General features: G+C 34.1%; 3 protein-coding genes across 3 annotated transcripts; 2 read left to right on the forward strand and 1 right to left on the reverse strand.

Annotated features, from left to right (window-relative positions):
* Positions 1-7,093: 7,093 nt before the first annotated feature.
* On the forward strand, positions 7,094-16,128 carry LOC107823010 (uncharacterized). Its single transcript, XM_016649592.2, has 18 exons — positions 7,094-7,471; positions 7,591-7,692; positions 9,135-9,217; positions 9,386-9,470; positions 9,560-9,646; positions 10,016-10,077; positions 10,207-10,388; positions 10,503-10,563; positions 10,914-11,091; positions 11,600-11,638; positions 11,725-11,786; positions 11,904-11,940; positions 12,486-12,535; positions 13,108-13,177; positions 13,640-13,712; positions 14,189-14,265; positions 14,350-14,418; positions 15,901-16,128. Exons 1-18 carry the CDS (start codon positions 7,391-7,393, stop codon positions 15,958-15,960), a joined length of 1,458 nt encoding a protein of 485 aa, XP_016505078.1. The 5' UTR covers positions 7,094-7,390; the 3' UTR covers positions 15,961-16,128.
* Positions 16,129-19,079: 2,951 nt separating this feature from the next.
* LOC107823009 (putative receptor-like protein kinase At5g61350) lies at positions 19,080-21,978 on the forward strand. Its single transcript, XM_016649591.2, has one exon. The coding sequence runs from the start codon at positions 19,224-19,226 to the stop codon at positions 21,768-21,770; it is 2,547 nt and encodes an 848-aa protein (XP_016505077.1). The 5' UTR covers positions 19,080-19,223; the 3' UTR covers positions 21,771-21,978.
* Positions 21,979-36,226: 14,248 nt separating this feature from the next.
* On the reverse strand, positions 36,227-41,694 carry LOC107807753 (SNF1-related protein kinase catalytic subunit alpha KIN10-like). Its single transcript, XM_075256671.1, has 11 exons — positions 41,556-41,694; positions 40,912-41,099; positions 40,536-40,720; positions 40,263-40,445; positions 40,040-40,171; positions 39,753-39,938; positions 39,200-39,289; positions 38,790-38,873; positions 37,060-37,185; positions 36,757-36,984; positions 36,227-36,450 (listed from the first exon to the last, which is right to left on the reverse strand). Exons 2-11 carry the CDS (start codon positions 41,093-41,095, stop codon positions 36,334-36,336), a joined length of 1,515 nt encoding a protein of 504 aa, XP_075112772.1. The 5' UTR covers positions 41,096-41,099; positions 41,556-41,694; the 3' UTR covers positions 36,227-36,333.
* Positions 41,695-72,089: the final 30,395 nt, after the last annotated feature.

Genomic DNA, 72,089 nt, shown 5'->3' on the forward strand with positions numbered 1-72,089 from the left:
CATTCCGCGTTTTTTTGTTTTTTACTTCTCAGTAGGGTTTTTCATTTGGATCGGATATTCGAAATCTGAACCGATTCGCTCAATTTCAGATTTCGGATTTCGAATTTTAGATTTCGGATATTTGAATCGGATTTCGGATTGTGTTTATTAAAATTTCGAATATTCGGATCGGATTCAGATTGGTATAATTGCAACCCGACCCGATCAGAAATTCGAAATTATTAGGGCATGTATAAATATTAAACTTTAATTTCGGATAGTCAGTAGGATTTAGCTATATTGACACCATAGTACTCTCATAATTGCAGAAAAATGAATTTTTCTTACTGTATTGCCTCTTTTACAAAGAAAATATACATATGAGTTTGCAACTTTGAGGCATAATAATCCAATCCGATCCAAACTTTAAAATCCGATCCGATCCGATATTAATTCGAATTAGATTCGAATTGCATTTTGAAGAATCCGAAATCCGAATCCGAAATGTGCTAATTAATCATGTTTTCCCCGTTTCAACCTACTTTTAGAAGGAAAAAAAAAACATTACTCTATTCGTCCCGGAGAGAGTAACACGAAAATTACTAAGGTTAACTCACTTAATTTTCTTTGTGCATTTGATCATTGATTTCTTACAATAACAACAACAACCTAGTATAATCCCATTTAGTGGGGTCTGGGGAGGGTAGTGTGTACGCAGACCTTACCCCTACCCTGGGGTAGAGAGACTGTTTCCAAATAGACCATCGGCATCCTTCCCTCCAAGAACTTACCACCTTGCTCTTGGGTAGACTCGAACTCACAACCTCTTGGTTGGAAGTGGAGGTTGATTACCATCAGAACAACCCCATTGATTTCTTAACTTTTTGAAATAGAATTGATGAATCTTTGAAAATATGGAAAAATGCTATAGATCACAAAAGAAATAAAAAATTGAAAGATCTTTGCACAAAAAAAAAAATATTTTTCAGATAATAATAGTGTCAAACGGGATAAAACTTAAAAGAGAGTAGTTGACAGTTGATGCTCTGACCAAAAAATGTCAGATTGACAATTCTTTCCTTTTATTCTGCTCTCAATAGTTTAGTTTCATTGTTTCTGTGAGTTAGAGATTTCGGTATTTTTTTTTTTTTTGGCCATTTTCGTCAAATTGGATTTTACTTTTTTTTTAAACAATAAATTATGTCAAGAAAAACAATTGTATTTTATTAGTTTGAAGAATTCTTCCACTAAAATGTTACAACCAACCAGTTGGAATGAATTTCTTTCATGAAACTTTAATGCACTTGAAGTTGCGTCCACAAGTTAGTAGAGGTGGGGTTGCATGTTTAATCCACCACAAAAAAAGAGAAAGGCACGTCAAAAGTTGTTTGTCAATTTTTACTATATATAGGTAACATTTTATGGAAATTTAATTTCCAAGTTTAGATGTGTTACGTCTTCACCATTATGTCAATTTTTAGTATGTCATTTTTTTAATTAGTTGCATTTGATGTATGCAATTAGACTTAACAGGGAAAGAATTTAGCATAATTAACTCAAATAATCGCACACTTAACCACTTAAACTAAAAATAGCCACTGAAAGTATAATATATACATAATTTATGTATTTTGCGTGTATAATAAATATATATGACTAAAAAAAGTAAATAAATGACTCGGTATTTATGTAAAATCTCAAGAATTTATTAGTTCTTAATGTACCCCTATTCTTATGGCGTAAAAAAAAATGAAAGAAAGGCTGGTAATACTCGAAAAGAGATTAGAGAAAATGGAAAATGACAAGAAAATCAATTTCTAAAACTTATGGCAATTATGTCAAAATAACTTTTATTGAAAGTTGAACTTATAAATATTTAACTACCAAATTATTTTCAATGCATTTGGTCTTTTAGCTAGAACAAAAAATTATTAATTTTGTATCATTTTGCTATCTGATTTAGGGGTCGTTTGGTATGAGGTATAAGACAAGAGGGGTTGCTCTGATGGTAAGCAACCCCCACTTCCAACCGAGAGGTTGTGAGTTCGAGTCTCCCCAAGAGCAAGGTGGGAAGTTCTTGGAGGAAAGGATGTCGGGGGTCTATTTGGAAATAGTCTCTCTACCCTAGGGTAGGGGTAATGATTGCGTACACACTACCCTCCCCAGACCCCACTAAGTGAGATTATACTGGGTTGTTGTTGTTGTTGTTGTTGTTGTTGTTGTTGTTGTTGTTGTTGTTGTTGGTATGAGGTATAAGAAAGTATAGTAGTGGTATAAAAATTTAATACCACCTTAGTACTCTGTTTGGTTAGCAACCAAGTATAAGTTATCCCGGGATTAAAATTAACATCGGGATAACTTATAACTCATAAAAGGTAGCACCGAAATAACTTATACCTTCTTCTTACAAATTATCCAATTATTATTTTTAATACAATATACCAAACAATAAATAAAAAATAATCCCAATATAACTAATCTCAACCTAACTTATCCTGACATAAGCCGTATTCAAACTAAACGACTCCTATAGCTTATTAAGAAGGGAGTAAAAGGAAGTAATTAAGCTCTACTTGGCCAGAAGACAAAATGAATTGAATGGACACCACAAGGAAGTTATTGATAACAAAGACAAGATTGTAGAAAATGCCTGTTTTGGTAACAAAACAAGCCTTGACAAGCCAAACTCCTAAACTAACTCTAAAAATGCTTTTGACACAAGTTATAAAGTAAAGTACTATGTACATATTTTCATTGCTTTCGTTGTCTCGACAAAACTTATTTGTGACTGTCCTCTCTATTAGGTAGCACAATTCAATCTGTATAAAGTTTGTCCAATTTAGCTTAAAATATACTTATGTATATATGTTTTTTTGTCAAGCTTAAATATTTGCATGAGTTCACGTTTAAACTACGGAAAAAGGTTCAAAATGCCCCAAAACTATTGAAAAAGGTTTAAAAATATACTTTATCCACCTATTGGGCTAAGAATACCCCTCCATATACCTTTTTGATTTACTTATGCCTTTTGATCGTTAGGTCAATGCTGAATTAAAAATAATTATTATTCTTTTTATAAAACTTAAAGAAAATATTTTACAAAATATTTTTATTTTTTTAAACTAATGCACCAATAGCCCACTAATTTAGTAAAATTTTCTTCTTCTTCTTCTTCTTCTTCTTCTTCTTCTTCTTCTTCTTCTTCTTCTTCTTTCAATTTTTACAAAAAATAATTTAGTTTTTACAAAAAAAAATCATTTTTTCAGTTTTTTAAAGCATTTTTTTTGTAAAAACTGAAAAAAATGTTTTTAATAAAATATTTTTGTTCTTTAAAAATTGAAAAAATATTTTGTAATATTTTTGTTTTTGAAAAATATTTTTTTTTCATTTTTTCAATTTTTTTTTTAAAAAAACAAAAATATTTTTTCTTTAAAAAAAACTGAAAAACGAAAATAAAATGAAATGCTTTAAAAAAACTGGAAAAAAAATATTTTCAAAAACGAAAACATTTTGTTGAAAATATTTTTTTTCAGTTTTTAAAAAACGAAAATATTTTATTAAAAACATTTTTTTCTGTTTTTACAAAAAAATTCTTTAAAAAGACTGGAAAAAAATATTTTTTTGTAAAAACTGAAAAAAAGAAGACTTTGCTAAATTAGTGGACTATTGGTACATTAGTTTTAAAAAAATGAAAATATTTTGCAAATTCTTTTTAAATTTTACAAAAAGAATAATAATTATTTTTAATTTAGCATTGACCTAACGGTCAAAGGGCATAAGTGAACCAAAAAAGTGGATGGAGGGGTATTTTTAGCCCAATAAATGGGTGAATGGTATTTTTAAGTATTTTCCTATAATTTAGGGGCATTTTGAATCATTTTCAGTTTAAACTATCTTAGGAATGCCAAATTGATCCGTAAGACAACTTAGATTTAGTGCGTTTATGTTTGTTTTTCTAATACAACCTTGTTAGTTTGGTTGGTGATTAGATGTTAATACAGCCTAGGTCATGATTCTTTCATAAACTCAATTTATTTTAACCTGCTGAAGTTTGATCCAATTCGATTATAATACACGACTAACAACCCAGTATAATCCCATTTAGTGGGGTCTGGGGAGGGTAGTGTGTACGTAGACCTTACCCCTACCCTGAGGTAGAGAGGCTGTTTCCAAATAGAAACCCGACATCCTTCCCTTCAAGAACTTCCCAGAGGCTGTTTCCAAATAGACCCCCGGCATCCTTCCCTCCAAGAACTTCCCACCTTACTTTTGGGGAGACTCGAACTCACAACCTCTTGGTTGGAAGTGGAGGTTGCTTACCATCCGTTCATCTTCAATCTTGATCTAAATAAACTAATAAGAAAAGGTTAATTTATAGAGGGGAAGGACTCTATATGTGCATTTTTGTACATCCATATTAATTTTCCATGTTTTTTGTTCACCATATGGTGTTTCGAAAGATACATAAGATTATGTCGTTTCCTTTTTATTTTATGTTATGTGAGACAAACGATTTTTGATTTGTGGTATTTGTTGTTGTGTTTTCCCAAGTATTCATGGCCAGTATGATCATCAATAGCTTATCCAATGTTTCGATGGATCCAACTCATCCTTTACTACTTGACAAACAATACTAAAGTTAGTGCTTGTTCTATTTGGAAAATGTTAGTTTACCTTAAAAACGTGACACGAATAACATGTCAAATCCTATGCCCATATTCGGTATTTTTTATTTATTTATTCAAAGAAAATAAGAGTATTATCACTTTTAGCTCGCGTCAGAAATTATTTATATTTGGTAGCCGAAAAAGTATATAAAATTTCTATAATTTTTGTATATAACATACATAATGTATGTGTGTGTACAAAATATACATAAAATATATATTTTTCCGGCTATTATTTTAAGAGCGGCTATACAATATCATTTTTCTAAGAAAATATTGAGTCAATTACTCAAATGATCACTCAACTATCCCAAATTATCTCCTAAAGTCACTTTTCTTTCGTTTGTAACAACAAAGTCACTGAACAATGCCTATTGCACTAAGAAGATCACTCAACTAGATTTTTCAAATTTTGGATTGTCAAATACCTATTTTACCCTCTAAATTATAAACATTTATCTTCTTTTTATTTTTTTTAAACATAGTTATGTCACCGGAAAGCAGGGGAACTATCTGTATAGGATAAAATATGCTATGTTAAGTCGTGGATGAAATATATATAATATAATTGAGCATAATTTTCAAGAATGTATAATATATATTATAAAAATACCTTTATCTAAATAATTATTTTTATATTACGTGCATGGAATATATATTTTAAAACCTTTATTTTCTTTCATTCTGAATTGTGTAAATAAATTTTTGAATTTTTGTTGTTAATACTAAAATTATTATTACTAACAAATTATTCTAATTAATATTTTTTACTATTCTCATTATTTTATTATTCCAGTATTATATATGTTTAAATACTTTTTATTTTTTTAATTTATAAATAATATTTATCTATTCTATAGGTAAGTCCATAATGTAAATTAAAAAGAGAAAAATTATAATATTAAAAAGTTTTTTTTTTAAAAAAGAAGATAAATATTTATAATTTAGAGGGTAAAATAGGTATTTGGCAATCCAAAATTTGGAAAATTTAGTTGAGTGACCTTTTGAATGCAATAGGCATTGTTCAGTGTCTTTGTTGTTACAAACGAAAGAAAAGTGACTTTAGGAAATAATTTGGGATAGTTGAGTGACCATTTGAGTAATGAACTCGAAAATATTCATTCTAATTAATATTATCGGTCTTTTAAAGTTTTTTATGTTCCTTTTAAAAGTTTTCTAAATAATTTCTAGATGATATGAATTTAAACAGATATTTCCTAATTACAAAACAACCAGAATATTTACTTAACGATATTCTTTATCGCGTTCAAAAGGTAAATGAAATATACTAGTAATAGTAATAGGATGGCAAGTTTGGTTGATGCTTCCAAGAGAAAAAACAAAAAGCAAAATACACAAATATGAAACAGTTCTCTATTATTTACATCATGCTCCTGTCATATATCAATCACCTGCTGATGATTACTCCCTCTTACATATTTTAACATTATATTATCATTAATCAGGTAAGTAAATTATTTTATGAATTTTAAAAATCTAAAACGTGTTTTACACTGTTAAATATTTAAAGAGAATTAAAATATTACATTTAAAATGACGATTAAAATTAAACTACTTACTCCTTCTATTTTAATTTATGTAAAGCAGGTTGATATGGAACGTAATTTTAAAAGGTAAGAAAGACTTTTGAAATTTGCAATCACAATGTGCAATAATATTTGTATAGTTATAAAATAAATTTTACTATGAGAAAAAAAAATATATTATCCTTTTTAAACAATTGCTAATAAAATACTAAGTGGGCGTTTGGACATAAGAATTGTAAAATTCAAAAAAAAAGTGAAAAGAAATTTCAAGTGAAAATGAGAGTTGTGTTTGGATATGAATATAATTTTGGGTTGTTTTTGAAGTTTTGTGAGTGATCTGAGTAAATTTTTTGAAAAATAGCTTTTTGAAGTTTTTAAAATTTTCGAAAAATTTCAAAATGCATCTTTAAGTGAAAATTGAAAATTTTATGAACAAACGCTGATTTCGGAAAAAAGTGAAAATCTTTTGGAAAAAAAATGAAAAAATTCCTTATGTCCAAACGGGCTCTAAGTATCACATAAGAGTCGTTTGGTTGGAATACGATTTATACCGGTATAAGTTATGCCGGTATAAGGTATATTGAGATAAGTTATGTTGGGATTAGTTATGCTTGGATTGTTGTTTATTTATTGTTTGGTATGTTGTGTTAAGAATGGCAATTGCATAATTTCTAAGAAAAATGTATAAATTATACCAATGCTAATTACTCACCTTCTATAAAGTATAAGTTATTTCGATATTAAAATTTACTAATCAAACAGAGTATTAAGGTGTTATTAAATTTTTATACGAGCCTTGTACTTTCTTGTACCCCATAACCCCTAAGAGTACTTTCATTGTCTTTTTCAGCGAATGGTGCAATTTGTGGCCTATAAATATGAAGGGAAGACTTTACCCCTGAATGCTTTTTTCCCCAAGTGAAAAAAAATTGGGGGTCCTTTATTCTTGAGAACGAAAGCTCTCTCAATAACGCCAGATTGAAAAAGTTTGTAGAGAGAGAGAAGATCAAGAAGAGGATAGAGAGAGTGAAGGACCACGTAAACGAATACAGTCCATGTATGTAATGAAGGATTCTTGGGAGAACACGATACAACTACTACAATTCGCTTTTATACCCTTCTTCACCTGCAAATAAGTTTCTTCAGTTCAATAGTAGTACTTCTTCTTTTACAGCTCTCCTCATTTTCTCGCCTACAATGTCCGGCGACGCTTCTGCTTCTGTTTCTTCTTCTGGGTTTTGTTTAGAGGGGCTTGATGATGTTCAAGATTATCCATGGGTCAGTTTTTTTTTTCCTCTCTCAATCCCAATTACAAGTCCACCGTTCTTGGGCTTTATTTCTTTTAGTGGAGTCACTTAGATTCTGATACTTGTTCTGGAATTTTCTGATGAATGTAGGCGAATGAAGGAGAGCCATCTATGTCGTGGGACAGGTATAGTCAACTATACGATGTTGTAAAAACGGGCAACGAAGCATATCGTGAGAATAGATGGGACGAGGTAAATTTTCATTTTCTTGATAAATATTTTTCTTTAGTCGATGTACCTGTGTTACTCAGTAACGTTGTCTATTAAAGAATTGAGAACTGAAGATTTGGAACCAATAAATAAAAAAAAGTTAACGTGCAATTTAACTGCCTTCGATTTGATCGCTTTTCAGAAATATTGCAATTGGTGAATCCCAAGAACATGACTTGTTTCCAGGGGGTAACTTTAAATGGAATTGATTGATCACATATATTTGAAACCATTATATTCATCTCTAGTAATCTTGCCAATGTTAGTACTGATCTCATGAATCTTGCCTGTATCTTCTCATTGCTAGAGGAAGTTTCTGCTTTTTGTATCATACCCCCACAAGGGCGGTTTGATACGGAGGAACATGTTTCCCGTGAAAAATGTATTCACCTTGGAAATTCATCTTTTGAACCAATTCTACCATTTGGTTGGGTATAAGTAGGTGGCATATGTTAAGCATACAAGGTGGATGATAGGGCATGAGAACAGTATTTTGGTGATATTTTTAGCATTAACGATCGAAACAGTGTTTAGATGTTGGTTGAAGCAAGTGATATGGAGTATGACTGTGTGATACTTGGAAAGGAAACCGACTCCCGTCCATAATTTTGTGAAAATATTGTTTGGTAACTGAACGCTAGAAAATGGTTCATCATGGAAATTATTTTTCTCCATAGCAAAACACACCCTTGTCCTTTCATTTTTCATCTTCTTTTTATGAGGTGTGATACCTTTCTGTATTCTGTAACTCAAAATATTTATTTTGTTAGCAAATCAAAAGTTTATCTTAGGCATTAGAAAGATGCATAAGATGTAAGCCGAAGTGTTTATGAACTCACTTTCTCATGGTTTATGAAGAATGAGCTAGCTCTTTTTTTTATCTTGTTGTTATTCCTACCTGCTGCAATTACCTTTTCTTTTTCAGTTGTTATCTAGCAGAGGGTCTATCGGAAACAACCTCTCTGTCGTTCCAGGGGTAGGAGTAAGGCTGCATACATCTTAACCTTCCTAGACCCCACTTGTGGGAAACTACTGGGTTTGTTGTTGTTATTGTTATGTTTCTTGAGGAGGTGAAATTTCTTGGGCAGTTCGATAATCTAAAGATTTGGAGAAATTCTTGAGACTTAGGGATTTGAATTTAGTGTGTGTGGTCCAATATCCTTCTATAACTACATGACACAGGTAATTCAAGGTGGTTGAGGGGCTCTGGTTTGAAGTAATGTTCTTGATGTTGTTTTGATAACATACCAGTGCCTAGTATAGTGATCAACATTTTTCTTTAATGTTTACCTCAAAAACTAGCTCCTTCACAAGAATGATTTTCAGGGTATAATGTGTTATTTGATCATGATATAAAGGGCTTGTGTTCTTGCATAGTTGCGTTTATTTTCTTGTGTTCTCAATAAGTTTATTTCCTTGGTCAGGCTATCAATTCTTACACAAGAGCTAACAACACTAGGCCAAATGATCCTATCATTCTTAGCAACAGATGCGCTTCATACCTCAGGTAAAGTTTAATTTATGCCTGGTATTTCTGATGCATATTGAATGTTTAACTTCCATTTTGATTCGTCTCTGTTGACTTTGCCATCTGTACTCTGTGTTCTCTATTTGACTACTTGCCAGTTCCCAAGTAGCTGAACTTAGTTTTTTTTTATAACTGAATTTCGTCCAGGTTTAGCCAATTTCTGAAAAGTAGAACTGCATCAGATTCAGAATACAGGCCATTGAGTGGGTTGGATCCTACAACGCTTGCTGGGGTATGTCTGTTTTTTGATATAGTCTATGATTTCAACCTTCTTAGTACGAGGTTTTGCAGCAAATTTAAATTGTTTTACTTCAATGTCAGCTTGCGTTAAAGGATGCTGAGAAGGTGATGCATCTGCAGAACAATTCAGTAAACTCATATATTCTGAAGGCAAACTCACTCATTTTGGTAAGGACGTTGTATGTCATGCATCATTAACTTGAAAGCACATGGTTTCAACATGGGTGGCATTTGGAACATAGCCTAATTTTCTATTTTCTTATTTTGTTGTTTCCTGAACTCTTTATACTTTGTGGTGGGGGAAATAACTAATTTGGGTTTGTCCTAGTGTATTAGGACCACGTAATATTCATTGTTCTATCATGAGAGCGGCATATGCTTCAATTGTTATCTCATCAAATGCTTATTACTTTTCTGGTGAACTTGTTTGTTGTAATTGTTTGAATGAAGGAGATTCCCATAGTTCCAATCTCTTGTTAAATATTTGGTTGGCTGATAATCTTTTTGACACTCTTCTCAAATTTCTTGAATTGCCAGTTAGAAAAAAATGAGCTAGCCCAAGATGTAATCCGTTCAGGCCTTCAGGTGAATCCCCTAAGGTAAAGCAAATTATGGTAATAAGCATAACTACAGCATGCTTTCTCATATTAGTTTCTGTTACCCAGAAGCATTGTGGTAAAGTTTGATTATGTGGCGAGTTCTTAATTGCTGTTTCTTCTGCGATGTAGCAATCCCCTTCTAAATTTGGAGAAATCGATCACAGCTACACTTGGAATGAGAAGCCATGGGAGACCAGAACGCAGTGATGATTTTGACTGTACCCTGTGCTTAAAGCTATTATATGAACCTATAACAACTCCTTGTGGACATTCTTTTTGCCGTGCATGCCTCTTCCAATCAATGGACCGATGTAAGTTTTATTTGCCTACCTATCTACCCCAGCTTCTTTGAATATATTGAATTACGACCACCGTATTCTCTTCTTCTTACTCTTGTTTTGCCCTTTGGATTAACTTTTTTCTAGATAACAGATGCCCATTGTGCCGAACAGTTCTTTTCATTAGTCCCAGAACATGTGCAATCAGGTTAGTTGCTTATGGTACATCCTCTGTACTTGTTTTACACTTTACTGCTGAGACTACAGCCTCTCTATTTTTGTTTTTCTTTTTATGATAGTAATTGATCCTACTGGTCATTCAGTCACATGCTTCGTTGCTTCCTCTCTTTTAATGCTATAAAAGAGATTGATTGTCTGGACCAAAAGTCTTCCTGCAAAAGGAATAAAATATCGTGTTTGTACCTTTACACTCCTTGATGACTGTTCTCACTAATATTAATGAGTTAATTGAACACATTTTGCCATGTGACTGAGATTACCTTATCTATATTTTGTCTTGTGTGGCTACTGCCTCATTCTTATTTTGCACTTTTTCAGTGTAACATTGAATAACATAATAGAAAAGAATTTTCCTGAGGAATATGCTGAAAGGAAGGCTGAGAATGACAGTCTGATAAACCTTGGTGTTGACTTGCTGCCTCTTTTTGTCATGGACGTTATTCTACCATGCGAGAAGCTTGCACTTAACATTTTTGAACCTCGTTACAGACTTATGGTGAGTGCTACTTAACTATTATATTCTTGAGTATTAGTGTAGAATGCAGTTTTGCCTCTTTCGCATGGTTGTCACAACCTAGGTGAATCATCATTATTGTATTTCTATATCTTTTCTTCTCAAAAAAAAAAAAAAGAATTTTATTGCCTATGGCCTCAATTATTGTGTCTTAGTTTACTAGATATATAGATTGAGAAGAGAACAAGGTTTGAAAGAAAATTTACTTTTGTGCTACTTTGACAAAATGATAAGATGAGGTAAAAAATGTGTGGATGATTGAACTTATCACCAATAGAAGTTCTAATTATTATAAAAAAGAAGTAGGATTATCCTATTTAGTTAATTCTCCCCCCCAAAAAAAAACAACGGTACTGCTCAATCTGTGAGGCCTGCTTACTCTGTGAGGCCTGCTTACTTTTGCAAGAGATAGCCTCCCTATTTTATTCAACAGCAATGGATCCTATTTCGTTCTTCTTTCAAAAGTTCACAAATTGTTTTGTTGAAACAGGTTAGGAGGATAATGGAAGGAAATCGTCGAATGGGAATGGTAGTTTCCTTTGATTTTCTCCTCAGTTGTTATTATTGGTTTTGCAGTCTTCACTTTTGGCTGAGGCTTCACCGTTAATCATGCAGGCTGTTGTTGATCCTACGACGGGTTCGATAGCTGATTATGCTTGTGAAGTGGAGATTATAGAGTAGGTGTTTTGCGAGCAGTTCAGATTTTGGGGATATCTTTTACGGTTATTCTTCTAAAGATTCCATCCTTTTATTCTTGTTTTATAGAAATTGATAACCTGCATCTCTTCGTGTAGATGTGAGCCACTTCCAGACGGGCGTTTCTATCTGGAGGTGAATATCAGCTCTCTGTCTCATCCCATTATCTACTTTTTCTTTTTGTACCATGAGCCTTCCTATTAGCATCGCTTATTTACTACTTACGAGTTCATTAATATTTACGAGTTCATTAATATATGGGTGCAAACTGCTATATGAGGACTTTTAAGTGTGAAATAGTCAAGGTTCTTCACCACACAAAAAAGCATGTGTACTTTTGCATCCATGTACAATATCCTCGGTGCACCTGAGCGTTTGTGTCAAAGTGAACACTATAGCTACTTTTGTGCCCCTAAGCAAGTGAAAATGTTCTTCTTGAACACTTTGACCAACTTTCCCTTCAGCAAGTTGAGAATTCTATTTCTTTGCCAAATGAATCCGAGTTTTGGTTGTTTCTCTCTTAAGGATGAATTCAAAAAGCTGTTATTTCAATCCAGAGGTGGTGTCATGTCTATATGTCCCACCATAAGAAAGCCGGAATTCTGCTGAATCTTTTCTTTCCTCTTACAAATCTTCAAAGTTCTTTCAACTTGTGTCTGATTTATCACAAATTTATGCAGGTTGAAAGTCGACGTAGATGCCGCATTGTACGATATTGGGATCAAGACGGGTTAGTTCAATTACCAATTCTTTATTGGTAGAGATGGAAATAGGTAATTAAGTTTAAAAAGAAGTAAGAAGGGCACAGAAACGTAGATTCAGGTACCATTTGGTTGCCAAAGTAAAAGGAATTACAGAAAAGTAACTTCTGACTTTTTCTGTGCGTTTATAAGCAGGTTTGTAGGAAAAGCAGTTCAAAAGGTTCACAAGAAAAAAGTTTTCTCCATAATAAGTCCTGGCAAAAGTGTAGGGAACTTGAAGGAATTAGTTTCCTCTTGTTTGGACTTTCCTTTTTTGTACAAACGTTTTGAATAAATTGTTTTTTCTAAATTTATTTTTCAAAAGTAAATCTTCTAATAACTTTCTTATAAAAGAAGCCAAGCCGTGAAGTTTTTCAAAGGAGGGGATGTAAGAAACCTCTGGATTGGTCCTTTTGTTGCTTTGCAGTGAGTCAGGAGGTTGGATCCAATGCCATCCCAAAATATTAGGCACCTATGCGATTATTTTTCTATTTTTCTGCTATTTTATGCTTCCTTAAGCTTGCTTTTTTTTTTTTTTTTTTCCCCGGCCATTATTATGAAGGTATCGTGTTGCTGAGGTTGAATGGATACATGATATATGCCCAGCCGAAGGAACAAGAGAGAGGCATGAAGTAAGTTGTACTGCAATTCCTCTGAGAGAGATTTGTTGATCCATTTTATGTGCAATCCCGATTTTTGTGGCATATTAATCTTTTCTTATTTACCTCCTAAAAGAAAGATACTTGCTTCTTGTGCTTTCTGTTTGAGGATTTTTGGGCAAAATGTTTCTTTGGGATTCCTCTAAAATTCAACTAGATTACTGACAGCCTTATACTTCATATGAGATAATTTTTCCTTTCTCTTATTGACCATGTAGATTATGCTTTTCAACTCTTTTATGTGCTTACTTGTGTATACTGTGTGCTGTGTGCGCATTTGTGTGTGTACTTGTATTTGTATACTGCATGTGTTTTGTGCCTTGCTGCACGCGGATCTAATTCACTGCCAAGCGCTTAATGCTTTTCAAACTCTAGCTTGTCGCTCAAGTGTCTTAGTTTATAAATGTTCAATTGTAATTTGTCAATTGCTGATAGTTACTGGAGATGGCAAATAAGGCGGCAGCATTTGCTCAACGGTGGTTGAGGAACGCACAAGAAGTAGCAGGAGGTAAAGTCATTAATAGAGTTTTCCCTTTCTTGCTCCTTTGTGTTAAATGATTGTAATAGATCCATTTGTAGGATGGGATTTTATGTCTTTTGATCCTCCAATGCATAAGCTACAACACTTTCGTAGATAGGTTTTGAAAGTGGAAGTACCACTTTCGTAGATAGGTTCGAAAGTAGAAGTACCACTTGTAGGATGAGATTCCATGTCTTTTGATCCTTCAAATGCATGCTACCACCTTATTGGTGTGATATCAATGAAACCTTTTAAATAATTAAAAAAAAGTTAGTTTTATCAATCCCAATCGGTGAACACGACCTGGAAAACTTGTCGTCCCTGTCAATCTAGTAATATATTGGATGGCTTCAGGCAGAGAGCTGACCTTAGTGTTTCTGCTTTGTCTAGTTTAGTACAGCTTAAATATTCTTTTGGTTAATATCCTTTCGGTATAAAAATCATGACCTACACTTTGCCTGCAGATCGTAGACGTGCAGAACTCTTCAAAGCGGAAGGATTGATGCCATCACCACAGGATCCTGAGCGCTTAAGTTTTTGGGTAACACTTAAATCCTTATTCAAGTTAAAAACAAGTAGTAGACATGAATTAGTAATTTATGTTTTGGCGCATGAATGAATGCAGCTTACAACTTTGACCAGTCATAGACCAACAGAGAAATTAGACCTGCTTCAGATAAGAGATACACATGAGGTATTTGTTCTTTACCACTTCATTTAAATTATCTTTTTCTTGAACTCATTTCTTCAAAAATAAGGTCTCGTCACACAATGGAGGTTTCTTGTAGCACGTCATGGGCACTAGGCTAAAGGGTAGTTGAGCAACTAAAGGGAATTGCCTTACTTATTCTAACATAGGACAAGAAGGTTTAGAAACGTACATGTAGAATGTAGATACAGTCAAAAGCCAAGGGTGGATCTAGTGTTCGACATTGAGTTCTTCTTAACCCAGTATTTTCGACGGGGAGTAATGATTTTTATGTGAAAATTCACAAACTTTTAACAAATATTTGAAATCTTGAATCCGCCTCAAGAGGGGGATCCACGATTTTAATACCATGGGTTCACCACCGATTTTAACGTAAAATTGATGCTTGTCATAATGTCGAGTGATGTGAAAAACTTTAGTAATTTATGACTTATTATTAATTTTGCACATTAACCAAAGCGATAAATTATACTCTTTTAAGTCTAAATTTGTGTTTTAGTTCATTAGTTTTATCAGTTATAATCTGTATAATTATTGAATAATATTATCTTACATCTTTTTAGTTCTTACCTTCAATATTCAAAACAAAAGAGGAACGTAAAATAGTAATGATAATTTAATGCCGTAAAATCTGAAATTTGGGCAAATTTTAGCACGAAAATATCAAAAAGTTTGAGAGCTCATGATTAATTCTGTTTATGTGAATTGCTTACCATAAATAGAAAATTATATATCGTATTAAAGAAATTGGATATAAAGTTAAATAAATTGATTGGGACAATCTCATCATGTAAAATTATATTTCATCACGTAACTTAGATCTTATAGTCACATAAAGTATTTCTAATGAAACAAATACATATTGGTTCAAAGTAGAGACAAATCTCAATTTGAAGTAATCAATAGCTAATCTCCGAATCCTTAATTTTTTGTATACCATGAAGTCTCGGAGAATTATCAGGCCGGATGCAATAAAGAAGAGAAATAAAAGGAAGTCAAAAGAAAGAAATAGAAAAAAAATATAACGGAATGCCGACTAAATTTGGTGTCTCGAACTTTGTTGCTCGGACTCTCCTAAAATGTGGCCGGGTGCGTGTCGGATCCTAAACGTAGTACATTTTTGGAGGATCCGATACGGGTGTGGCAGCATTTTGGAGAGTCCGCGCAACATAGGTCTCGAACCACGGCACCAAGCACCAAACTTTGAGCATGGGTGCCAACTGCTCTATATAGCAAAACTTTCAGGAAATCATACAGGAAATTGACATTATTTGCAAGAAGGATGGGTTCACGTGCACTGCATCCTTCAATGTAGATCTGCCAATGCCCGCCTCTGTCAAAAGCCATGTTTCATAGGCACTAATAACCCCAGAATTACTCGAGGAATGTTCTATATCTTTTTCTCTCTGATTCTTTCTTGATTAGTCGCTTTAATTAATTGTTGATTGTGCTTAATTTATTCTGCAGAGGATAAGGCGAGGACTCCTATACATGAAAGCAGAAGAACAAGGATGCAGACTGCAATAATATTTGGTGAACATGTAATAGTTTCTTTACATGAAAGCAGGAGGACAAGGCTGCCGGCTGCAATGAATTTTTGGTCGATATGTAATTAATTCAATTATTTTGTAATATATGATTGATTGTTGTGTAAAGCTCATATATATAGGCTTATTTGATTTCAACATTTTTTTATCCTCATTTCCAATAGTGGAAAAGGGCCTAAAATGCCCTTTTACTATATGAAATAGGACAGGCTAGCCCTCCGTTAAAAGTTGGTCTCTATTCTGCCCTTGCCGTCAACAAATGGGCTCATATATGCCCTCCATCACTAACGGAAGACTCATAAAGTCACGTGGAATATATGTGAGGGCAAGTTAGACGTAGTTCGAATTGTATAGGGGCATATATAAGTCAGTTATAATAGTCATTTCTCAAACACTTCATAGCTCCATATCAGTTTACTTAGACACCTATTTGATAACACCTAACTAATTATCATAGCAAATAAACTCAGTCATAGACACAACAAATGAACGATAATGACTTTATTAAATCCTTGTATAAAAACATAAAGCTTCATTACATAATAAAAGACAACAATTAAGCTACAATAACACTAACATTACATATCATTTCGCACTAATCCAAAGAACATAACAAGACATTCCAATATCTCACACATGAAAATCCACATCTTCTTTCGAAATTTAGCATCAAACACAACTGAGTACTCTAAATCGATCACTTTCTTTATTAGAACATTTCTTTCCAATTCCAAGGCTTTTATTCCTCCATGATCGACGAGCATCATAATATTCTCAAGATGAATATTTTAGCTTCATTATCTCAAGAATGGATCTCCATTCAGTTGACTAGCAATACTATCCATATTGTAGTGCTTACTCCTCCCATATGCATATCTTGTTGTTTCTCCCGCGATACATACAGTAAAACTAGACTATGAATATTTTAGCTTCATTATCTCAAGAATAAATCTCCATTCAGTTGACTAGCAATACCATCCATATTATAGTGCTTACTCCTCTCAAATGCATATCTTGTTGTTTCTTTCTAATAGTTGTAGTGGTAAAAGTTGGTGCTACTTACTTTTTGCTCTTTGCTCAGCTCTTGCTGCTACTTGTATCAATGTCTCTGAATTTCACTCCTTTGGAAGCTTATTCAAGATCGTCAATAAGATATTTACACTTTACATTGTCTATTTTTCTGTCTTTATTCTGATTACTCTGTACTTATGTTGCTTGTAGCAAGTAGCGGAGTGAAGGCAGAATTTTCATCAAGAAAATTAAGACGATTTAACATATAATATAATATATATATATATATATATATATATATATATATATATATATATATATGACAAGAGATATAGTTCTTTCAATAATTGTCAAAAAGCCATGTTTCTTAGGCACTAATATCCCTTGAATTAGTTGAGGAGCTATAACGAGTATAGTGTCCTAGTATTTCTTTTTCTGTTTTCTTGATTAGTACTCCCTCCGGTCCAAAATAAGTGATTTCTTGGCCTTTTTTTGTGGTCCAAAATAAGTGATTTTTCCAGATTCAAAAAAGAATTAATTGTTTTTTCCTACATTGCCCTTGGAGTAAATAGTGTTGGAGTATGTGTTAGGAGTATTTATGTGAAGAGATAGTAAATGTTAATATGGTCAATTTCATTGTTAATTAATGTTAAAAGGTGAATTTCTTAATTTGTGTGAAAACAGCTAAAAAATCACTTATTTTGGATCGGAGAGAGTAGCTTTAATTATTTGTTATTGTGCTTAATTTATCTGTAACGGATAAGGCGAGGACTCCTTTACATGAAAGCACAAGGACAAGGCTATGAATTTTTTGGTCGATATGTAATTAATTCCACTATTTATGCTATATGATTGATATTTTTTATTTATTGAAAAAATGATTGATATTGTTTAAAGTTCATTTATATAAGGCCTATTTGATTTCAATAGTTTTAACTCTTATCACTGCATAATATAGACAGTAAAAATTCATATACTCGATCATTAATTTACTTGAAATTCATATACTCGATCATTAATTTACTTGAAATTGAGGTATAGTTGTTGTTGTCATTTTTCTTCATGGCATACAAGGATGAATGTAATTTTATTCCATTAAGTGTTCGCAAATGGACTTGTTGCTATGTTCATTCCAGCTATAAATTTTAGCGTGCAAGAAAGCAATTACCTTTCAAGTCTCTTACTTTTTTCTCATCACTTTGTTTGATTAGATCAATAATCGTTTAATAGAATATAATCACCCAAGAAAATGAGTTGATTAATGAATTAAGAACCATAAGAGAAGTAAGAAATTCAAAAATAGTCAGATTTGTAAGTGGTAATTGAAAAATAGTCACAGTTTTCAAAGTATTCGAAATTTAGTCACTTTTCATGTAAAGATAAATCAGAATGAAAACACTATTCAAAATCCGAAAAATATTCCAGCATAATATACTGGATTTCGAATTTTTTACATGTGAACTTCCAGCATAATATATGGGAGTTCCAACATATTATTTATACACGGGTGCTCCAATCTCCAGTATATTATGTTGGAACTTTCCGTGTGCTGGAGTTCCAACATAATATGTTGGAAGTTCATATACAGGTGCACCAATCTCCAGTATATTATGCTGAAACTTTCCGTGTTGCAGCAAAATAGTGACTATTTTTCAATTATCCGTCCGAAAACTGGCTAGCCCGTGCTATTTTCACTAAGAGAACCATAATCCCAACTTAAAAAAAATCCCAACTTACTTAACTGACGTTAATGAAGATAAATTAAAATTCCTAAATCTTGGGTGTTTGGTCCCACAACTTGGCATAACCTAAGGCAGATTATCTGATTCTGCTATTGATGGTAGCCATTTCCCTTTTAAGGTCAACTAATTAACAATCTTTTCTTTAAGCATTATATTCCCAGCTGGATACGCGCTATTGGACTTTTGTGTTTGTTGTTAGTTAATCAAATCATTTTAAAATTTAAGGACTTAACAGAAAAAGCTCTCAAATACTAATTCTTCTCAGAAAAAGTCTACATTTTCAAACAACAATACAGGAAGGCACGTTCTATACAAACATGTTAACAACTAATGTTCTTTCTCTTTTAGCCATTTCATTAAACTCACAATATTCTTCTTGACCTTTACAAACATAAACGTGCTACTCTTACACTATTTGCTATCCTTATGTCTATTCAAAAATTCTACTAGTAATTCTAACATCAAGAATCTTGCTCTCATACAACAAAAGATGAGAGGAAGAAAACACTATTTTGTCATTTTTGCTTTTCTTGTACTGTTTTTTGCAAATATAGCCACTTCAACTTCTAAAGGAAAATTTACACCAGCTGATACTTATCTGATCAATTGTGGATCCCCTGATACCACATTGCTTGATGATGGAAGGACTTTTAAGTCTGATCCTCAATCTGCTTCTTACTTGTCTACTGATCAGACTATTTTAGCTTCTGTTAAATCTTTACAAGAAAAGGTTTCTTTTTCATCTGAATCTTTGTTGTATCAAACAGCAAGAATATTTGAAAGTGAATCTATGTATAGATTTCTTGTTTTTCAACCGGGCAGACATTGGGTGCGTTTGTATTTTTATCCTCTTTCACATCCAAATTACAGTCTAACAAGTGCTATGTTCAGTGTTTCTTGTGATAGTATTGTTTTACTACATGATTTTTCAGTGAAGGATACTAGTAAAACAGTGTTCAAAGAGTATCTTATTAATATTACTTCATCTCAATTTACCCTCAAATTTTCACCTCAGAAGAAATCTTTTGCGTTTATCAATGCTATTGAGTTTGTCTCAGCACCAGATGATCTCATTCCTGATTCAGCTGCTGCAGTTTCCCCTGTTGGTGATTTCAATGGCTTGTCTCAGTTCGCGTTTGAAGTAAGTTATCGGCTAAATATTGGAGGATCAATTGTCACACCTAAAAATGATACATTGTGGAGGACATGGTTGCCTGATGATCAGTACATGGTATTTCCACAAGGAGCTCAAAATGTGTCGGTTCCTCCTGAGACGATCAAATATCCGGATGGAGGTGCAACGCCTTTGATTGCTCCACGTTGGGTTTATGCAACGGCTGATAGGATGGCTGATGCTGGGGTTGCAAACTCGAATTTTATGCTAACGTGGGAGATGAACGTTGATCCGAGTTTTTCTTACTTGATCAGAATGCATTTCTGTGATATTGTGAGCCAAGGCCTAAATGAGTTGTACTTCAATGTCTATATTAATGAGATAGCGGGGGTTTCTAGTCTTGACCTCTCAACACTCACTTCAGATTTGGCCACCCCTTATTACAAAGACTTTGTGCTCAATGCCACAGCCATAACCAACGGCTCAATCATCGTGCAGGTGGGGCCAGCGGCTGATGTTCTGTCTAGCCTCCCAAATGCCATCCTCAATGGGTTAGAGGTCATGAAGATAAGCAACATGGAGGGAAGTTTAGATGGGCTGTTCTCATCTGGTGGAACGAATGCAGGCCTAGTGCCAAAATCTCGCAGTATGAGAATTGCTGCTGCTTTTGGATTGGCAATGGGGGTTACAGCAATAGTACTGCTTGTAATGGGCATTGTTAGGTGGCGAAGGAAACCAAAAAATGGTTGGGAGAGGCAGAAGACATTCTCCTCTTGGCTTCCTCTCAATGCCAGTTACTGTAGTTTCATGTCAAGCAAGAGCAAGACTTGTTCAACAATCATATCCTCTGGCCTCAACTTTGGCCGCCTTTTCACTTTCAATGAAATCAAGATTGCAACAAAAAACTTTGATGAAAAGGCAGTCATTGGTGTTGGAGGCTTCGGAAAAGTCTACCTTGGTGAATTGGAAGATGGAATAAAACTCGCCATAAAACGAGGAAATCCATCATCCTCACAAGGTATAAATGAATTCAGAACTGAAATTGAGTTGCTATCCAAGCTTAGGCATAGACATCTTGTTTCACTCATTGGGTATTGCGACGAACAATCAGAAATGATTCTTGTCTATGAGTACATGTCTAATGGTCCTCTTCGCGACCACATTTATGGTTCCACTTTGCCAACTCTATCATGGAGACAAAGGCTCGAAATTTGCATAGGAGCTGCTCGAGGACTACATTACCTTCACACTGGATCAACTCAAGGAATAATACACCGCGATATAAAAACCACAAACATCCTCCTGGATGAGAACTTTGTCGCAAAGATGGCTGATTTTGGCTTGTCAAAAACCGGTCCTTCACTGGAGCAAACACACGTTAGCACAGCAGTGAAGGGTAGTTTTGGTTACCTTGATCCTGAGTACTTCAGAAGACAACAACTAACAGAAAAATCTGATGTTTACTCATTTGGGGTAGTCCTATTTGAGGTATTATGTGCAAGGCCAGCACTTGATCCAGCATTGCCAAGAGAACAAGTAAATTTAGCAGAGTGGGCAATGCAGCAGCACAGAAAGGGTTCTCTTGAGAAGATCATAGACCCTAATCTTGCAGGAACCATTAGGCCCGAGGCGTTAAGGAAATACGTGGAAGCTGCAGAGAAATGTTTGGCAGAATATGGGGTTGACAGGCCTACAATGGGAGATGTTTTGTGGAACTTAGAGTATGCTTTACAACTTGAAGGAGCATCACCACAGACTGATCTTCCAGTGGAAAATGAGAACGAAAATTCAAAGCCAAGTTCTTCAGAACAACCTGGGACAAATCCGAAGGCCAATAAAGAAGATCAGCTAATTAACATCAATGATGATTCTGGAGTGGTGGTTGGTTCTCCTATGTTCTTAGAAGATTTTCAAGGAAGATAACTGAAATTACAGCAACTCCTTTTTATTTATTTTCTTACTTTTCTGCTTCCATGTTTTTACTTTACTTCTCAAGCAATCTTGGGTTATCTTGGATTGATTTCTTGTTTAGTTCATGATGACTGAAGACATGCCAGAGTTTGTCTGTGTAAGAGGATCTAATTGAGTTCACTTTTAAGTACTTGTAGCTATATTTACAGATTTATCTTCACTCAGGTGTGTTATTTTTCAATACTTATTGTTGTTTTCCAATAGAATTGAGAAAACCTGTAAACTGTTAGATGGAGAAATATTGTGTTTAAGTTCCTCAATCTCCTTAATTCAGTTTCGAGCACCAACGTTCTTCGCTAAAGCGGGTGGTAATGTCTTATGACATCGTCGAAATCATGATTGTTCAAAACTCCATTATGATTTCTGTATTGGGAAAAAACTGAGTTTATATTAAAAGATGATGTGGCATGACACGTGGATTAGTTAAATGGTCAAAGCGCAGCAATTGACTAAGAGGCACGGATGGAAACAGCCACGGGAAGAAGAATTTAAATAGGCACGAGACAACGTATAGATACGAGTCTCGTACCAATTTAAATTATCTACAGCCAACGGATAGAAGGCATTGAAAGCAAAGATCTGGTGACAGAAAGGAGTCCAAATTCATTATTAAATACTTGATACGTTATGAAGTCGGTATTTAATAGGAATGATTGTATAACGGCTTATTTAATATCATTTATTACTCATGATTATATCATTAAAGTTGAGGCTTCATTCTTTTACCTAGAATTATCTATAAAAGGAAGAAGTATCATCATTTGTAAGGACACGAAATACTATTGAGAATTTATTGAAATATACATCTATTTGCTTCTTTACCATCGTTCTCAAAAGTATTTTATTTTTGTCTCCTGATTATCAGTAACCCGAATTTCTTTTTAGCTTTGACCAAAGACTCAGATTTTTGGTTAAACAACTTGGTTCTGTTACCGGGAATCTGATAATCTTTCCTTTTAAGCTACATCTTATCTATTAGGCGTCACCATGTCAAACAACAACGCCGACAACAATAGTAACAACACATTGGGAAACCATGAGAATCAAATACATCAAAATCAAGATAATGTGGTTCCCTCTCCTCTAAATTCACCACGTCAATCTCGTGAAGGCACTCCTGTTACCGAATCACGTGCTGATCAACAAGAGCAATCTGAACATTTTGAAGGAGTTACAACTGAAGCTTTGCAAAAGCTAATTGATGCACAGGTCGGCAAAGCTCTTCAGGCACTTGTTAGTCGATTGCCTGCTGCGCCACCTACACCAACTCCTAATAATAATACATTGGAGAACCCCCGTTCTGGTCTTGATAATTCTGGAAACGGAGCAACCCCCAGTGAACCACAAGAAGGGGGACCAGGTAATTTAAATAATTCGTATTTGCAAAATTTAGTACTAACCTTGCAGAAACAGCTTAAGGAACAAAATGAGCGTATTGAACAAATCCTTGGAGTTCCACCTGTAATAAAAGGAGTAGACATGGACAAATACTCACAACAACCATGGAAGCCTAGTGCTGCTCCCCTTCCAATTCCGAAAAAGTTTAAAATGCCTGACATCCCAAAATATAATGGTACTACAGACCCACGTGACCACGTAACTGCATTTACAACCGGCGTAAAAGGCAACGACTTGACCAAACAAGAAATTGAATTAGTATTGGTCAAGAAATTTGGAGAAACTCTCACCAAGGGTGCATTAACCTGGTATTCTCTTTTATCTGAAAATTCTATTAATTCTTTTGCTGAGCTTGCAGATTCTTTTATTAAAGCACATTCGGGAGCACAAAAGGTTGAAAAAAGGATGGAAGATATTTTCAAAATCAAACAAGGGGATTCAGAGTTGCTTAGAAACTTCGTTGATAGATTCCAGCGTGAAAGAATGACTCTACCTCGTGTGCCTGACAATTGGGCTGCTATAGCTTTTGCAAGTAATTTAAATGACAAAAGTTCTGAAGCCACGAGACGGCTCAAAGAAAGTCTTAGAGAATTTCCTGCAACCACATGGAATGATGTTTACAACAGGTATAGCACGAAGCTGCGGATCGAAGAAGATACCGTACCTAAGCTCCATCATGAAGAAAGGGGCGGTACTCGAAGGTCAGAAACCGAAAAAAGATCAGGTAAAAACAGGTACGATCCATATATGGGACCCGCAGGAAAGGACCCACGGTCGAAACAAGATAGCCAGCAATATGATTAAAAATCAAGGAATCGGGATTCTGGTTCTTCTTCAAAGTTCAGGAATGATCGGAACAGACAAGAATCACGAGATGATGACAGGAGTTTAAAGGCACGATTCGGTGGATATAATTTTAATGTCTCTACCTCCGAGATCGTAGCTGTTTTAAGAAGCATGGGAGATAAGGTACGGTGGCCAAAAGAGATGCGGTCAAATCCAAGTAGATTCAATCCGGAGCATTGGTGCGAATTTCAAAACGATCACGGGCACAAAACTTCAGAATGCAGATTCCTGCAGAGTGAAGTGGATCATTTATTAAAGCAAGGGTACCTCACTGAGTTATTTAGTGAGAAAGGAAAGCAAGCTTATATGAAAAACAGACAAGAGCCACCACAACCTCCTTCACCCAAAAGGACAGTGAATGTCATAAGCAGGGGAGAGGACATTCACGACGTAACCTATACAACCTCCAACAAGGTTTCTAAGGTAACAATTACACATGGGAAACGAGTGCGGCAGGTCCTTGAAAATGAAAGTATTTCATTTGATGACGCAGATACCGAAGGAGTAACAACTCCATATAATGACGCACTGGTAATATCTTTACTTGTACATGATACTAATGTAAAACGAGTTTTGATTGATCCAGGGAGTTCTGTAAACATTATATTATTAAGGGTACTACGAGAGATGCAAGCTGAAGACAAAATGATACCCAAGGCGCACACCTTGTCAGGCTTTGACAATTCAAGTGTAGTAACAAAAGGTGAGGTATTTCTAACAACTTTTGCTATGGGTGTTGTGAAGGAAACTAAATTTCAGGTAGTTGATATGGAAATGGCCTACAATATGATCATGGGGAGACCATGGATACACGATATGGACGTTGTCCCATCAACTCTACATCAGGTTATTAAATTCCCATCACTATGGGGAATTTGCCAAATTCGTGGGGATCAGCAGATGGCTCAAAGTGTCAACGCTGTAACAAGTACGAGCACCGAGAATAAAGAAAAGTAGCAATTACAGGAAACAGTTGAAGGTAAAAAAGATCAAACTTCAACTGAACAGGAAAAGACGGATTTGGACTCAAGACCTGACACAATTCAAGAACCTGAAGAAAATGAAAGCATCAAAACGGCAATTGAAGATCTTGAGGCAGTGATGTTATTTGATCAGTGGCCTGAACGGAAGGTTTATGTCGGGGCCAATTTAAGCACGAACATGCGAGGTATGATAATCGAATTTTTAAAAGCTAACTTAGACTGCTTTGCTTGGTCCCACGCTAACATGACAGGTATTCCACCAAATGTGGTCACTCACAAACTCAATGAGGACCCCTCTTTCACACCAATAAAGCAAAAGAAACGGAAACAAGGTGCTTTCAAGAACCAGGTGATTCAGGAGGAAGTCCAAAAGTTATTAAAAATTGGATCAATCTGTGAGGTAAAATATCCTACTTGGTTAGCTAATACGGTGGTCGTACCCAAGAAAAATGGTAAGTGGCGTGTTTGTGTAGATTATACTGATTTAAATAAAGCCTGTCCAAAAGATTCCTTTCCCTTACCGCATATAGATCAACTAATTGATGCAACCGCATGTCATGAACTTTTAAGTTTTTTAGATGCATACTCAGGATATAATCAGATTAAAATGGATCCTGGTGATGAAGAAAAAACTTCTTTCATCACAGACAGGGGGACTTACTGTTATAAGGTAATGCCCTTTGGCCTCAAAAATGCTGGGGCAACCTATCAAAGGTTGGTCACCAAAATGTTCCAAGAACATTTAGGGAAAACGATGGAGGTATATATAGACGATATGCTCGTCAAAACCCAGCAATCTCACGACCATGTTTCTCATCTATCTGTTACTTTTGAAATTTTGCGAAAATTTAATATGAAACTCAACCCAGAAAAATGTGCATTTGGGGTGGCATCAGGTAAGTTTTTGGGTTTTCTTGTTTCTAATCGTGGTATTGAAGTGAATCCTTCTCAGATCAAAGCAATAGAAGAAATCCCGGATATACTTACTAATAAAAAGGAAGTACAAAGATTAACGGGAAGAATTGCAGCTTTGGGGAGATTTATTTCCAAATCCTCGGAAAGGTGTTTTAAGTTTTTCTCTACACTTAAAAAGCAAGATCATTTTGAATGGAATGAAGATTGTCAACAAGCTCTTAGAAATTTGAAAGCTTATTTGTCAAAACCAACGTTGTTGGCAAAACCGAAGGTGGGGGAAAAACTTCTCATTTATTTGGACGTGTCTGAAGTCGCAGTAAGTGTTGTTTTAGTCCGCGAGGACCAAGGTAAACAATCTCCTATTTATTATGTAAGTAAGTCCTTATTGAAAGCTGAGACACGATACCCACAGCTAGAAAAATTAGCCTTAGCTTTGATCATGGCATCTAGAAAGTTAAGACCTTATTTTCAATGTCATCCCATTGTAGTTGTTACTGCTTTTCCACTTCGAAATATATTGCATAAACACAAACTTTCAGGAAGATTAGCAAAATGGGCTATAGAACTAAGTGAGTATGAAGTTATTTATCAACCCAGGACCGCTATAAAGTCTCAGGTACTAGCTGATTTCGTGGCTGATTTTAGCCAGGGGATGCATTTAGAAGCAGAAAAAGAATTATTAGTTTTTAATGGTGCGAACCCGGGGACTTGGGTTTTATACGCTGACGGTTCATCTAATGTAAAAGGGGCAGGCTTAGGAATAGTCCTCGTACCACCTGCGGGTGAGACCATAAGACAGGCTATAAAATGTCATTCTATAACTAACAATGAAGCAGAGTATGAGGCTGTAATTGCAGGTTTAGAATTGGCACGAGAACTCGGCATAACACAGATTATAATCAAGAGTGATTCTCAACTCGTGGTTAATCAGATGCTGGGGACTTATACAGCCAGAGAGTCACGAATGCAAGAATACCTCGCAAAGGTACGGGAGTTAATAAAGCAATTCCAAACTTGGAAAGTAGTGTAGATCCCAAGGGATGAAAATGTAGAGGCAGATGCTTTAGCTAACCTTGCGTCCGCAGCAGACGTGGCAAACAATACAGATGCTTCAGTCATACATCTATTTCATTCCGTTCTTGAACCTGATAAAAACGAGGTAAATTTTAATCATCTAACATGGGATTGGAGAAATGAAATTGTTGCCTTCTTACAGCACGGAACCGTGCCTAATGACAAAGGAAAGGCTTACGCGCTTCGCAAAAAAAGCTGCACGATATTGTTTATATCAAGGTAATCTTTATCGAAAGATGTTCGACGGACCACTAGCAAGGTGTCTCGGTCCCTCTCAAACCGAATATGTCATGAGAGAAGTACATGAAGGACATTGTGGGAATCACGCAGGAGGACGGTCACTGGTAAGAACGTTAATTCGCACAGGATATTATTGGCCTAAGATGGAAGAAGAGGCAACCAGTTTCGTGTCCAAATGTGATAAATGTCAACGGTACGACAATAATATGCACAGACCAGCTGAGTTACTACATCCTGTTTTAGCCCCTTGGCCCTTTATGAAATGGGGAATGGATATCGTAGGTCCACTTCCACAAGCAAAAGGTTAGGTAAAATTTCTACTTGTACTTACAGATTATTTCACTAAATGGGTAGAAGCAGGGGCATTTAAACAGGTACGAGAAAAAGAAGTTAAAGACTTCATATGGCGAAATATAATATGCCGCTTTGGAGTACCAAAGGAGATCGTGTGTGACAATGGACCACAATTTATTGGAGCACAAGTTACAGAATTTCTTCGAAGTTGGCAGATCAAAAGAATAACGTCTACGCCATATCATCCAGTGGGGAATGGACAAGCAGAATCAACTAACAAAGTTATTATTAATAACTTGAAAAAGAGGTTACAAGATTCAAAAGGTAATTGGCCCGAGGTGTTACCTGGAGTACTATGGGCTTATCGTACAACGACCAAAACAGGCACTGGAGAAACACCATTTTCGATGGTTTATGGTACGGAAGCCTTAATTCCAGTTGAAATAGGTGAGCCAAGCACACGATACGATCAGGCAACGGAGGAATCTAATAATGAAGAGATGCGGGTTAGCCTAGATTTACTTGAAGGAAGAAGAGAAGCTGCTTTGATAAGAATGGCAGCACAAAAGCAAGTAATAGAACGATATTACAATAGGAAAGCACGCCTCAGATTTTTCAAAATTGGGGACTTCGTGCTTAAAAAGGTGTTCCAGTCTGCAAAAGCTGCTAACTCAGGAAAGTTAAATCTAACATGGGATGGACCATACAAAGTCCGTGGCATTGCGGGAAAAGGAGCATACCAGTTGGAAACAATGGATGTTAAAAGTTTACCCTCACATTGGAATGCTGTCCACTTAAAAAGATATTACTTTTAAGAAAGTACCTACGGTCAGGTATCATCATGTTAAAATTTCTCTATTGGTTTATTAATATTTTACTAACGATTTTAGATGCTAGGCAAAATATCCTAACTCGTGCCAAATGATGAGTCACAACCTGCAAGGCAAAATGGAGTATTCTTAAATTCCTAGCCCAGGGTTGCAATTAATCTGATGGAAATACACACGAGTTAGACAGTCTTCATCTATAATCGCACCGTCGAGTCCCGTATATCTTTCTGTTTCAGGAAAAGGGCCAAAGTAAAAGAAACAAACAAATGCTCGAGGCTTCATACTTCACCGCTCAAACACTTGGGGGACTACATATTATACACAGATATGTGTAGAAAGAGACAGATACGAGTATCGAACAAAAATCGGCTACAAAGAAGCAAGTGTTGAGAAAAAGTTACGAAGTCTTCAGCATTCATGAGAACAACAGAGTCATCTCTCAAACTCATAAACAAAGTCACCTCTCAAACCCTTCTTAACATGTAAAGATAGGGTCATGACTATGTACTGAAACAGGTTATGAAGAAAAACCTTGTTTTATTTTATGTTATTTACAAATCTGTTACAAGAAAAATAGTTACGAGAAAGTTGTAGATGTATTGTAATACATGTAACAGTCAAACACTTGTTAAAAGTTTATGAATAAAAACTTGCCAAAGTTGTTTCATATAAAACGTGTGTTTTCCTATTACTTTCATCGTATTATAACACCATTATGAAGTTGAGACGTCTTCTTCATTAAGTGTCGATAAAATAAAAGGGCCCTCTTTTATAATCCTCATGTTAATAAGTCATGAGAAGTATCATAAAGCATTTTCAAAGGATAAAAATGCTAAACTATTCTATAAGTCCTAAATAAGTAAGCTAAAGACAAGAATAGAATACATTGCAGTACTAACAAAACTTCTTAATATAATTAAAAAGACTAAGTAGAAACTTAGTCAATTAAAGTTTATACAAGTGCCCCATTAGGATAACTGGGGACTTTCACCAAAAAATCCCTTAAAAAACTAAGGGATAAAACCATCATTCAATTGAAAGGGTCAGCACATCAGAAGTTGCAATATTTATTTCACTTTCAGCCACAGGCACGGTGGCAACTTCTGAAGAAGCAGCAACATGAACGATTTCAGCAGAGCTTGAGATGTTAGGATCAATGAGGGAAACAAGAGTCACGGAAGCTTCAACTTCCACAGACTGGGTCATAGAAGTTTCACCCTCTGAAGCTGGAATTGCAACGTTTTCAGCTGAAGCAGGAATTGTAATCCCAATTGCTGCAGTATGCACTTCTTCATTTAAAAGTTCTTCTGTTCCAGGAACTTCAAGTGCAGGAGAAGGAGTATCAGCAGACTGTTGGCTTTTCTCGATGGTATCTATGACTTTGGCCAGTTCAGACTGCAAGTCAAAACCTTCTTGAGCAGCTTCCGTCATAGCATCACGACGAGATTTCGGGAAAGCCCAACTCACTTCTATGTTAAAATTTTCCTCTAGAAGTCCATATTCCTTTTCCCACATAGCAAGATCGTTTTTTAAGATTTGATATTCAGCTAAATGGGAATCAAGGGAAGCTTCAAGAGAAGCATGAGAACTCTTCAAGGCATGAATCTCGTCAGAGGAAGTCTGTAAGTCAGCCTGAGCTTGAGTCAAGCTTTGCACTAACTCTCCTGCATATTCTTCCTTCCTAGCCAAAAGTGCCTTCAGCTCTCTAACTTCTTCACTAGCCCTGGATAATTGTTCTGACAAAGAGCATTCCAAAAGCTCTTTGTCTCTTTTCAATTGGCTTGAAGAGGCTTTGACAGTTGCCAGTTCAGAAGTTAAACCACAGTTTTGCTGCTCCAGGAGATTTTTATCTTCTTGCAACTCCTCTATGGTCCCTTTAGCATTCTCGAACTGCTCCTTCCAATTGGTTGCTTCAAGCTGGGCTCCCCTAGCTATTTCCTCGGCCTCGTGCATAGTCTTTTCAGACTCACGAGCTCTTCTTTCCAGTAGGGAAATTCTTCCCATTAATTTCGTGCCAATAAGATTAGCCTACAGAGGTAAGTCATGGAAATGAGAGATTGAAGATAATTTTAAAAAAAAACTTGTTGGTAAAAATACCTTCAAAGTAGAATGAACTACGTCATTCATCAGAGTTAAGCAGCTATGGCTCTCCATCTTCTTCTTCTCGATATCTCCAATTAGAGGTTCGAGCCAAACATCGGCTCTGCCGGTCTTCCTCAAGAGGCTATGATTGGCAGGAACCTCCAAAGTAACACTTCTCATAGTCATACTTCCACTGCTAGAACCTGTCTCTGTATGATGAACAGAGGGAAGAGGAGCAGTGGAAGGAATGGAAGGAAAAGATGTAGAAACCACAGGAGCAGAAGAAGGTGCGGTAGAAACAGCCAAGGGAACGAATATAGGAGCAGTAGAAACTGGCAAAAGAACGGAAGTCGTCAAAACTGGTAACGAAATACTTACGGCTGGTAGAGGAATGGAAGAAATAGGAACAAATGAGGAAAGAGGAGCTTCATCAAAAACAGGGCCGAGCTCGCCACTCCCGAAACCACTGTCAAAAAGATGCTGAATTGATTCATCATTATCTCTTGGTTCGATGTCCTCATCAGATTGAATCAAAACAGGCTCGGTGGCGGAGGTACGAGCAGGAGTGTTTTCAATTTCATCATCAATGATTATTCGTCTCCTGACCCTTGGCCTGGTAATTAGGGAGGTATTCTCCTCTTCTTCTTCAGAACTTTCCTTTGCAGCTTTCCTTTTAGGCAGCAAAACTCGAGCCTTATCCAAATCAAGAGCAACATTCGCAGACATGCGAATGGCGATAGCTACTTCAGCCGTCATTCCTCTAATGCCAAATCCTGATTAAAGGATGGATATACATGATTAAAGTTGAGGAAAAAGCACTTACATGTAAAAAAAAAATTATAAAAGAGGGGATACCGTGTGTTTTGACTTTCCAGCCATGTAAGGAAGAAATTGATTTCCAAGTTCTCTGCTCCCTAGAAGCAATCTTCAAAAGTGAATCTACCCAACCATGAAAGTTGGGAATAGGTTCCACATCTCCCATGGTTGCTACAAAAAACCAAGAAGGGACGAGATTAAAAAACAACTTTCTTTTGAAATTCTCAAAAGTAAGTACGGTAAATAAAAGGAAACCTACGTTCAAAATTCCACTTCTCAGGGAAGGGAATATTTGTTTCACCAATCAAGTCCACTGTACGGACAGCAACGTAACGAATATACCATCCACGATCTTTATCATCCTCAGGATTTACCAAAACCTTTTTGCTCCTTGCAGTTAAGGTAAAAACCACATGGCGTATTAAGTTAGGATGGTATAGATGAACGAGGTGAGAAAAGGTGAAATTGACATTGGCCTTGGAAGATAAATATCTCAAACAAGCCATTGTTCTCCACACCAATGGACCGATTTGGGCCAAACAAATTGTAAAGAAACGACAAAAATCGAGAATAACTGGGTCAATCGGAGGATTGAAACTTAAAGTGAAGGGGTAAGTGTAAACAGAAGAATACCTACTTCTAAAAGACGAAATTCTTTGATTTGGGGAAGGAATTGACATTCGGAGACTATCCTTCCAGTTACAATCTCTTCTTATGGTGGGGATTGTAAGTTCGGTTACTATTGTTGGGTAAATATCGACTCTTTCTAAATTTTTAATTTGTTTTTGAAGAGACGTTTTGTCACTTTCAAAAGACAAATCGCCGGGAACTATATCATCAACTGAGGGTTCCTGAGAAGGATCAAGAATTTCCCTACTCTTAGAAGAAGGGGCTTTTGGGATGGAACTCCTTGAAGAAGAACCAGAGGAGCCGCCTCGCGTAGATTCTAACCCTGTTCGAAGCCTACCTCCTCCGCATCTTCTGTGTCTAACAGGGGCGTTGGGGAATTGATCTAAAATTGGAACTTTTTTACGGTTAGGGTTTGAAGAAGACATTGTTAAGAAGGAAGTATGTGCTGAAGATTTGTGAAGAAGACAAAGGAGGACAAAGTTATGTGTAAAATGGGAACCGTCAACTTTTTAAGTGTAATGATGAGAAGCCTATAATAAAGAAAGCTATCACTTCGTAAATAGTGAGAGTGAAGAAGTCTCGAAAAAGAGTATGAATAGTGGAATCAATTAGAAAATGACACATGGGCAGAACATTAAATGGAAAAGACTGATGAGACGTTAGTACTGTCATGAGCATTAATTGCAATTCCTTTTACATGAAGATCCACTTCCCAATTATTTAATTGATAAAAAAAATGGAAAGTGGGGGGACTATCTGTATTGGGAAAAAACTGAGTTTATATTAAAAGATGATGTGGCATGACACGTGGATTAGTTAAATGGTCAAAGCGCAGCAATTGACTAAGAGGCACGGATGGAAACAGCCACGGGAAGAAGAATTTAAATAGGCACGAGACAACGTATAGATACGAGTCTCGTACCAATTTAAATTATCTACAGCCAACGGATAGAAGGCATTGAAAGCAAAGATCTGGTGACAGAAAGGAGTCCAAATTCATTATTAAATACTTGATACGTTATGAAGTCGGTATTTAATAGGAATGATTGTATAACGGCTTATTTAATATCATTTATTACTCATGATTATATCATTAAAGCTGAGGCTTCATTCTTTTACCTAGAATTATCTATAAAAGGAATAAGTATCATCATTTGTAAGGACACGGAATACTATTGAGAATTTATTGAAATATACATCTATTTGCTTCTTTACCATCGTTCTCAAAAGTATTTTATTTTTGTCTCCTGATTATCAGTAACCCGAATTTCTTTTTAGCTTTGACCAAAGACTCAGATTTTTGGTTAAACAATTTCGATATTCACATTTTGACAGGAAATATGAGTTAATTTAATACTTTACCCAATATGGGATGCAGCATCTATAGATAATGGTTATACAACACTTGTTACGAACTAGATTGTTCTACACTTCTTACATGCATAAATTGGATTTTACGCAGAAACAGAATGAACTAAAGCATAAAATTGTACTAGAATGTGCAAAAGTTTATATATAGAACATTTTGTAGTATTTAAGATACTGTGGTAATATACTTCACATAATTAAAGCAGATAGAAGTATTAGGGCAGATTAAAAAGAAAAGTACAACAAGAGCGGAAGAAGTATACTGTATAATGTTAATTGAGAGAAAAAAACCATAACAAGTCAATGTCAGAACACTATAATCAGTAGGAAAGAAAGCCGAGAGCTCCTCACTTGTAGAGGGTATGAATCAGGTAAAGAAGTAAAAAACTGACCCATATAAACATGAACACAAAATATAATTTATACTATATTAAAAGCACGAAGGCCCTTAGCGAAATATCGTTAGCCTTTTTTACCCTTAAAAATTTAATTTTATACTGAACAAAATAGTAATTTAATTATTTTTTTAATATTTACGAATAGTTTTAATTCATTGGACTCCAAAATCAATTAAAGATTGCGTACCAAATCCTTCCTTATTTGAGCTATATAATATAACATATATGTAAAAAATCAATTAAAGATTGTGTACCAAATTCTTCCTTATTTGAGCTATATAATATAACATATATGTAAAAAATCAATTAAAGATTGTGTACCAAATTCTTCCTTATTTGAGCTATATAATATAACATATATGTAAAAAAAAAAAAATAGCTTCGGAAAAACACAATGTTTTGTACGCTTCGTCTGCATGTAAACACCTTTGATGGAACACTTTCAATTCCTAAAGTTATATTAGGAAAAGTATGAGCACTTTGGAATCCTTTAGGAGTCTTTTTTTTTAAACATTAACCAATTAAATTTTCTATAAATATTTTAGGCAAAAGTTTCGTTAAGTATTCATATATATTTTAGGTTATATCCCTAGACCTCTCTCTCTAACATCATCCTTATATAATAGTCATTCACTATAAAAGCTGAGTTATTCTCGGAACCGAATATTATATTATGTTATAATATATGTCCTCTATAACGGCACTTCACTATAGCAGCCAAAAAATTTCGGAACAAATGAGGTTGTTATGGAGAGGTTTGATTGTAATCCATTACATTCAATCCTTTTACTTAGGAGTTTTTTTTTAATATACGTTTGGCTAAAAGAAAGGGAGGACGAGGGTGTGAATCGGAAAAAGAAAAAAAAAAACCATGTACCAAATTATTTCTCTTAGATAAAATATATATAAAATTTATTTCTATTATATTGCACGGCCAAAAAATAGTAAATATCGTTCATCTTTTACCCTTAAAAAATAACTTTGACAATGGACAAATTTGTAACTTTGGTTAGTTTCCTAATATTTAGGATTTTGAAATCAACTAAAAAATTTTATATTAAATCTTTCCCTATTAAAATAGGTAGGAAGTACTAATATTTAGGAATTTAAAATCAATAAATATTTTACCTTATGTAAATTGTACTAATAGACAATACATCCTTTGTGCAATACGTATAAAATCAAGATGAGAACGATGGCGACTTCAATTAATTACTAATTAAAAATTAAAAAATGGAGACATAAAATCACATACATTAAATTAAAATTATTTAATACAGTAACTTCTAAGTAAAATTATTTCAATGTAGAATAATTAAATATGTATTTTAAGTATTCTTATTTAATCATATAAAGTAATTAATTCATGTTCAATTAAGCACCCAAAATAATTATTCAATATCATATTTAGGAATAAAAAATTATACAATCCTAAATTCATCTATATCTATACTATAAAGTCCCTATCAAAATATCGTTCGCCTTTTTTTATCCTTTAAAAATTAATTTCACACCAGACAAAATAGTCATTTAATTATTTTTCGAATATTTAGGACTTCAAAATCAACTAAAATTTTATTTAAGAAGATCCTAATATTAGGTCTTCAAATTCAATTAAAGTTTGCTTTATTATTATTTTTCCTTATTTGACCAGTTTTTATAAATATCCTTTTGGAGTTTAGTACGTGACCATTAAAGTTTTTTTAATTCTTAGCCTCTAAGGTATATAATGGTATTTTTTCCCTCCAAATTACCAATAATTGATTGCCTAAAATATAGAACATCCATCAGCAATGTATATTCGCTTTTTCCTGTTAAATTTTTAAGAGTTTTGATTTAATCTTAACTTTAAATTTCTAAAAGTCTGAACTAATATGGTGTTAATTTAGAAATAAATTAAGCTACCACCATACTATGTGAATGTGCAACTATAGTTAATATGTTAAACCTAAGTTAAATTAATGTATTTGGAACTCTTGAAATAACTATAAATTTGTCGTCCCCTCACCCCCTCATCCTCTGATAATTTTGAAAAATTGACCCCAACATTGTGAACTCTTGAAATTTCAAAATTGTTATTAGCATAGTACATCCGAAGTGAGTTTAGGATGGTATTGACTATTGCATGAAGTGAATTTAGACTTAAACCAATAAGAATTTAGGCAACTTTTTTTACACAAGAAGAGGTTCATTTGGCTATAATTTTAATTAACTTTGAATGAATAACTATTTTTTTGTATAACGACATTATGAACGTAAAGTTTACAAAGAGATGTTGAACGAAATATAACATATCATATTTGTATCTAATATAATAAAATATTTATAGCTATAAATACTATAGAATTCATTACACTAACTTCACTCGGAAAATGTTGAATTCAGCTATATATTATATCAATGTAGTAATATCTTTTTCTTCATTTAAACATATATTGCGTTTAGTTTTAACTCCATTGCTATTTTTTTAATAATTTGTATATGTTTTATATTGATTAACGTGATGCACACGTGCAACACACGTACACTAAAACTAGTTGTAAGAAACAACACTAGAAAACCATTCACATTGATATGTACAACAAGGTTTCTCATTGTCAACAAAATACACAATTGCTCCAGACATCCTCTTTCTTTCCAATCATTGTGGTGCCTCCAGCTGCATAATGAAAACAGCACAGAAATCCAAGAAGAGGAACTGCGGACCGCTAATTCTTTGGAGATCAAGCAGGTATTTGTCGTCTGGAGTTTTGTAGAGCTGCAACAGTATTTACCCAAATCCACATTAGGGAGATTCAAATAGAAAAAAAAAAAAACTAAAAACGCTCCTACTAGTAGAATCACTGGTATTCCGTATTTGAATGGATTTTTCTTTTTTCCAATTTTTTGAACATGATTCAGCGATCGATGTAACTGAATACTAGATGCTAGGTCATAGACGATAGATTAGAATTGGCAATCTTAAACAAAAACTGCTGTCCAAATCTATGCATCAGTTATCAAATTCATGAAAAAACCACTATTATGTTGAGAGCAAAAGATAATGAAACAAAGATGATTATACCTGCATTTCAAACTTCACAGCTGTTTGTGGCTGAAAATGTGTACTTAGGGCAGTCGCATTGCTAATAAAATGATCATCATTCATATGATTGCTGGCCATGCTATGAAAATCAAGATCGTGACACCATAAACACTTCATATTAAAGTGCCCAATTTTTTTCCATCGAACATTTAGTTCTTGCAGAGTCCCAAGAACCTGATTCATGATTTCCCGTGGATTTGCTGGAGACTGACAAAGTAATCAACAATGAAATTGAGGAAATTCATACAATCTTTCCACTACATATACTGCAAGACAACTAACCTGAAGTCCAACTAGCCATTTTTTCTCTTTGGAAAATGGTTGTCTCAAATTTGCTTCTTGAGAAATTCCATTCCCAGTGGACAGCTGTAGATCAAGATTTGGAAACAATCCTGGGGAATAACCATCCTAAAGAAACACAAGTAAATATCAAGGTCAACCTCATGAGTGTGGAATACTTGAGGCTATAGTAAATAGTTATGTGACATTTGAAGAAGCATAGCTCTAAACTAGAGCCATCAAAATGGGCTTAGCCCGTGAGACCAGCCCAACTCAGCCCGCTACTTGGGTAGGGTTGGGCTAGGATTTTTTGAGCCCATTTAAAACTGAGGCTTATAAGCCCGACACAAGTCAGCCCGTTGGCCCTTGAGGCTTGACCGAGGCTGGGCCTGGGCCGGCCCGTGGGTTAAAAATTAACAAATTAATTAACTATTAAATATTTAATATTTAAAAAGTAAAAACTAAAAAAAACTATTAATGATAATCCCCATTCCCCAACCCTAGATTGCTCGTTTACCTTTCCATATCAACTAGAATTTATATTTTTGACATGCATGTAATATGACAATTAGTTTTTCTTTTGCTTAATTAATAACGAACTCGAAAAGTTTTAGTTGACCAATAATAATCAATTTTCAAAAGAAAATATTACTTTAAGTGGCCAATGATCAATTTGGATTACTTTAATATACTATATACTATTAATATTTAAACTGCTCTTTAGTATAGAAAAAGATCATTTTTGAATCCACAAAACAAAAAAAATTGACCACTAGCAAATTTCAGGAATTTTAAAAATTTTATGGTCTATAATGATGAAATCAGCAAATGATATTAATCCTAAATTAAAAAACCTCAGCATTTAAACTTATTGAAGCAATCCCTGAATCTGAGGAAAATGAAAGAAAAGCATTAAGAAAATATTCATATAACTTTAAAAAAGAAGAGTTAGAGATATAGAGAATTTGCATTTCAATGACGAAATTCCTCGTTAAATATCAAGCTTTTTTACGCTCTAAGCAAACAGAAGTTATGTACATGATTAATTGACTATGTCACGAAAAAATATTTAAGAATTTAAAGAAATTTTTTCTTAAAAAAATTGAAGGGCCGGCCCAGCCCGCGGCCCTCTTAGGGCTGGGTTGGGCTGGCCATTTTAGGCCCATTCATGTGGCGGGCTGGCCCATCCTAGCCCATCAAATTTAAAAGCCCGCGAAGCTTGGGCTGGGCTGGGCTAGGCCGTTTTGACAGCTCTACTCTAAACTTAGGGAATAAATAGGGGAGTTACGAGGATAATATTGTGTAAAGCCAGAACTGAACTACCAGTATTCTCAAACTTGTAATAAGAGTGACAATATGAACCATAGTAGTGGATCTTAAAATTAGTCATATGCAAAAGAATATGACTCTTGACATGCTTTGCACCTTCATATTCTCGAAGGCGAATGGATTCAATCAAGCAAATATCAGGGGAACTGCTACCTCTTCCCCCAACCCCAAACACAAAAGAGGTTAGAAAATGCGCTAGCTCTGAGTTGTAACACTACTTTTAGGACCCGTTTGGCCATAGATTTTGTCAATTTTTTTTTTTGGCAAATACATGTTTGTTCATAAATTTTATTCAAATTTTGGCAAATTCCCAAATCCCAAATCCCTGGAACAAGGGTAATAAATAACAGCCCAAAAAATTTGTGCTATGAAAAATAATGACTATAAAATAAGAGAGAGCATACCATAGATTCCTGAAACTCAGCTGCTAGATAGCCACTGGAAGCCAAGGAACGGTTGTCATACACCAGATAGTATGCAACAGTAGCCTGAGACAGACATATAAGGTATAAACAAGCTGAAATAATTAAAAGGTTGACTACATTTCGTCCCTTTGCAATCAATTTGATTGAATGTAAGCCCAGACTTCAGTTGAATCATGTGCATGACCCCCCCCCCCCCCAAGGATAAGCAACATTGAAAAGCCTCAATTTCTAGGTAGAAATGTATATTCAAGTATATCTACAATTGCTAGATTTTTTTTCCTTTTCCAATACCCCTTAGTAAGCATATGCAGTGGAGAAAAACTACAGGAAGAAAAAAGTAGTGATGCCAAGAGACAGAGTCAGAGGTAATGATGTAAGAAGCAACGTACATCGTCTTGTATTCTCTTTTGCAAAGATTCGAGCAACTGGTCTCTATCAAACCCCATCCTCATTACTTGCTGGAGAATTTCCTCGTCAAGCTGCAGAGTTGCAAGCAAGACAGCTTATAGTATCAGGGGAATGGGTAAAGAGAAAGAATTGCATACCTCAAGTATTTAACAAACAAATAATAATATGCATGAGGAACGAGATATATAGGATAGATTTGATAAGCTTTTGACATCTCCAGTCAAACAAAATCCTCTGAAATGGCAGCAAGATACATAAGTTCTCCCTAATGTCGTAAAAGGAAGTGAAGATTGATAACAGTATTTTGATATAAATTATACTTGATGATTCTTTTATGTTACCACTTGAATTAATACAGGAGTAACAAGTGGAGAAACCACAAAAACCAGTGTCCAGTATAAGTTACTGGATATGCAGCAGCGTATTAAGTTGGATTTGAGGCAGCAGTCGACAAAAAAGGGGTAAAATCAATTGGAACCCTTTCAGCAACATACAAGATAACCTTTGTTTTTACCAAAGTAATGTCATATTTACCTTTTTGAGATGTTGCATAGCATCAGGTGGAGGGACGGCCAAATACCGAGGAAGATGAATTTTGAACCACTGGTGCTGACGAATATCAGCCATGGTTATCCGCTTCATAGGGTCAACAATTAGCATCCTTGGTATCAAATCCCTAGCTCCAGCTGATAGATGACTTGGAAGGGTGTAGAGCCCACTCTGAATGACACATTGTCAACCATGTAAAGAACCACTACTTCAACTGTAAAAGCACGGAAAATCTAGGGAAACCAGACAGAAAAGTATATCAATGGAAGTACCTTTATTTTCTTGAAAAGGTTAGGAATATTCTCATCGTCAAAAGGAAGTGTACCACAAAGAAGAGCATATAAGATAACGCCACAACTCCAAACATCTACCTCGGGACCAGCATAAAGTTTCCCAGAGACAACCTGCAAATAAATGTTGTCGATATGACTTCAGCCTACCAGCTAAAAAGAGAAATGGTTATCTTAAAAACAACAAAACTGTACATGTTTCCACCTCAGGGGCTGCATAATTTGGACTTCCACAACTTGTCTTCAGAAAATGGCCATCTCGCATAATGTTGCTCAAGCCAAAATCTGCTATTTTTACATTGCGTCTTGCATCCAAAAGCAGATTCTCAGGCTTAAGGTCCCGATGAACCACCCTATTCCTATGGCAGTACTCTACACCAGCAATAATCTGCCCCCAGTGAAACAACCAACCAATTATGATTTCAGTGAAAAAAGAAACTACATTCATAAAAAGACCAAGATAAAAAATCAACTCTACCTGCTGAAAAAAATGGCGAGCTTCATCTTCCTGTAACCTGCCCTTTTCTACAATATAATCAAAGAGTTCACCAGACTTAACATACTCCATCACAACATATATATCCGATGGTGTCTCTATTACTTCGTAGAGTCGTATGACATGTGGATGCACAAATAATCTACATATTTTTATTTCTCTTCTCACTGCACAAAGAAAGAGTAAATTTAGAGGCCCCGTGAATGACCTTCTAAATATCAAATGAACTAAACCAAGACGTGATTCAAATAAACTTGTTTTAAACTTCACGAAAATATGTTCATAGTGTAAAGAAAAAGAACAAACAGAAACCACATCTATTGATAACATAAAGATACCCCAGGCACTAGCTTCATACATTTTTCCTCCATGTCGGGAGTCTTCATTTTTCGACGGTTAAGGATTTTGATAGCCACTTTGTGCCCAGTCTGCAAATGCTCAGCAATTTTAACTTTACCGAAGGATCCATGGCCAAGAGTTTTACCAAGCCTGTAGTTCCTTAGAAAAGGAGTATCTGTAGTTCCACCACCTCTGCTACTCATTTGCCTATAAAACACATGATTGACACCTCTAGTAATTTAGTCAACACAGTTGGATACCTAGCTATTCATAGCATCAGGGTTTTGAATCACACAGTAAATCCATTCTCTTCTCAAAGAATAATTTGTACATACAGCAGATTAACTAAAGTTAACAACTTTAATTATCACATTATAAAATTAGGTCAACTGAGCCTCAAAGAAAGCAGATTTTAATTGAACAAGTAATCCAATAACAGAAACTTCGAAAGCTCCGCTAGACAAGTTATCAACTTGAGGATTCCGCAATCAATGTTCAAGAAAAAAGATATTAACAGCCAGATCAAGTTAAACTCAGAAACTGTAATTACTGATTCATAGCACGATTTTGCTCAACTTATGACAAAATTAATCACAAAAACCAAGAATTTTGTAAATACTATAAGCAGCAGAAAATGGAAGTAAACGAGTTAGAAAAAAATACCTAGAAAGTGAATGAATTGAATTTCTGACTGTGCATGCGCGAATTTTTCTCGGGAAAGAGGGGGAAAAAAAGAGGGCGGAGAATTTTCAGACAGTGAAGGAAAGTGATTGGAGCTTTTCAAGTTCTCGGGTTTAGAATCTGACTCAGCAATACGTAACGGGATATGGACAAATTCGTTACATCTTTCCACTTTGTATCGAAAACGACAAAATTAGCCCAATTCCTCAATGAGGCCCATTACAAGGTTGTCCATCTCAAATAGGTTTAGGCCTAATTCGTCTGAACAATTTGGGCCTAATTCTACAGGCCAGTTCTTATACAGATCCAACTATTTTGACGGGCCTAGTCTTTAGTTGTACTCCTTAGCATCTGTGCGCATTTTAGGGAGAAATTCAAAAATAGCCAGATTTATAACTGGTCGTTCAAAAATAGTCCAGTTTCAAAAGTAATCGAAATTTAGCTAATTTTCATGTAAAGATAAATTTGAGCGAAAACACTATTCAAAACCCAAAAATACGCAAGTATATTATACTGGAGTTCCAGGATAAGTATGCTGGAACTCCAGCATAATATGATGGAGTTCCAACATAAGTACAGTAGAACTCCAGCATAATATACTGGAGTTCCAACAAATATAATTGTCCAGTATAATATATTGGAGTTTGGAGCACCGGTGCTCCAGTCTCCAGTATATTATACTGGAGTCAGCAAAGTATATCGATCCAGCATAATATGCTGGAGTTCATACACAAGTGCACCGAACTCCAGTATATTATGCTGGACCGGTCTCTGTTGCAATAAAATAATGGCTATTTTTCATTGACTTGGTAAATGTTGTCTTTCAATGGTGGCCCCAAAAAATAAATATATATACGAAAATGATCCATTTTAAGCAACTTAGCTCTTTTTGGTCTGAAGTTGATCGACCTTCCCCATTAAGGTGACAACTTTAGTGTCAAAAGTATTATCATCACAAAGTAAAACTTGTCTATGATATATATTGCGTATCGTTAACTTATATAAGTATTATAAAAAAGGCTTACAAACTAGTGATACCGACATGATTCACTATTAGAAATCCGGTAAATACTGATCAGAAAAACCGACCAACGTTGGTTGGTTATGGTTAATTACCGACCAAAACCCGTCCAAACACGCTTGGTCGCTATTTCGATGGTCGTTTTAATATACTGACCAAAGTTGGTCGGTAATTACCGACCAAGATTGCTCGGTATACTAAAACGACCATCTGAAGAATTTAAAATATTTACCAACCAACTTTGGCCGAAAACATATTTTAATAATTTAACTTTACCGACCAAAGTTGGTCGGTGTATTTAAATTATATTTTTTATTAATTATTAAATTTAAACATTACCGACCAAAGTTGGTCGGTAAATAAAAATATATATTTTTTTAAAAAAATAAAAATTAACAATACCGACCAAAGTTGGTCGGTAATGTTGAATTCTGAGAATTCCTTGTTCATTAACCGACCAACTTTAGTCGGTAATTGTAAATCTTTATTGTTTATTTTTATTGATTACCGACCAACTTTGGTCGGTAATTTGCAGAAAAATATTTCTTTTAATCAGAAATCAATCAACTTTGGTCGGTTTTCTGAGTTATAAATTTGGCATAAAATGTCTGTTTTGGCAGCTACACCACCTGTCAGCATACCATTACACCTAATAGCAAACATAAAACAACAACATCAACAACAATTAATACATACATTAAAACTAACAAATTAAAGTTCAATTGAACATAATAATCCAAAACCAAGTTAAAACTTATTACAACTAGTTCAAAACGGGTTCTATTTGTCTAGTTCAAAGTATATAAGTCAATGAGTGTTTTGTACAATATCATCATCACCGTCTGATGAACTTTCATCTAAAAGACGGTGTCAAGAAGGGTCTTGTGGAGGACAGGAAGAACGACCACGGGGAGAACGAGAGGAACGATCACGGGGACGATGGGAGGAATGATCACGTGCAGGTCGAGCCTCTGGCGATGACTCACAAGACCGGGGCAACGGAAAAGCTCCAGTAGATAGGAGAGTTCTGATCTGAGCTTGCATGCCAAGGAATTGAGTATCTCTAACCCTTTCTCTTTCTTTGGCCGCTTCTAGCTTGGATGTGAGCTTTGTCACAGTCTCCCGCATAGCGGAGAGGCTCTCCTCATTAAGTTGCTCGCCTTGTGAGGAAGTCCCTATTCCTTGCATTCCACATTTATAGCGACAGAACTTTTTGGTAGGAAGCCCGTATACCTTCCCCCATTTTGGACCGCCAGCATACTCCATCCATATTCTTTCAGCATCTTCGTTCGAAGGTTGGGTTGGCTCTCCCGATTCACCAGTTGGCTGAGTGCGGATGAATTCCTCTACGTTAGTTTGGTAGCGACCCTATACAAAAATTTAAATTGAATTAGTATTTCAAAATTTATATAAAAGTAAAATAAAATACTTAAAGAAAAGTGAAAGCTTACATATACAGTCGAGGTCCGGTCCTCGACCCACCTTTCTTGATCCGACTCTTTCTTCTTCTTTATAATATGCGTCTCCTTGAATAGCTCATCATGGTTCATTGGACTCCCCAACTTCTTTTCCTGAAAAAAATTAATTTAGTTAATAAACAGAATAGGTATACTTTGAAAATTAAAACAATTTAAGCAATTACGTACCAATCTTCTTTTTATTGTCCCTAGTTGATCGCACGTCCAGTGTGCAAGGAGCCTCCCTTCTCAGATGCACGAGCTTTTTTTCCTTTTTCACTCTTATCTAAGAACTTTGCGGTAAGCCATTGCCTTTGCAAATCATCCCATAAATTTTGAAATAACCAGTCAGGCTTCTTGTTCTTCTTTCTAGCATCGGAGAAAGCATCCGACAATCGCTTGTGAGCTTTAAGATGAAAATTTGCAGTCACTTCCGCGCTATAGCGGTGTTCCCATACACACTTGCTCTATATTTTAAAAGTTAATTATAATATGGAAATATCATAAATATAAATTATTAAACTGCTTAAAAGAACATTTATACCATAAATTGATTGAAAATTTGCTCCTTCAGCGAGAATGGGAAATCAGTCCAAGTCACATAAGGGTCATCATAAAGCTTCTGATGGCTTTGGTGATTATCCTCGTAGTCTTATTATTCAGGATGAACCTGCAATTTAATAATAAAAACACATTAATATCTTAGTAAAATTATTACAAAACAATAAACGCAAAAATAACAAATAACTCTTACCGATCATACTCAGGAACTATGATGATCCTGCGATATTGATCATAATGCACTTCCTCGTCACCATCATCATCATCATCATCCGAAGCATGTATATTAGAGGCATGTGTGGACAGTATAGGGGGTCAAAGCTACTACCTCGCAAGCGAAGGCCTGAAATAGATGGAGTCGTTGATGAAGATAGTTATGATCCTTGTGACTGCGACATATTTGGATGGACCCCAAGTGGTTGTAATACTGATGGCTGTGACCCGAGTGGCTGTGACATGGATGGATGTGATCCATGTGGCTGTGATATGTAGGGATGTGATATAGATGGATGCGGTGCAGATGACTGCGATCCATGTGGTCGTGAGGTAGCTGGACTGTATGTCGGACATATAGTCATATGGCCCTGTGATGAAAGACCTAGTGTCTGGATGAAGGTGTAGGGCTCGTGATGTTGTGGCAGCTCAGTATAGTCGTGGGGTGGAGGATAAGACATAGGCATCTCTGTAGAGGATGGAAAAGAGGGAGTATTATTATCTAGCCTCCTCTTTCCCTTCCTAACCTTTTCTCGACCCCGAGAACCAGTAGGGTCATTGTTACATTGACCCTTACCTACCATACGCATAATATAATACATATTTAGATTGAAACATATAAGAAACTAGCTATAAAATGTGAGTGCTTTAAAAAACAACTTTTTAAAGCTCATCAACGTATTGTTCCTCGTCCGAGAATTCTTCGTCCTCTCTTATTTTAGCTTCATCAGTTGATTCTTCGTCCTCATTTTCTATAATTGTTACTTCATTTATATCAACTTCTTCCAATATCCGTTCAGGATATTCCAAATCATTTTCTAACTGATCGTCCACTATTTGGTGAATATTGGAGATATCGTTTTGATATAACACATTCTCGACTTCCACCCTACCTACGGGCTTAGTTTTTATTACAAGCTACCAATCGGACTTATTCTGCCGCAATGGATAAGGAGCATAATACACTTGCCTAACATTATGTGTAACTATGAAAGGATCATAGCGATCATACTCCCTCGTATGCTTAACCTCAATTATGTTGTATTGGTTGTGTACTCTTGTACCTCTTATTGAATTTGGGTCAAACCACTTGCATCTAAAGAGTATCAATTTCTTATGTGGCCAACATGTATATTATAGTTCTATTATTTCATTGAGCACACCATAATAATCAATATCTCTAACTTGATTGCCATTACCACCTTGAACCCACACCCCGCTGTTGTTGCTATTTTTATTTTTAGAGCAATCTTCTGTATGAAACTTATAACCATTCACTACGTACTTAGACATTGTTGTGACCTGAAGCCCAGGTCCCAAGATATATCTATCAAAAATTGATTTACACAATTATTTGGATCATTTACCTACATAGTGCTAAAAAATTCATAAATTAGCATAACTTACAAACATTATTAACCTACATAGTGTTAGAACATTATCAGGATAAACTTACAAATTATTTGAACCACGTATCAAATCTCGTATATACAGCATCATGGCCAAATTGACCCACGAAGTGACTGTGACACATCAAATATTTTTAGTAGTTGCATCAAGATGTAATCACAGTAGATTTTAAATTTTGATAACTAATAAGTCAATACTTACTTGAGAAATGGTACAACTTCGGGACAATTTAGCAACACATGAAGTGTAGCTGACTTGTACTCCATATCACTCAAACTTTTCTTTCTAACATCCTTAGAACATCGACCTGGTTGATTGAATATGGACATTGGTGGATATAATGGATCATTCACACATTCGACCGTGTGCCTATTCCTAGAACATGGCATGTTACTCTCAAAATAATAAGAACAAAAATGAGCAGTTTCCTTTGCAAGATAAGCTTCGCATATAGATCCTTCAATCCTATTCCTCTGCTTAATAAATTATTTGCATTTGCCAATTGTCCTACATAATGTCATGTTAGCCAAAAACATTCAAATAAAATAGAAAATTACATCAAACTTATAATATTACCTCTCAAAGGGATACATCCATCTGCATTGAACAGGCTCTCCAAGTCATGCCTCGTGTACAATTAGTATATATAATTTATCATCAAATATACTTATTTATAAATTGATTCATTGGCTTATAACTTACTTGGATGCATCGTTGAATATTAAAAACAAAACGTTTGACTTATATCTATATCTATATTTATATATATAACACACACGCTTCGTGGTACTACTTTAACTACATATATAGCATGTTATAGTATATGTTAGTGTATTCATTATTTGTATTACAAAAGTGTTAACGGATTACATTTATATTATTTAGATAGTAAATATAAAAGTGATTCAAAATTTTGACCAATGTTGACCTAATAACCGACCAACTTTGGTCGGTTATTTTCTAGAAAATAAAATATACCGACCAAAGTTGGTCGGTAAATTCTTCCCCTGCATTAACCGACCAACTTTGGTCAGTAACTTTAAATAAAATTTCTTTAAATTTTATAAAATATTTTAAATAATAATATAACTATTAAAATTTTAAAATTGGGTCCACATTACCGACCAAAGTTGGTCGGTAATGTGAAAGTTTCTTTGACTAAGTAAGTCTGACCAGCTCGGTCAACTTGTTGACCAAATTACCGACTAATTTAAAATAAATGTAAAATATTTTTCTCCCAGTTTTCGTCCAACTTTGGTCACTTTTTTTGACCGACCAATGTTGGTCAGTATTTACCGAATTTCTAATAGTGATTGAGTTTAAGTAAAAAATTTATGTGGCGTGTAATTTTGTACCACCTATTAAATTTATCCTCTACAATTTTTGGATAACTTCAAATATATACATTTTTGTCTTCTTCTTCGCTGCTACTTTCTTCTTCTTCTTCTTCTTCTTAGTTGCAAATAAGTTTATTAAAATTATTGTTGTTTTGACAATTTGATGATTACGACTTGTTCTTTATGATATTTGAAAGCTATGTTTCAAATTTGAGCTCATTTAGAGTGGATTTGGGCATTGAATCCTTTATTGAATTGTTGAAATTCGAAGAACATGTATATATTTTAAAACTTAAGATTTGAATTCTGAAGTTGCATTGAAGAGATTGAACTATTTAAGATTCAAATATCAAATCTGAAGTTGCATTGAAAAGACTGAACTACTTAATATTCGAATTTCTAAAGTTGGATTGAAGAGATTGAACTATTTTAGATTCGAAAGGGTACACTTTGCAAACTTTTGTGCAATGCGGATATAACTTTAATGGTGGTACCAAAAGTGAAGATATGTAAAAATGCTCATTGAGTTTGATTCTCAAACTCTCTTCCCTTTTTCTTTTTCTTTGATTCTCTACGTAACAAGGAATTTAAAAGACATGAAAATGATATTAAAATGGAAAATTTTCACATAAGAACAACTGAGTTTCATGCTTTTCAATTTTATAGCCTATATTTCAATTTATAACCAACTAGCCCAAAAACAATAGGCTAAGATTCAACATCCAACTCCAATAGGTTCTAGAAATTATTATTTAATTTTTAAAGAAGATTGCTCAAGCTTTTAAGTTCACTAGTATTAGGGTACGCGCTTTGCGCGTGTACCTATATCAATGAATATAAAATTTTAAAAATTACATACATATTATTAGATAATTTATTTTATAAAATAAAATTTAAGAATTATTTTGAAATAATAAATATTATTCCCATGAGTTAGCTTAACAAATGAAGAAATTTTATTTAGAGCCTTATTGTGATTTATCGATTTATGTCGAAATAAAAATTGTTGTTTTTATGTGACTTAATACTGAAAATAAAATATAAAAATATTTTTTATCACAATTCTTTAAAGTTTTGACAAATAATACAAATTAAAAATAAATTAAAAAAAGTTAGTGTTATATCTTCTAAAAATTTGATAGTGACAATTTTAACATTTAAAGAATGACTAATATTGAACTAATATTTTACAAGAAAAAAATTAGTATAAATATTTAGCGAGACGTTTTCATTTGTTGGAATGAATGCAAGAAAGAAACAAATAACAACTTATTTATAACTGGTTGTCTTCTACAATTTTATCTTATTGCTAATTTGTACTTTTACCTATTTGAATCTTAATTTTATACTATAATTGACTTTGCTATATTTATGATTTCTTTCACCATCGATACTCTTCTTATAAAAATAAATTAAGTGTTTTGTCAATTTAACAAATAATTTTCTTATATGATAAATTTGTAAAATAAATTAAATTGGATTTGCTAATTAGTTAATTCAATAATTAATTATTTGTTCTAAACATTAAAAGAAATAACTTAGTTTTTATTAATTTAAATTCTAAAAATTAGCTTATTTTAATTTTAAATATTTGACAATAATTATATTTTTTTCCAATAAGAATTCGATTTTCAAATAGTAAGAAAAATCATATATTTGAATCTTTATGTGAGAATTCATAATTGCTAACTCACGTTTTGCATAGTAAAGAATCTCATAGGAATAATTCAATACAACTCTAATGGTAATGGTCTTTAAATAAAGAAATCTATATAAGGTAAAAGTGTTATTTGATTTTAAAGTCCCTTCCTACCTAGTTTAAATTACGAAAAATATAATAATAAAATTTTAGGTGATCTTAAAATTCTTAAATTAGGAAATAATTAAATAACTATTTCGTCTAATATAAAAAAAAATTAAAGGGTAAAATAAGGGAATAACATTTCGCTAAGTGCTTTTATGCTTTTAATATAGTATAGATAAATAGATATAGATTTTGTTGTTCTAATGATGAGATGCACAGTTGCCCCAATATTTTGGGACGGTTCTAGTTAAATCTATCAAAAAGTTAACGTACCATTTCAATAAATGGAGAAAGAAACAAAAATTCAAAATAACAATTTGTTAAAAAAATTATTTTGCCTGTTTTTCGCTTTTGGTTACCAAATTAGCCGATAACTCTAATGGAAATAGACTAAAAAGATGTAAAAATTATGTATAATTTGGATTTGACCAAAGATTTAATTTTATAATATTTAACTATTCAAGTTCAAGCAAAATTTAAATTATTTATAACAAAACAAAAAGGTTAAAAACTTGAAAAATAAATATGCGTGATGGGGATTTGGAAATATATAGAATTTTATTATAATTAACTATCTAAGTTTGAGACCAAAGAATAATTAAATTATTTCTATCAAAATAGAAAGGGCAAAGCCTTGGAAAAAAAATTGCCTACGGTTCCTAGCATGGTTAAAAAACAAACTTGGAAACCTAGAAGGATTTAAGAAGAGTCCTCGTATTTAGGATTTTGTATATATTTAAAATAAGAAAGTATTTGATAAACAAATTTTTAGTTGATTTCAAAGTCTAAAATATTAGGGAAATAATTAAATGACTATTTTGTCTAGTATAAACTTTATCTTTAGAGGGTAAAAAAGGCGAACGACATTTCGCTAAGGGCCTTCGTGCTTTTAATATAGTATAGATTTTTGAATTAGTAACTGTGACTCAAATATTAGTTCAACAAACTAAATCTATTTTGATGGGGAAAATTAAATTTTTAACAAGCTTAAACATGTGGGTTTAAATTTTGAATTTGATTTTGTGAGAAATTTGGAGTGGGTGTTATTTAGACTTGTTAGAAATAGTATAAGGAGGTTGTATATAAAATTTGAAGTCATTTAATGGAGATTTGGACTGGTTTTGAACAAGAATTACAACTGAAAATCGTGAAAGAAGTTCGTCTACAGACGCTTGTATAAAGATATATAAAAGTGTATAATAGTGTATAAGATGTGTTTATACACTCATATACACTATTATACAAGATTATACATAATTATACAAAAAACTGACTTCGTCTTCTTCCTTGCGTCTTTTCTAAAATTTAATTCAAATCTTGCCCAAACCTACTCCAAATCACTTCAAATTTAAATTTTGAACTCCTTTTGATATCTTCAATCAATTGGAAGAACACTCAATCGAAACAACTAACAAACTCAAAAAATCCTATTTTCGAAAGCAAAGCTTTGAATAACCTTCAATGGTGGACTTCTACTATTCAATTTTCTTACATTGCAACCAGGTGACACAGGGTAAGAAGCAGCAATGGCGGACGACCCCTTGAAGCATATGTAGAAGATGTGAGAAGAATAGAGAGTGAAAACAATGATTGTGAGAACACATATTTAACTCCATAGCTTTTAGAAGCAATGGTTGTAAGAATACAGGTTTTGAATTTGCTAGTGCTTCCAAAATATGTACAATATGAGCTAAGTTGAGTAAAACTTTAAAAACATGGGTCATTTTTTGTTATGCTGTGAAGTCATGTGTATTTTCTTGTAATTCTTTCTATTAAAATACAATTATTATTAGAGACTAAAAAAGCGAGTATGAGGTGATGGAATATATACAAGATGAAACGTCCTTTTTGATAGTTGTTTGGATATCATAACCAAGATTTGTCATTCATATCAAAATGGATATAGGTTTCAAACTTCAAATTATATTGCACAAACATTATTGAGAAGACAAAGAGGAAGGAGCTAACCTATCATATTCTATTGATACAGACAATAATAGCTTCTATTTAATATCCATCTACAAACTAATTTATGTGCTCATCCCTTTTCATAAAAATTTCTATTTGAACCAATCAAAATAATTGATGGCCTACATATTTCTTATTAGAATTAGATAAGGTTGATGCTTAATATATACACAGACACACTCTACCGTCTTAATAGAACCATGTTGAAATTTTTTGAACGAACAATAATTAAACATTTTAAAAACAATCTTAGGTCAAACAAACAAATACTATATTGATCTTATTAATTTTCATTAACATATTAAGAAAAGTTATATTACTACTTTTTTTTGGTTAGCTAGTTATATTCACTTGATTTAGCGTGCCAGTTCATTTTTTTTCTCTTTTCTTTCTACACCCACATTAATAGAAACAAGCTTGATGGATGATAACTTTTATCATTTCCTTTAATAAAATTTGTACATTTCAAATTGCAAATTAAAGAATAGGAATTTAATATTTTAAACATAGTGAAGTAATGCAACAACTATTTTTTTAAAATAAAATATAAAAGGGAAAAGATTAGGGAGAAGAGAGAAAAAGTCATACGAACTAAACTTAGGTGATCTCAAATAAGGAAATTCTTAAATCCATAACCCCCGACAACCCCACCCAACTCATTTAAAGAAGCTCTAATAATATATTAGTGCCATGCCATCAGAATATTTTGACACTTTGATAAGGTTTAAAGGCACGTAATTAACTAATTAAGTAGTAGCTACTTTTGCCATATGCAAATTTAATAAATACTTACCCATACGTTATATGTTTACGAGGGTGTTTGGCTAAGCTTATAAGCTAGTCAAACTGGCTTATAAGTACTTTTTGGCTTATTTACGCGTTTGGTAAAATTAAAAGTGCTTATAAGCCAAAAATAAGCCAAAAGTCATAAGTTGGTCTCACCCAACTTATCAAATTTCAGCTTATAAGCACTTTAAGTTTGACCAAAATATTTACTATTCTATCCCTAAAATACTTCTTTTTAAAACAAACTCTTCGTATACTCAGTTCTTCAGCTGCATATTATTAATTTCATCACTTTTATCCAAACACATAACTGTTTATTTTTTAAATGAGTTTCAGCACTTAATACTTATCAGCTACTCTAAATCAGCTAAGCCTCTATATCAAACTAAACAAGTTAAAGACTCAAGTTAAAATACATATATACTATCAATTAACCATGGTTAAGAGCTAAATGCACGTATAAAACATTACACATACTTTGCATTCGTTTATTTGGTATAAACACAAAGTTTGAATATACTTTTAGCTACGTATATTTCTATTAGAGTAAACTTCAAACTCAAACATGTTATGAATAGTTTGTACATTGGATACTACTTTGGATACTACATTGGATACTACATTGGATGCTACATTGGATGTCCATGTTGTGAATAACTTAAAGATTAAATTTTCTATTTTATGTCCATCATCTTTACTTTTTATGCCTATAAAAGGCCATGTAATTGCAATGAAAAATTACACCAAAGTGAAAGAAGAAAACACTTCTCCATTCTCTCTATCTCTTCTTGTTTACATTTTACTGCATTGCTTTTATTTTATAACACGTTATCAGCACGAAGCTCTAATTTTATTCTTAACTCCTGCTAAGTTGAGCCATATTTTATTAAGTTTTCACTATGTCAAATTTATCAAAACTTGAATTTGTGGCACTTGACATCACTAGGAGGAACTATTTATCATGGGTTCTTGATGGTGAAATTCACCTTGACGCTAAAGGTCTTGGAAATACTATTATACAAGGAAATGAAGCATCAAATCAGGATAAAGCGAAGGCCATGATTTTCCTTCGTCGTCATCTACATGAAGGGTTAAAAACTGAATATTTAACCATAAAAGATCCACTTGAATTATGGATTAATTTGAAGGATCGATATGACCACCTAAAACTTACGGTATTACCGAAAGCTCGGTATGAGTGGATACATTTAAGTTTGCAAGACTTTAAAACCGCAAGTGAGTGTAATTCTGCTATCTTTAAAGTAAGTTCTCTATTAAAATTATGTGGAGACACTATCACAGATGAGGACTTATTGGGAAAAATATTTTCTACTTTTCACGCTTCAAATGTGGTGCTACAACAACAATACCGTGAAAAAGGTTTTAAGAAATATTCTGAGTTAATCACATGCCTACTTGTGGCTGAGCAGAATAATACTCTATTAATGAAAAATCATGAAGCCCGTCCCACTGGGTCAGCTCCATTTCCGGAAGTGAATGCTATAGCAGCATATGATAAGTTTGAAAAAAAACAAAATAATTGTCGTGGTCGTGGACATGGTCGTAAACGTGGACGTGGCAGGGGCGAAACAATTATCGTCATTATGGTGGAAATAAATTGGAGAACAATAAGGGTTCTCAAATTAATCATTCAAAAGGTAAAGCTAGTATGTGTCACCGATGTGGTATGTGAGGTCATTGGGCACACATTTGTCGTACGCCAGAACATTTTGTCAAACTTTATCAAGCCTCCTTCAAGAAAAAAGAAAATAATGTGGAGGCACACTTGACTTTTCAAAATAATGATGATGAAGCAGATCCCTCAAACAAATATGATTCTAAGGCACATCTTGCATATAAAGATGATGATTTTGAAGGCCTAACAAATATTACTCATTTAGAAGTTGAGGACTTCTTTGAGGATATTGACTGAAGAACTAATCATCTTACTGGGGAATGAAGCTATAAAAGTTGTTATGTTTATGTTTGCAACTAGTTTATTTTTCTTGAGTGTATTTTCCTAATGCATCATGTGTTGCTAGTTTCTACATTTCTAATGTATTTCTTAATATTTTTTTCCTGCTTGTCTTTCATATTTCTTATGATGTATTATTTATCTTTTTTATGAAGAATATGAAAATTTCCCAGTCTTCGGTTGGACTCAAGATTAATAAAGATGATATATGTCTTCTGGATAGTGCTACAACACACACTATTTTAAAAGATAAGAGATATTTCTCTTATTTGGTAATGAAAGAAGTGAATGTTAATACAATATCCGGTAGTACAAGATTAATTGAAGGTTCTGGAAGAGCCAATTTATTACTACCATGAGGAACAAATTTGGCTATTAATGAAGCACTATATTGTAGTAAATCTCAAAGAAACTTATTAAGTTTCAAAGATATTCGCCAAAATGGCTATCATATTGAGACTACAAATGATGAAAAAATTGAATATCTTTATATTACTACAATAATGTCCGGTAAGAAATATGTGCTTGAAATGTTACCTGCTCTTTCCTCCGGCTTATATTACACAAGTATTAGCAGGATTGAAACACATGCCGTAGTAAACGAGAAGTTTACTAATCAAGATAATTTTATTATTTGGCATGACCGGTTAGGCCATCCTGGTTCTAATATGATGCGTAAAATAATTGAGAATTTACATGGACATGCAATGAAGAATCAGAAGATTCTTCAATTTAAGGAATTCTTTTGTGTTGCGTGTTCTCAAGGAAAATTAATTATTAGACCATCAACTATTAAAGTTAGGATGGAATCCCCTGCATTTCTGGAACGTATACAGGGTGATATATGTGGGTCCATTCACCCTCCATGTGGACCATTCAAATATTATATGGTTTTGGTAGATGCATCTACAAGATGGTCACATGTGTGCTTACTATCAACTTGCAATATGGCATTTGTGAGATTGTTGGCTCAAATAATAAAGCTAAGAGCACAATTTTCAGATTATGCAAATTAAGACAATTCGTCTTGATAATGCCGGTGAGTTTATATCCCAAGCCTTTAATGATTATTGTATTTCAACTGGGATAACAATTGAGCATCCGGTTGCTCATGTTCATACACAAAATGGTCTAGCAGAATCATTGATCAAACGCCTCCAATTAATTGCTAGACCAATGCTTATGAGAACAAAACTTCCCATTTTAGTATGGGGTCATGCTATTTTGCACGCAGCAGCTTGTGCGGATAAGGCCCACAAGTTATCATAAAGTCTCCCCATTGCAATTGGCTTTTGGTCAGGAGCCAAATATTTCCCATCTTAGGATCTTTGGTTGTGCGATATATGTTCCAATTGCTCCACCACAACTCACAAAGATGGGTCCTCAAAGAAGGTTGGGGATATATGTTGGATATGAATCTCCATCTATTATAAAATATCTAGAGCCGATGACTGGAGATTTATTTACGACGAGATTTTCTGATTGCCATTTTAATGAATCAGTATATCCAACATTAGGGGGAGAAAATAAGCAGCTGAAAAAGAAGATAGATTGGAATGCATTATCACTGTCTCATTTAGATCCTCGAACAAATCAATGTGAACAAGAGGTTCAAAAGATTATTCATTTACAAAATATTGCAAATCAATTGTCAGATGCATTCATTAACCTACCAAGAGTGACTAAGTCACATATTCCAGCTGCTAATGCTCCAATTCGAGTTGATATCCCGACAGAACAATTAATTAAAGCAAATGAGTCTAAGCCATGCTTGAAATGTGGTAGACCAATCGGTTCTAAAGATAAAAATCCTCGAAGAAGAAAAGGAGCAAGTGATCAAAGTGAACATAACACAGAGGTAGTGGCTCAAGAAGAGCCCCAAGACGTAACAAATGTTAAGACCTTAGGGGAGGTCCAGGTACCTAAAAATAATGAAAATAAAGAGATATCAATAAGTTACTTCTCAACCGATAAAAGATGGAACCGAAATAATATTGTTATCGATAACATTTTTGCTTATAATGTTGCTGTTGAAATAATGCAACAAGATGAGGATCTTGAACCAAAATCTGTCAATGAATGTAGACAGAGAAATGATTGGCCAAAATAGAAAGACGCTATCCAGGCAGAGTTAACTTCACTTGGAAAACGTGAAGTCTTCGGACCCATAGTTCGAACACCTGAAGGCATAAAGCCAGTAGGGTATAAATGAGTTTTTGTGCGAAAACGAAATGATAAAAATGAAGTCGTTAGATATAAAGCACGACTTGTGGCACAAGGGTTTTCCCAAAGGCCTGGAATTGATTATATGAAGACATATTCTCCTGTAGTGGATGTTATCACCTTCAGGTATCTCATAAATATGGCAGTACAAGAAAAACTTGATATGCATCTAATGGATGTTGTTACAGCCTATTTGTATGGATCATTAGACAACGAAATTTTTATGAAAGTACCTGAGGGATTTAAAGTGCCAGAAGCATATAAAAATTTTCGAGAAACTTGTTCAATAAAGCTTCAGAAATCTTTATACGGATTGAAATAATCAGGACGTATGTGGTACAATCGCCTGAGTGAATACCTGTTGAAAGAAGGGTACAAGAATGATCCAATTTATCCCTGTGTCTTTATAAAAAGGTCTGGATCTGAATTTGTTATAATCGTCGTATATGTTGATGATTTAAATATCATTGAAACTCCTGGGGAGCTTCCAAAAACAGTAGACTGTTTGAAGAAAGAATTTGAAATGAAAGATCTTGGAAAGACAAAATTTTGTCTTGATCTACAAATTGAGTATATGAAAGATGGAATATTTGTCCATCAATCGACATACACCGAAAAGATTTTAAAGCGATTCTATATGGATAAAGCACATCCATTGAGTACCCCGATGGTTGTGAGATCACTTGATATAAAGAAAGATCCATTCCGACCTCATGAAAATGATGAAGAGCTTCTTGGTGCCGAAGTACCATATCTTAGTGCAATTGGGGCATTAATGTATCTTGCCAATAATTTCCGACCAGATATAGCTTTCTCAGAAAACTTATTGGCAAGATTTAGTACTTCGCCAACACAAAGACACTGGAATGGTATTAAACATATATTCAGATACCTCCAAGGGACCATTGATATGAGTTTATTTTATTCAAATGAATCCAAGCCATCATTGATTGGTTATGCAGATGCAGGATATTTGTCTGATCCACACAAAGGTCGATCTCAGACAGGCTATTTATTTACAAGTGGAGGTACATCCATATCATGGCGTTCGACAAAACAAACTATGATTGCTACTTCTTCAAATCATGCAGAGATAATAGCCATTCACGAAGCAAGTCGAGAATGCGTTTAGTTAAGATCTATAAGTCAACACATTCAGCAAACATGTGGTCTTTCTTAGAAAGAGAATATTCCAACAATATTTTATGAAGACAATGCTGCATGCATAGCTCAATTGAAAGGAGGATATATCAAAGGAGATAGAACAAAACACATTTCACCGAAATTCTTTTTCACTCATGATCTTCAGAAGAATGGTGAAATAGATGTACAACAAGTTCGTTCAAGTGATAATTTGGCTGATTTGTTCACTGAGGCATTACCAACCTCAATATTTGAAAAGCTGATATATAAGATTGGAATGCGTCGTCTTCGAGACATTAAGTGATTTTTCATCAGGGGGAGTAACTACACGCTGCACTCTTTTCCTTAACCAAGGTTTTGTCCCACTGGGTTTTCCTGGTAAGGTTTTTAATGAGGCAGCAAGCAATGCATATTATAAATAACTATGTACATCCCAATATTTTTTTGTAAGTTTTTAATGAGACACATTATCTTACATGGACATCCAAGGGGGAGTGTTATGAATAGTTTGTATATTGGATACTACTTTGGATACTACATTGGATACTACATTGGATGCTACATTGGATGCCCATGTTGTGAATAACTTAAAGATTAAATTTCCTATTTTATGTCCATCATTTTTACTTTTTATGCCTATAAAAGGCCATGTAATTGCAATGAAAAATTACACCAAAGTAAAAGAAGAAAATACTTCTTCATTCTCTCTCTATCTCTTCTTGTTTATATTTTACTGCATTGCTTTTATTTTATAACAAAATACAATTATTAGTATACTTTTTTTTGGTTTGAGTATAGCTAAGTTTTCCCTTGCTAACCTTTTCGTATAAAATTAAATATAGATTTGATCATTGCATTACACTATTACAGCCATGTGGCTGTCCACCTATTCTCATTAACTTCCATTAATTAGTCTAATCCAGTACTTACTCAAAAAGCAATCACTTTAGCTATATTTGATAATATAATAATAGTTAAAAAGCGTAGAAATTAAAAGAAGAATTAGATATCTTCCAAGACCTTGGACCGTTTTAAAACAATAAAACGAATGCACAAGGTATGAAAATAAATAAGTTGTTCTAAGTTGGAATATTACCATCCTGGATTAGTTTAAAGGTTAAATTAGCTTTGCTTATTTTTCTAAAAGAATTATTACGTTGACTACACACCAAGAGAGTACAATATGTACTGGTGTGCTACCAAATCTAAACCCCAAAGCTAAGTGGACTAAGAACTACTTAGGTTAGTTAGCAGCATCATTTAATTATATAAGGATTAGTTAACATGCAATATGAATTGATTAAACTATGGACTAATATGGGAGTGAGTGAGAACTGAGATCAATGTCAGTTAGGAGAAAAATCATAGGTATAATGACTGAATACCAATAGATGCACCAATAAAGCTAGTAGTGTAGCGGTAAGTATTCATTCATTCTTAATTAAATATCGCAGGTTCGAGTCTTAGATATGAAGTTACTTTTGGTAGGGAGCGCTTTACCCCAAGGTAAAACTTCGTCGCGCGAATCCAAATTAATCGAGCACTAAAACGGATACTGAATACTGCACCGAAAAAGAAAAAGAATATCAGTAGATGCAAGTATTTCTTGCAACCTAAACAACAAGGATGGAAAATGGACCCTCAACTAATCTTATAATCAACCAACGTTCAAGTGTTTTAGGTTAGAAGACTTGGCACCAACTTCATAATGATGGCTGCTTATGTTAAATCATCATTTTACTACAATTTCTTTTCTTCCTTCGCTCCAGGCCCACTTACTGCTGGTCCCCTTTTTTCAGTAAATTCTCTCTATAGTATTTCAGAAGTCTGCACGCTTGATTAATTTTATTTTTCAATTGTCAAGCATGAAAATAGTTTTGTTATGTCAATTGTTAGTGGTGGAGCCATCAATTTTTAAATGTCACTTGGTATTTCAACCTGTTCCAGACCTCACTAGTGGAATTTCACTGGGTCGTTGTTGTTGTATTTCAACCTGTTATTTAAAATGATCTTTGAAGCCCTTTGTCACTATATCCGGAGACTGTTACAAAGGCGAATTTAGGATTTAAATTTTATGAGCTCAAACTCGTAATTCTATCACCTTCAGCTAATTAACGGGTTCAAAATCTATTACGTATTAATTTGCAAATATTTTGTTGATTTTTTAACGCATATATATGGTCTAGTAGTGGCAAAATAGTTAAAAGAGAACAGTTATCTACCCATATTATCCATTAGAAAATGAATTGGATAATGAACTTTTAAAAAACGAATCAAATATGGATAAGAATCTTATTATCCATTTAGAAAATAGATAACCAATGGACAACTAATGGGTTTAACTTTTACATTTGTAAAGCATCAAATTGGGAGTTCCTCAAGTTTGGGAGATTATGATTTCTCCCAAAAATGATCATATTTAAGTTGTCATGGATAATATCCATATTATCCGCTAGTTAACCCATTTTTTTATACGTATTAAATATGCATGGGTTGGATGGATAATTTATCCGTTTTTACATTATCCGTTTTCGACCTGCTCATATCCGCCCCACCACGTCCGTTTGTCACCCCTAATATGCATGGTCTAAGACGAACGTTATGATCTAAGCCGAAAGTTGGATACGTCCCCTGGAGGCGGATATAGCTAGCCTTGTCATACTGGGTTTATCTGAACCCAATATTTTTAACACAATATATAAAATTTGCTTACAAAACTAACTAAAATTGTAACAAATAATGGATATAAATCTGTATTGGTCAAAATCTGACCGTCACAACCGAGTTGACCGACACCCCGCCTCAGTAACTGGGCAGTGAAAGTTAATAGAGCCCACTCAATTTCTCCTCTATGACATCCGACGAATCGGTAAGAGTGACGCCTGAAATCATGACCAAGACAGATTAGCGGTAAGAAGATGTCGAGTCAAACAAAGGGCAAGGATGCCCTGACTATATATAGCCAGGGAAAGCTCTCTCTAGAGGGAGCTTCGGCAATTTCTCTAAGAGAAAACAAAAAGCTCTCTTCTTGTATTCTAGAAAAAGAAGAAATGAATTCGAAGAAAATATGTAAGCCTACTTCCTCATCGATTGATGAGAGACACAACGTTGAATCCTAATAAGATCAATCATATTTCTTTCATCTCGTATGCAATCATTGTTGTTAACTTTTTGATCTAGAATTAATTATGATTGACTTAGATTTACCCCTTCATCTTTGATTGATTTGTTCAAAAAAGTTTTAATATCTTTTGAGTCAAACAGTTTGGCACTGTCTGTGGAGATTTCTTAGTGAAAATTCCTAGTTTCTCCCAGATCAAATCCAAGAAACACAATCACCCACCAAAAGAAGCACGAAGGGAGAATCCAACCCACGCGAGACATGGGAGCAGCGCAGTAAGGGAAAGAGAGCCGAGTAGGATTACCAAGCTTAGAAATCCTCGCCCCATCAACTGCAAATATACTAAATAAGACAAATGGTATTACCAACCTGTTCTCCCCCACCGGACCACCAGGCGGGAGCGAAGAAAAGCTCATCCTCACCTCCCACTCTTTGTCCAAGCAAGCACATAAGACTCACGTGGGCGAATGTACAAAGGAACATCTCAATTGAAGGACAAAAATTGCTTTAACACAACTGAAATACCTCCTACCGGCAACGTCTTCGAGCTGGACGAAAGAGTCAGACAAGAAAACTATAATGCTTACACAGCACGAACCTAAGCGAAACGTTAACACCTAGTATTCACCAGCGTTGCACCATCTAGTGCAAGCAATACCAAACAAACTGGGACTCCCACGGGAGATGTCCAACTTTCTAGAAACTAGGACCGACGACGGACTGTTATTTTGATGAGTTCGAAATAATACCCTTTAAGGCCAAGGGCCTTTGCCAAAGAAGAGAAAGGTTCAACCTCGATCGAATGACAACATGATGTTATTTTGATAAGTTCGAAATAACACCTTTTAAGGCCAAGGGCCTTCGCCAAAAAAGAGAAGGGTTCGACCTCGACCGAACGATGACGGGCTCTTATTTTGATAAGTTCGAAATAACACCCTTTAAGGCCAAGGGCCTTCGCCAAAGAAGAGAAAGGTTTGACCTCGATCGAATGACGACGGGCTGTTATTTTGATAAGTTCGAAATAACACCCTTTACTGCCAAGAGCCTTAGCCAAAAAAGAGAATGGTTCGACCTCTATCGAACGACGACCGGCTGTTATTTTGATAAGTTCGAAATAACACCCTTTAAGGCCAAGGGGCTTCTCCAAAGAAGAGAAAGGTCCGACCTCGATCGAACGACAACGAGTTGTTATTTCGATAAGTTCGAAATAACACCCTTTAAGGCCAAGAGCCTTCACCAAAAAAAAGAGAAGGGTTCGACCTCGATCGAACGACGACGAGCTGTTATTTCGAGAAGTTTGAAATAACACCCTTTAAGGCCAAGGGTCTTCGCCAAAGAAGAAAAAGGTTCTACCTCGATCGAACGACGGGCTGTTATTTCGATAAGTTCGAAATAATACCCTTTAAGGCCAAGAGCCTTCGCCAAAAAAAAAAAAAGTTCGACCTCGATCGAACGATGACAGGTTGTTATATCGAGAAGTTCGAAATAACACCCTTTAAGGCCAAGGGCCTTCACCAAAGAAGAGAAAGGCTCGACCTCGATCGAACGACAACGGGCTGTTATTTCGATAAATTCGAAATAATACCCTTTAAGGCCAAGAGCCTTCGCCAAAAAAGAGAAGTGTTCGACCTCCATCGAACGAAGGGGTGTTATTTCGAACTTATCGAAATAACACCCTTTAAGGCCAAGGGCCTTCGCCAAAGAAGAGAAAGGTTCGACCTCGATCGAACAACAACAAGCTGTTAATTCGATAAGTTCGAAATAACACCCTTTAAGGCCAAGGGCCTTCGCCAAAAAAGAGAAGGATTCGACCTCGATCGAACGACGACGGGCTGTTATTTCGATAAGTTCCAAATAACACCCTTTAAGGCCAAGGGCCTTCGCTAAAAAAGAGAAAGGTTCGACCTCGAGCAACGACAACGGGCTGTTATTTCGATAAGTTCGAAATAACACCTTTTAAGGCCAAGGGCTTTCGCCAAAAAAGAGAAGGGTTCGACCTCGATCGAACGACGACGGGTTGTTATTTCTATAAGTTCGAAATAACACCCTTTAAGGCCAAGGGCCTTCGCCAAAGAAGAAAAAGGTTCGACCTCGATCGAACGACAATGGGTTGTTATTTCGATAAGATCGAAATAACACCCTTTAAGGCCAAGGACCTTCACCAAAAAAGAGAAGGGTTCGACCTCGATCGAACGACGACGAGTTGTTATTTCGATAAGATCGAAATAACACCCTTTAAGGCCAAGGGCCTTCGCCAAAAAAGAAAAGGGTTCGACCCTGATCGAACGACGACGGGCCGTCTTTAGATAAGTTCAAAACAACACCCTTTAAGGCCGAAAACCACCGGAAGGAAAGAAAATCTGGGGCTTCGACAGGGAAAGCTCTCTCCAGAGGGGGCTTCGACAATCTCTCTAAGAGAAAACAAAATGCTCTCTTCTTGTATTCTAGAAAAAGAAGAAATGAACTCGAAGAAAATATGTAAGCCTACTTCCTCATCAATTGATGAGAGACACAACGTTGAATCCTAATAAGATCAATCATATTTCTTTCATTCCGTATGCAATCATTGTTGTTAACTTTTTGATCTGAAATTAATTATGACTGACTTAGATTTACCCTTTCATCTTTGATTGATTTGTTCAAAAATGTTTTAATATCTTTTGATCAAACAGAATCCATAATTTATAAAAATATAAAAAGTTCAATGCTAAAAACCTTAAAAGTTAAACCTAACTTAAATCCTAAATTCATTTCTGACTACACTAAAATCTTTCCTTATGTTCGGGTATTCAACTGTTTACCTATAATGAAAAATTGACTTTCCCCTATTTTCACATAGTATAAATTTTCAATGAAATTCCATTGAATCATCCTGATTCCGACTTTTACATAACGCTGTCCCTGATTATAATTTGCTATATTCGGTTAAATTACAGAAAATATAATTATAAATTAAATTCATAGAATAATATGCACCGAGAGGCTGAACTCAATCCTTTCTTACGGTGCTAGTTGAAAAGTTTCCACAAGCTTACCAAAAGTATTAGAGCAAATCAAATATGAAGAGGATGATTAATTCTTGGATTAGGACATGAACGGATTTGAGGGTTACGGAAGTTTTTTTATTTTGTGTCTCACACAAATGACACTAGTTGTGTGACGCCTCTTTTTTGTCTCACAAATGTGTGAGCAGAGGCGGAGCCAGAATTTCGAGCTTATGGGTTCGGGATTCTAATCGTTAAAAGTTACTGGGTTCTAAATTAATCATTTTACATATTTAAAAGATTTAGTAAGACAAACACAAGGTTCGAATCAAAGTTACTGGGTTCGGTCGAACCCGGTCCCAACACTCTACCTCCGCCACTGTGTGTGAGTCCCAGAATTTTGTGAACCCAAATATGTAAGATATTGGTCCACAAATATGTGAAATAAAAAAAGGCCTCACACAACTAGTGTAAGTTGTGTGAGGCACAAAATAAAATCACTCGGTTATGGGTGTTTATTAAGAACCCACCAAGAATAAGTGAAACTATTTGTCATCTAATATCTGAGTTTGCATGAGGGAAATTTCATAAATGATTATATAACTATGATTTTTTTTCATTAGTCATATAACTTTGTTTTTTCACACAAAAATCATAAAACTTTCGCTAACTCACACAAAAAGTGGTCGGAAAATTAATTTTTGGGTTGTATTTTCTTATTTTGTGTTTTTTTATTTTTATTTTTAATATAATAAATAATTACCCTATTAAAATAGAAGAAATATAAATATATTTTTAGCCACTCCTAAAAATAATATTTTAAAAAATATTATATATATATATATATATATATATATATATATATTCTATATATATTTTGGCTAGCAAATACAATTATGAGGTAGTTGGCACGAAGCGTTGTGTGTTTTCATCGAACCATTTTACTTAAAAATTAATAATATCTGTTGCATTGGTCTTTTTTGACAAGCAGGGTGGAACACAGAGGATGCTTTAGCTAAGAGATAAAATAGTTAAACAAGCATGGAAATCCGTCAGTCGAAGCATATAAAAATTGTTTAGTATAAGAATTTTTTTACTGTTTGTAATCTTATCATGTTGTTGCAGGTTATTTATCTTTTTTTAGATAATTAATTATACATATTATGAATAATTATTTGTAAAAAACAAAATCTCGAAAAAGTATTGGACTCAATGATAAAAAAAGATAGCTCGGTGTATGAAGTATTTTATGTTTATGCAACGGTCAAAAAGGGTCGTATCGAAAAAAAATGTGATATAAATAATATATCCTAATATAAATATCAGTGGTTGATTCTAAGACCGAACCGTAACCTATAGGTCACGTAGACAATTTACATGAATCAACGTCTATATAGAAAATCTGATTTGGGTTATAGACACTTCTAGTTGAGGAAAAGGCCAAGGAACCATGGTCATGAAAAACATCATAAGAAGATGAGCATTGAGCAAGTATAATGAAGGCTATGAATGATAAACCAAGTGTAGTGGATATGACTGCTTTTCTCTTAATTAAAGGTCTCGAATTCGAGCCCTGGGTATAGAAAAATCCTTGGTAGGAAACGCTTTTTCCCGAATGGGGCCTTATGCGGCGCAAATCCGGATATAATCGAACTCCAATACGAGTACCGAACACCGGGTGGAAAAAAAAAAGACACACCAAATATATATATGACAAAAGAAAAGCACACACAAAGTTGTCTATTTTTGACAGATATTGCTAATTGCCACCTCTTGCTTTGATTAACTTTTTCACTTATTTCTCTGTTCGTTCAGTCCAAGAAAGAGCACAAGTTTCATGCTCAGCTGACTGTGTAAAATTAGGTGATGAACAAGCAATGACAACCAAAGGTAGAAGACAAATTGCATATTTGCCTTTGTGTAAATCCAAAATGAGATTAACGACTTTGCCAGCTATCCCTAATGTTTATGTCATCTATTTCATCAACATATTATTCTACTGCACATTATTTTTTAATTAAAAAAACAAGAAAGTCAACCATACTGATATTCAATTATCCTGACAAATTAAATCCTCTATATGAAATGAGAATTCCTTCATGAAATATAAGGAAATACATGTAGACATTGATGATTGATGTACAATTTGTTTCAAAATATTTGATTCTTAAAGAAACGAAGCACTCATTGTACTTTTTTTTTTTAAATCCACGCTTACGGCTCAAATTGGTATGGTGATAATTAAGTAAGACATTTAAAAGTACTAGCTTTAGGGTACGCGCTTTGCGCGTATGTCTATATTAATGAGAATAAAGTTTAAAAAATTAGATAAATATTAATAAATAATATAATTGAGTTATAAAATAAAAACTAAAAAAATATAAGTTCTTAAAAATAATTAATGTTTATCATGTTTAGCTGGATCTACAAAGAACTATTATAGGCATTCATAAAAGGACTCTAACTTTAATTTGTAGTATTTGAATATGTTGCCTATCTCTCAACTAAATTTTGGCCTTTATCCAAAATTATCTTTTTATACTATCTTTTTTTCTTACTATTAAATTTTTCCTTCACCTATCAAAGTTCCAAAAAGTGTTTTTTTTTCCTTTCAAAATATGCAGATTCACTTTTGTATTTTTGGTTAAGTATATTGCAACAAATTTTCAAATGTTAGCATTAATAATAGTAATATTTTAAAAAGGTTTAAACATAATATATATTTACAAAGGAAAAAACATATAATTTGAGAACCTAAATATTTTTTAATATCAAAGGAGCATCGACATATAACTATTGACTTAAGTAACATTTAGTTTTGTGGACTTTGCTTTTTTTGGTTTTCTTATTTTTTGCAAAATTATTATCTACATAATACAAATAATGAAAAAAATTTATATGAGGTATTAGAAATTTTTATATTTCAAATAAGAAAGAATTTAATGCACAAATTTTAATTGATTTAAAATACTAAATACATATTAGGGAAAACTCTTCCGTTCTACTCAAGAATGCATAAATAATATAAACAATCAATTTGCAACTAAACCATGCAAATAGCTAATAAAAAAGTCGTATTTTATTTAAATAAAAATATAAAGAAACAAATAAGGAAGACTTAAAGTCCTAAAATTTGCCGCAGAACAAACGTGAGTTATGCAAGTAGCCAATCGTGAAGTTCAAATAAACAATTGTGAAGTGCATAATCAATTTGCGCATAATCAATTTGCAAAAGAATTTCATAAATAAAATTGCAGAAGTTGCTTTAAAGTCCTAACATTATGAAAATTCAATATATAAGGAATTATAATTATCTTGCATCGATAAAAAGGAAAAGAATTATGCATAAAGTCCTAAATATCATATTTTCTACTTAGCTCAAATAAGGAAATAATTAAACGAGCATTCCTACATATTAGGAAAATAATTAAATAATTATTCATAAATATTAGGAAATACTTTAATTACGATTTTGTCTAATGTGAAATCTATTTCTAAAAGATAAAAAAGGCGAACGACATTTCGCTAAGGGCCTTCGTGCTTTTAATATAATATAATCTATATTTAGACAAACACTCTTATAATAAAGACTACTAATTTTTTTTTAGTGGTGTGCAAAAATCTTAAAAGATACTATAATATGGACAGAATGTATTATTGAGGTTCTTCTAAGTTTATAATATGAAAAATAACCAATTTTTAAGCTTTGAGTACACAGTGAAAAAAAAATTCGAAGGAATATGTTTTTAATAACAATTCTCACTATTAAATCAGTGTACATGAACAAAATATACAGGTTTCAAGGTTACCTTGTTTTACAATTGATATAAATGGAAAACTTTTTCTCATTTTAACCTTTGTATTAATATCGTGTCAATTTTAAGGGATCCCCTATAAGAAATTCCTCTTTGGCACAATCCCACTGATACGATGGTATTTTCAGAAATAGAAAAAAGAAAAATAGTAAACTATAAAAAGGAACTAATAAATGCCCCCACTTTACTTATAGTATATGCCTAAGTTGTGTAAGATAAAATAATTCCTAAATAAACAATTGATGTTCCTACACGTTGAATTAAATTCCAAGACAAACAAAAAGAAGTTTTCCTTTTCCTTTAACAAGCAAGACATGAAAAGAGCCTAGATATTGCAAAGGTTCTCTAATGTTAATGATGTTTAAATATTATTTTTTTCACATAATACAAAAGATGCCTTCTTTACACGCTCCCAAAAGTGCAAAAAAGAAAAATTTGAGGATATTTACACAATTCTTGTTGGATTAATTTGTTGTTTATTTTTTCTAATCGGTATACACAAATTATACATAATTACAGTAAAATCTCTTTATAATAACCTTGTTGTTCCGACAAATTTTTAATGTTATAATAAAGTGCAGCTATAGATAATATATACTCCCTCCGTTTCAATTTATGTGAACCTATTTCCTTTTTAGTTCGTGCCAAAAAGAATGACTCATTTCCTTATTTGGAAACAATTTACCTTTACACAAAGATTTATAGCCACACATAATATATGTGCCTCATTTTAGACCACAAGATCAAAAGTCTTCTGTCTTTCCTTAAACTCTGTGCCCAGTCAAATGCGTTCACATAAATTGAAACGGAGGGAGTATTATAACATATACATGTAAAATCGGTTCCAACAAAAACGTGTCGTTATACAATCAAATCTCTCTATGACAGCCTCGTTTGTTCCGAATATTTTTGGATGGTACAGCGAAGTGCTGTTATAAAGAACATATATTATAACATAACATGAAATTTGGTTCCGAAAAAGCTTGACTTTTATAGTGAAGTATTGTTATATAGAGATGTTGTTATAGATAGGCCTGACCGTAGAAAATGGTCGTTATAGAAAAGTTTGATTGTACAGTCAGACCTCTCTATATTAGCATCCTTATATAACAACACTTCTCTATAAAAGCTAATTTTTTTCGGAAGCAAATCTCATGTTATATTATAATACATGTTTTCTATAACAGAAATTCGCTATAGCATCCAAAAATATTTGGAACACACGAGGCTATTATAAAAAGGTTTGACTGTATATAGATTTTAGCCGTTATAGAAAATGATCATGTATAAACATTGAATAAACATTGAATCTGACAGACTATTTTTTTAATTTAAGCGATTTGGTGGGTGGTTATTTAGGCTAATTCTTCAAAAACTTGGAAACACAAAGTTAAGCCAACTATAACTAAGAAGAGGTTTTGGAGATTACAAAGACAGAATTCAGAACCAAATCCCAACAAAGTCACTGGTAAAAACAAAGCAAAAACAACTCCACTGCTACTAAACTCCTCTATGGTTTTTGTTATTTTTTAGTTGTTGACCTATCCATTCCTTCCAAAAAAACAACTCTCCAAATATTTTCCAAACAACCATAGAAGAATGAGATTCCTTCATTAAAATAGAGGAACAAACATCAATATATATAGCTCATTTTCTTGATTTTTCCAACCATCTTCTTCACATCAAAAAATACCCCAAAAAAATGGAAGATTACAACTCCTCTATTCCAATGCAAAGAACAACCAAAATCATCAGAAAATCAATCTTTATTTTTCTGCAAAACTATCAATTCTTTACCACAACAGCAGTTTTTTTTGCCTTCCCTTTTGCTGCCTCATTTCTTTTACTACAATCATTCATCCCTTCTTCATCTTTCTTCCCAATAATCTATGAACGTTTGCATTTACTCTTTGATGCTGCTGGTTTCCCTTCTTCTTCTGAATTTTTCACCCTTTTAAATTCCAAGATTTCTCAAACCATAGCCATATCTTTTCTTGTTTTCCCTTTTACCATTTCATCTTTTCTTTTCAGTAAAGCTTCAGTAATTGAATCTCTCAATCACTCAAAACCAACCCAAAATCCTTCATTTTTTTCTTCCTTTTTCCCCCTTCTTCTTACCCAAATCTGTAACTCTTTACTCATCATTTCAGCAAATGCAACTTGTTTTACTGTCTTATTCTTTAGTTTCAATCTTGTTGATTATGGTTTTGGTCTTTCATCTCCAAGATTAATTCTTTTGTGTTCAGCAACTGGAGCTGTGATTTGTTCAATCATTCTTGCCAACACATTAATCATTTGTAACTTGGCTTTAGTAATATCAGGAACTGAAAAAATTGGAGGGTATATGGCAATTCTCAAATCTTGTATTTTAATTAGAGGAAGAACAGCTACAGCATTATCATTAGCTGTTCCTGTGAGTTTAGCTTTGGCTGCTGTTGAAGCTTTGTTTCAATACAGAATTGTGAGGGCTTATTATCAAGAAAAAACAGACTTTTTTTCTTTAGCTTTTGAAGGAATTTTCATTGCTTATATGTATTCAATTCTGCTGGTTCTTGATACCATAGTCAGCATTGTTTTCTACAGAAATTGTAAAACAGATGAAGTGAGAATTTTGCCAATTCAAGATAGAGATGAACATATAGTTCTGAAGATAAAGACGGCAGATTCTGTTTTCTGATTTATTGGATAATAAAAAGGTCTGCTATTTGAGGAGTAAATATGGTTTGATCAGAGGAAGAGATGAAGAAATTCTTGGGATTTTAAATGTATTTTTGTAATCTGCAGAATATACATTGATGTCAGGTTTACAACCCCATATTCTCTTTTTATTCTCTTTTTATGTAATGTAGCAGCTTTTCTGTATACAGTTAGAAGAAAATCCGGAAAAAGACTCTTTGTAAACTGTTTATATTTTGGATTTGCAATGAAAAGAGATAAAAAAAAAACGTGAATTTCTGAAATTAATTTGATTAATGTAAAGGCTTGCCGTCTAGTGTAACTTCTGGAATTGAAAAAGGACTTTTTTCCAAGCCCGAACAAGATCAAAAGAACTGATCTCTTTCTACAATAACAAAATAGTTATCTACTAACTATGTTTTCTTTCTGTGATAATACCGTAGCGTAGGACTCCAGAAATTTTAGAAGCTGAACATGCTCAAAAGATGCCTAAAGCTTTTAGCTTTGATCACTCGACGCCGAGTGAAACGGTTCCTCGCTACTCATCTCAAAAAATTACACTTTATAAGTAGGGTAAAAATTCTTCTCCTTTTTTTTTTTTTTTTTTTTTGCATATATATGAATTGTTGAATTCCTTTGATATAAGCGAATGTTCTTGCAATTTTGGAATCTCCTTATTAAAATTTTAGCTCTGCATAAAGGATTTTTCTTTTATTAATTTTTTTAACATTTTTTTTGTAAAATTGAGATAGCTTTCGTTTGAGCAATATTGAAGGTGATTGCTTGTTTTGTACCTAAAGTTGGAGGAGGTTTCACTTTGCACAACGTAGCAGTCAAGCTATGTCTCTGGTCATATATACAAGGCATGTCTATACATTTGCAAATAGAGTTTTAGCCGTGCAAGTTAGTCAAGGGTTTTTCCTTTAATTTTCTTTTTCTTTTTCTTCTTTGAGGATTTTTTTTTTTTTTTTTTGGGGGGGGGGGGGGGTAATGAGGTTGGTTAAGGTAGGACAAGACTTTCTTAACTTGTAAGAGTACTTAGCAAATTTGACCACGGACATCATTAACTAATGCCAAGTGAGCAAAAACAAAGACCAAATGGTGAAGGATTTGCAGTTAATAATCCTTTGACTATTTTATTTATTTAGTTTTGGGAGTATTAAGAACTTTTTGCTGTATTTTATTATGACTCTATTGATGGTACTAATATATCGTCTCTTATCGTCTTCTTGAGCCGAGGGTCTCCTGGAAATAGCCTTTCTGCCCTCTGGATAGGAGTAGAGTCGGCGTACACATTATCCTTCCCAGACCTCACTAGTGGAATTACACTAGGTTGTTGCTGTTGAGTATTAAGAACTTTTTCTTTTTCAGATTGGGGATGGGGAGTTTGAAGATCTTTACAGCTCTTTGGCAAGCCAGAGTTATTTATTTATCTCTTCTTTTTTTTGACAAGAAGACCATGATTACCACTTGGGTAAAGGATTAATGGCATTCTAGGACTGGTTGACCAACATTAGTGTTATAATATATACCCATTATTATTGAATTCCTCCATCTTTAATCAAATTGCCTAAAGTTTAAGCCTTCAAAAATAAAAAACCTTTGTGTACAAAACGCCTACTCGACATAAATTTAAATTTAAACGTTCAAATACCAAATGGTTAAACAAGAAAAGAAATCTTGGTTGAACCAAAGTAAGAGTCCTCTGTTAGGTACTTTTAAGTTTAACTACTTCCATAGGAAAGAGATTATAGTTAGTCATTCGTGGGTAAAGACCTGCCTCTTCAGAATAACTTGGTTTAAGAGGTGATCAGACAGGACATGGCGCGACTTAGGATTACTGAGGACATGGCCCTTGACAGGGAATTATGGAGGTCGAGTATTAAGGTTGTAGGTTAGGGGAGAGTTGTGAATATTTCTACAGCACAATAGAGTGAGACTAGCCAGTTAGGAGTTAGACTAAGAATGTCATTGGTCGTCTATTGATGCAGGGCTTTACCTGCTAGTTTTACTATACCAGCC

This window comes from Nicotiana tabacum, chromosome 6 (genome assembly GCF_000715075.1).
Source record: "Nicotiana tabacum cultivar K326 chromosome 6, ASM71507v2, whole genome shotgun sequence".
NCBI classification, from domain to species: Eukaryota; Viridiplantae; Streptophyta; class Magnoliopsida; order Solanales; family Solanaceae; genus Nicotiana; species Nicotiana tabacum.

What these genes read in the sequence shown, in the direction of transcription:
- LOC107823009 (XM_016649591.2), top strand. Translation starts at nt 19,224, where the DNA reads ATGAGAGGAAGAAAACACTATTTTGTCATTTTTGCTTTTCTTGTACTG.
- LOC107807753 (XM_075256671.1), bottom strand. Translation starts at nt 41,095, where the DNA reads ATGAGTAGCAGAGGTGGTGGAACTACAGATACTCCTTTTCTAAGGAAC. An exon ending in CTCGCCATTTTTTTCAGCAG is followed by an intron (nt 40,446 to 40,535) that starts GTAGAGTTGATT and finishes CACTGGGGGCAG; the next exon opens with ATTATTGCTGGTGTAGAGTA. An exon ending in CTGAGTTTCAGGAATCTATG is followed by an intron (nt 37,186 to 38,789) that starts GTATGCTCTCTC and finishes GTGTTTCTTTAG; the next exon opens with GATGGTTATTCCCCAGGATT.
- LOC107823010 (XM_016649592.2), top strand. Translation starts at nt 7,391, where the DNA reads ATGTCCGGCGACGCTTCTGCTTCTGTTTCTTCTTCTGGGTTTTGTTTA. An exon ending in AGATGCGCTTCATACCTCAG is followed by an intron (nt 9,218 to 9,385) that starts GTAAAGTTTAAT and finishes AATTTCGTCCAG; the next exon opens with GTTTAGCCAATTTCTGAAAA. An exon ending in GAAATCGTCGAATGGGAATG is followed by an intron (nt 11,639 to 11,724) that starts GTAGTTTCCTTT and finishes TTAATCATGCAG; the next exon opens with GCTGTTGTTGATCCTACGAC.